Source organism: Natator depressus, chromosome 1 (assembly GCF_965152275.1).
Source record: "Natator depressus isolate rNatDep1 chromosome 1, rNatDep2.hap1, whole genome shotgun sequence".
Classification (NCBI taxonomy): Eukaryota; Metazoa; Chordata; order Testudines; family Cheloniidae; genus Natator; species Natator depressus.
The window spans coordinates 243,502,892-243,574,980 of record NC_134234.1 but is presented as its reverse complement, the minus strand read 5'-3'; the positions used below and the strand labels follow the sequence as shown (position 1 = coordinate 243,574,980).

The window sequence follows — 72,089 nt, the reverse complement described above, 5'->3', positions numbered from 1 at the left end:
CGATAGCAAAACACCACAGTGGATAACAGTTCAGGCACAGACTCATAGATCAGATCTTACCTCAGTTCTGCCAGGCATTGAGTCAGTTGAATTAAGGGAGCAAGAAGAGAATGTACTCCAACGGACACATCCTTTTCCTTCTGAAGGCAAAATATATATATAGAGAGAGAGGATTTTAAAATTTCTCCTTCCTCCACCACCAAGAACTCTTTCTGGATCCCCAGAGAAGAATTTTTCTCCAATTTCCCTTTTCAGCCAAGGGTATTGCTGTCTCTGGTTCTGTCTGAACTAAGTACAAGTTGGGATCAGAGAAAGGAATTTGATTTGTGGATTGTATCAGCAGAAGGAGTATTATGGACAGAGATATCTGCATGCCTCCAATTCATACAAAGATATATATGCATTCAGATCTAAATATGGGGTTTTGGCCTGATTGGCAAATACTACCTTGGTTGCAATGGCCTCAGTGGCTTTCTCTAGTTCTTTATCAAGAATTCCCAGCATATGGGAATAGGGCTTCTTCACGTGGGTACAGAGACAAGGTACAACAACTGAATTCAAAGGTGTGACGCTGTGTTGAATATGTGGGACACTTTATGATATTGTTAATGCCAGTACTATAAAATTGCAAGAAATTTGACCAGATATGCCATGTGAGGTATCTGCAAAAATGTTATAATTTGCCAAGTATGATTATCTTGTTTATATGTTCGTATCACTTTTGTATTATGAGTTATAGATATGTAGGGTATATCTGTATTTCCAAACTTGTGCTGTGTTTCTGGGTGACACCCCCCCCAACCCCACACCCACCACCACCACCACAGATTGGCATCAGCATTGCCTAGCCTGTTTGATGGCCCATTGAAAGGAACCGGGGAAGACACCCTCATGAGTCAGCAAGGCATGTGGTATGCCTGTGGACAGAGGACTCAAAGGTTTCCATGCCATGTGCTGTAAAGCTTGTGTTTGGAACAAAGGAAGTACAAGCCTAATAGCAAAAGACTATAAAAGGCAGCTGGATCATCTCCGTTTTGTCTTCATTTCTGCTTCTTACCTCTGGAGTAACTTTTCTACAAAAGGCTAAGGCTCTGATAAAATGTGTGAGCCCTGCTAACTCCTATAGCAGGAAAGGAATTTTTGGCAGAAGAGGAGGAATTAATGGGATTGCAGGAGTAAGATCCAGACTGTGGAGGAATGACATCCCCAGATGAAAATGTGAGAGAAAGTCAGCTTCATCACCTTCAGAGATGCGGTGGCATTTCATGAGTTAATGGATCATATGGCAAAGAGATTGGCTATTCCCTCAGTTTCAATTGAGAAATATCTCATCCAATTTTTCATATTCTTGGAGCAGCTTCTAGACAAAGGGTTATACTTCCATTATTGGAAGGATTGTGTCAACCAGCAAAGATAGTCTGGAAAATCTTCCATCATCTTAACCTGAATTGAAAAAGGCTGATAAATTGTAGTAATTTCCTGAGGATGGTCTGGCCGTGTTCCTTATCCACCTGTCTCCAAATTCATTAGTAGTAGAAGCAGCTTTACAGAGGTCAAAAGGTGCTCCACTGCACTCTGCTCCATCTGACAATGAAGGGAAAAGACTAGATGCCCTTGGGAGGAAAATGTTTTCTTCTACTACTTTAGCCACATGTATTTCAAATTATGAGGTGGTCATAGCAAGATACCAATACCATCTATAGGGAAAGATTTTATTCCTAAATACACTACCACAGAAGCTAAAGAGATTAGTGGGTCTGCTCATGGAAGGGTGGAATGTTGCCAAACATTAACTCAGAGCAGCATTTGACTCCTCAAATGGTTCAGCTAGGGTAAATAGCTTGAGCCATCACTTCTAAGGAGGCATGCATGGCTCAGTCGGTGCACCTTATGAGATAAAGATAAGGATCAGAAGACCTTCCTTTTGAAGGGGAAGGTTTATTTAATGTAGAGATGGATGAAACATTAGAAAAGATGAAAACTGTTAGATTTACAGCTATTTATCTAGGCTTCTTTAGTATGAATAAGAGATTAGTTACAGCTCCAATGTTTAGCTATCAAAAACAGTATCTAATTCCTTCTATGTTGATCCCTTACCAGTGCCAGAAGAGAAATGTGATCCTCAACCTCAGTATCATGCTTCCCAGTATCAAGAACAGAGGAAGAAGTCTTATAATAATTCTTATAATTCTTTCCCTGTAATAATAAGAGGAAGAATTCTACAGTTCAATCACCTGGGAACGCAGCAAAGTCTCAGGTTTGACATCCCTTTTGCATTGTCCACAGCACCTCCAGGATATTTACAAAATTCTAAAAAGGCAGGAGATGTTTGTGTTCCCATACCTGGATGATCACTTAATAAATGCATAAGTCAGCGAAGACATCCTCCTACATGTAAATCAAATGTTTCCTTTTTGCCAGTCAAGGATTACAAATAAATTGTGAGAAGTCACTTGAATCCTCTTTCTTGGGGCAAAACTAGATTGAACTGTGGCAAAAACTTTTCTTCTTCTAGAGGAAAGATTTATAAAGATAAAAATATCTATAAATCTTTCTCAATCCCCACAACAACCAATACTTGTATTTCTGTGGCTGCTAGATCTTTTGGCAGCAACCTTGTCGGTGACACCACTTCAGTGGAATATCTTTGCATCCCAAACAGAAAACTTCCCCCGTAGTGCTCCAGAGTAGCTATGGGCCATGGATCCCAGGGTGCACTTTCCTGTTGTCATGAACAAACTGTCTCAGATATGCCTTTCCTCCCATTCTGCTGCTACCGAGAAAGATCCATCACGATGGGGCCAGAGTCATTCTCCTAGCACCCAACTGACCCAGGCAGTTTTAGTTCCCAGAGCTCCTGAAAGTTTGGCCTCCCTCTAATCAGGATCTGCCCCTTCCTGGACCTCCTAACTCAGGCAGAGGGCAGAATCAGACACCCCAATCCACACTTGCTTCATTTTACAGCCTAGGATTTGGATGGCATCAGAAATAGCATGCTGTTCTTATCCTAAATAGGAAAGATTCAACTAGGACCTGCTACCTGGCTAAATGGAGACATTTCTCTACCTGGGTGCAACATAATCAATCTTCAGACCAGACACTGCAGGTATTCTGGTCATTTTAGATTATGTCCTGTCTCTAAAAAAAACTCAGGCCTTTCTATTAACTGACTGTGGGTCCACCTCAAAGTGTTTAGTGCCTTCCTCTCTTTCATAGATGGGTGAGTGAAAATAGAACATCCAACTATAGTAAGATTCACGAGGGGCCTAATCCGGACTGTTCCACCAGTGGTAAAACCCTACGCCTCAATGGAATCTCAATCTCATTCTGGCAACACTTTTCTCACCAGATGACCATTTGAACCCTTAGCAATGTGCTCCATATCCCACCCATCCATGAAAGTTGCATTTTTAGTTGCTATTACGTCAGCTGACAGAGTCAGTGAGTTGGGAACCTTCATGGTAGGAACTGCTCTGATATCAGAATATCGGTATAATTCTCTTTAGAACGTATGATTGAAAGTTGCTTCCCTACTTTCTCAGGCTGTCTCTGAGTATGCTCATATAAGTAACTAAAAGGATTCACCGGTGCTTCAACAACTATGTTGGCTGTACCCATACACAGTGACAACTTCTGGATATCTGGTTATATAGCCACTGATGACTAAGATGTAAGGATTCCCTGGGCGAAGCTGATATTCAGTGCTACTCTCTCCAAAGGCCTATGTATAGTGGACACTTGAATCAGTGTGTCTTTCTGATTTAGGTCAGGTACAATAAATTGACACTCTTGGCAACATTGGCAGAATGCTGCCATCACCATAGTGATAAAGAATTGCTGAAAAATTTAGGCCAACATCTTATTCCTCCCTGGATGGCCAGCTAGAGGAATTTGGAGGGTTACCTTCAAGATACCCGAAAGACTTAGGAACGGCCAAACGTTTCACCCTTTTACCAGTGTTTGTATGCTTACTACCATATACAAGATTAAGGATTTTATTCCCTAAATTGGTGGAAGGACTCACCAAGCATGTGAGTGGGAGTTCCCTTCCTACAACCTTCTCCCTTTAGTATTATCACCACAGATGCCTCCCTGATAGGTTGAAGCACACATTTCCAGAACGTCATAGCTCAGGTCAAACGGACCTGTCAGGAGCCAATCCTCCATTCAGCACATTGGAGCTCAGAGCAGTTAGGAACTGTTGACAAGTGTAGCAATCAAACATCAAGAGCCACCCACTCAGTATAATGCTGGACAACAGAGCAGCAATGTATTACCATAAATTGGCAAGGACACTACTCACAGAGGTTAATTGCCTTGTACAGCAACTTGAGTTTTTTCGAAATGTGTATCCCTAGGGGGAGTGCAGCCTCAGAGTTTTTCTCTGGACATTTGTGATTGAGAAGGAACTGGAGTGGCAGTGGGTTTGCCCCTCCCTATATTCTCTTGTTCTGGGGCACTGATGGTGTCTAGGGCGCACATACAGACGTGCGGATACTGCTCACGAAAATCTCTGATCAAGAGCACACGGGCATATGTATATACTTATGTGGAGGTGGTTCATAGGGACACAAATCTTGAAGAACTCAAGTTTCTGAACAAATAACCTCTCCTTACAGAGCTGTAAGGTAGTGGGAGAATCTGGCCCATAAGTTTGTACGCTATACATTGATCTCCTTTTACATCAGAACTTCAAACAAATGTTTTCATGTGCCATCATTTTGATTTTTAGCCACATCCAGCTCTTTATTCCAAGTGTCCACAGGAAGGCCAGTGCCCCATAACAAGTTAGTTCTTTTGTGTTCTTCTTTCATGGGATGCATTTTTTTCATTCCTGTAGAACTATTTGGAAGAAAAGGAAAAGAACTCTGATCACTGGTTTTCTATGCATATTTGTAAAATTGATACTGGGGGGGGTTCATGCTGTTCCTATAGTTTTGCAACACTGCATCGTTCTGATGAAACATCATGGGCGGATGCAAAATTCCAATACACTGTTTAGGGCAGACAATGTGGGTTTCTGTGGATGAAGTTCCTGTGGAAGTTTGCCTTTTCCCGATCTTGTTCTGGTAGAAGATGAGATCGTTGAGAACTGCCTGACATCTGTATCAGATTTGAAACCTTAATAATTAACATTCAAATAAAAATAAGCTAAAATCCCCCCGAATGTGTGCATTGCATCAGGCTCCTGCTTATTTGGTGCATAGTTCCTTGAACACATTTTTGATATTGGCAGCTACGGTAAGTGGGCTCCTGACAGCTAATCAATAACAGAAGATGTCCTTGAGTTTCAACACTGTACTCTTATCTACAAGAGCTGCCATCACGTCCTATAGAAGGTAAATTTGCTCTTCATTTATACTGCCCATATCATGCTTGGCAATGGCATTGGGATGTACAATAAAATCTGGCAAAACAATGGGGACAGTGCCAAAGTGAAGGAGACTCCACAAAAGACCAAAATAAGTATTTAAAAAAACAAAACAAAACAAAAAAACTGGCAGGATTGAGGAAAAGCCTTCTGTGATTTCTACTATTGCTGAAGCACTCACAATTGTGTTTGCATGGAGTTTACTGTTTATTAATAAAGAATCACAGAGTCCCGTAACTCATTACTGGAGCGTGTGTGTGTGCTTTTTTTCTTCCACTGTTGAAGCTCAACCTGGGACCTCAGTGGTCCAGCTGTACCAGCCAAGTTTAAAAAAAAAAAGGGGGGGGGGGAGGCTCTTGTGATTAGACTAAATCTCTTTTAGTTGGGATTTGGTCCTGCTTTGAGCAGGGGGATGGACTAGATGACCTCCTGAGGTCCCTAGCAACCTTGATATCTATGATCTCACTTCTGAGACCAACAGGGACTAGGAATGCGGCAAAAGCAGGGGGTGTCATTGGTTGGGACATTGTTCTTCACAAATCTCCATAGCTATCTCTCTGTCTGCTGAAAGAGTGACACAGTTTCGAAGGGGTTTCTCAAATGGCATGAACGATGGTGGTCACAACACAGATCTTTGCAGGTGCTGGGTACCAGTGGCAGGAAGCAGGGGAAAACTGGGGAATTCTGTGCTGCTTCACCAAAGTGGAGAACAACCAGGCAAAATGAAATAGTAATACTAATACAAAGCCTGTGTCACAAACAAGATAATGAGATGAAATGTTAGCAGAATAAAATAGAGGTGCAAAGCCACTGTTCCTTAGTTATATGCATAGCAACAGACAATAGCCCAGACTATCATGTAGCCAAGCCCATGGAAATAGTCTTGACTATATGAAAAAGGAAAGCACTGGATAATATTCCTCTCTACTGCAGTGCACTTACTAATGAACTGTAAGTTTGCACAGTCCAATGGGTTCTGCTCCAGAGAACTTTGACTAACTCATTCTAATGTGACAACAGTTGAAGGTGTGTGTGTGCTGTTTCTCTCGCCCGCTCTCAAATTACAGCTGCATAAACAAGTCTACACTTGAGGACATTAACTAGAATCTAGTTGCAAATTACCATTGAACTGGACACTTTTTTTCATTGTTTTACTCCTTTACATTTTTCATTGAGATCTAAAACAAACATTAAAACTCTTGTAAACAGCAATTTACAGGAAATTTCATTTGGGAAGTGAAGGGTGCAGCTCTGAAGTTTTTCCGCTCACTGTTTATTTTATTAAGTGTGACATTTAATACTGAACTGTAAAGCTACTGAGTGTCCCATGCAATGCTATAATATTGAAATAGTATTTGGGAATGCCATCGGATTGAAATAAACGTGGCAGAACATGTACGCTGTTGATTCCTTCAATTTATAGCAGACACAAGAAGAACACCCTCCCCAAGCTTGGGGATCTTTGACATTTTGTTTTAAATGTATATACCATATAACAATGAAAAGCCAGATTCTCAATTACCCTAGTACATGGAGTCTCAAAGTTTCCAGGTCCCCTCCCTCCCTCTCTGCAGGGAGCAACCAGCCTTCCTTTCTTTATGGCTAAACAGTGTCCTGATACTTTTTTCTATTGCAACACTGTCACAATATGGAAAACGTTGAACACCACTACTCCAACCCAATACCCCAGCCCCAATAGAGATATACGAAAACTTCAGCCTCTCCACAAAATACATCATTAGCAACCCCTCCCCCTACACTACTTCACAAGTCACTCTCCTCCTTGCAAGCCAGGGAGAAAATATGAACCTGACCACGTACCTTGAAGGTTAACAAACTCAGCTTAACCTTTTTCAATTCTCCCACCCATGCCCTAGCATTGGTGCAGCTCCACCAGTGTTAACATGTGCGCTCCCACCATTGCTGACTGGCCACCTGCATTTATTTTCAATCACCATGTCTAGGTTTGCTCTCAGCAGGGCTAGGTGTCACATGGTAAAATCCACAGCAGCTTGTCCACTCTAGCACTCCTGCCATTTCTAACACCAGTGCCGCCTAGTGCAACTCTGGGAGAATTTGAAAAAATCCCCAGTAGACAAAGCCTCAGATTGTCCTGCTTTCTGTGGTAAACAGGAAGAATTGTCCAGTGGTAAGAGGCTCCAGCTTGGGACTCGTGGGATCTGTGTTCACTTTCCTGCTCTGCCACAGACTTCCGCTGTGACCTTGGGCAAGTCACTTAGTTTTTCTCTGTGCTTCAGTTCCCCGTCTGTAAAATGGGGATCATAGCACTATCCTGCATTACGGAGGTGTGGTGAGGCAAAATACATTAAAGATTCTGAGGGATTTTGTTTATGTTTACTATTTAGAAGCAAATTTTACCATTTAGATTTTGTAGCTGCAGCCCTGAGACATATTAATGAGGACAAATTTTATATAGCTCTCTTGGATAAATTGTATCTGGCTCATTGCCTGGTTTTGCTACATCTTTCTGGCGTTCCTCACAATTCTTCCTGCTCTTCAAGGCTGTTAATATGTATATTGAACACCTTCCTACTATTGGTCCCTGGGAACCCCAGTAATAACCTCTGTCAGTGGTGAGAAATGGCCATTTATGCCATCCTATCTCTTATTTAGTTTTTAAACCATGACATGACTTTACCTGTCATCCTGCTTACCAAGTTTTTTTAATAGCCTCTTGTGAGGGATTTTATCAAAAGCCGTTTGAAAGGCAAAATAAATTCTCTCTGCTAGTTGCTGTATTTAACATCTGTAAGATAGCAGAGGAAAAAAGATTTAACCCCCCCCCCAAACTAGATAAAATGTTTTTAAAACACAAACTCCCTCAGCAATCAATACTTTATTTTGCAATCCCGTCCTTCAAAGTACTAGGGGAACAAGTGTCTCATAAGATTTGGTGCCTGGGCAATTAAAATCCCAAGTAAGACTTCTATGAGTTTCCCAAAAGTCCTGAGGGAGCCCTTTTCAGTGGTAAATGTGCACTCAAGGAATTAACAATGAATGAATCAATTCTTTCCTGCAATAACACACAAAACAATTACAAGCTTCAATTAGGGCATCTTCAGTGCATTTGACTTGTATATCCATCTAAACCAAGTTTGGATAGAACATTGATACTATGGATGGAGCAAATTGTAGATCTCCAGAATGTTTTCAAGGTGCCTGGCTGTTGCAATTCAAATCTATAAAATAATCCAGCAGTTCCAGACCCCATATTTAAGGATGCTAATATCTGTCTTTCCTTTCAATAATGTATTGTTATTCTTTGTATATGTCATAAGTATTTTTTTCTGATGTCAAATACACTCCATGATAAATATATATACATATATTTTTTTTAAATCCATCTGTGCCTAGAGTTCACTGATATGGTTCTTGTTTGATCACCTATTTCTGGCCAATCAGCTGAGGGATACTGTATTCACAAATACTAATGCTTAGTTCTTATACACCACATTGCATTTGGAGATCTCAGTGCTTTACAGAGGAAGGTCACTATAATTATTCCCATTTTACAGATGGGAATGGAGTTTCTGACAGGCAAGGTAACTTGCCCAAGATCAGTGGCAGAATTAGGAAAGAATCCAGGTCTCCAGACTCTCAGTCTAGTTTGTTATCTGCTGGATGGTTCTGCCTTTCCAAATAATTGTTTATTGTATTATGGTAGTGCCTTGAGGCCCCAATCAAGGATCAGAGCCTTATTTTGCTGGGCACTGTCCAAACATATATAATAAAAGTGTCTGTAACTTAACATACTAACCTTTTCCACATACCACAACTACTTTGTATGCCCCTCTGTTGACTCTGTCTAATGATTCTAATTAATGTTAAAGAAACTCTGGTGGTGTGTCCCTGTTTTATTATACTGTACTCATATATGTTCCCTTACTTTGCCACTGGACATCTCAATGCATTTACTTGAACCATGTATACTAAATACAGCAGAAATACTGATCAAGCATACGGTGTTTAAAATATATAGGGTTTACATTGTAATGCGTACATGTATATCTTAACAGCCATAAACTGCAGTTTGTCATGCAGAAAAATACATAGGGAATGTACTACTGCACATTCAATACGAACATAGTCTTTCTGCTTCAGATCCTCCCTTTTTGTTGATCTGGAGAACACACTAGCCTTTGCATAAAATTGCACAAAATGAGAGGCTATTTCTTGTTTCCTCTACATCATGGTAAACAATCTAAACGGAAAGCAAAGGCTTATGCCAGGGACAGAGTTTGTAAGCCAATCGCTAATTCATGATATATAGACTGGTAATGTAATGCTAACAGGATGCTGCACAGGAGATGACAGTTTGTAAATAAAATCAGATTTTAATGACAGCTACCATGCGATGAGGAGGGACCATGCTGACTGCTAGCCAAGTATATGCTTACCCAATTTCCCTAGCTTCCTTCCCTTCACTGCCTTTTCTTTTTAGACCCTTTTCCTCTGGGGTAAAAGGGCATTTAATTCACGACTGCCAGAAAAGACCAGAAAGTATACAATTCTTTCTACTTCTATCCTGTTTCTCATCCATACACAAATACATTTCCATTCTCTGCCATCTCCTCCATATAGTAGTTCAAAGTTCCATTCTCCAGTTCTGCCTTCACCTACACACTTCAATCACACCGATGTTACTAGGACTGCACTGGATGTGAGGTCAGTACTTGGCCCATAGTATCTAGGCAGCAGATAGTCAGAGCTGTACTTAGAAACCATCATTAGGCTCGTCCCCACCCCGTACATCCACAAATCTCCTAATGTTCTATTGGAGCAGGATGGAAGTAGAGAAAGAAGCTGCCTACTTTTTCCCAGAGTTCCTGTGAAGCTGCAGAAGATAGTCATCTCTTGAGAAGAATCTTCAAGTGCCTTGGTCCTGCATTTTTTGTTCCCATATGAGGTTTATCATTAGACTGATGTCCATCTCAGTAAAAACATTACAACAATATGAGGAGATTTGTGGAGTTACCTGGAAATAAAATAAGCCCAAGAAGACTCTGTTTACATTTTGCCAGTAAAGATGGACCTAGAACTGGAACAGGTACAGAGAAGGGCTACTAGGATGATCTGAGGAATGGAAAACCTGTCTTATGAAAGGAGACTCAAGGAGCTTGGCTTGTTTAGCCTAACCAAAAGAAGGCTGAGGGGAGATATGATTGCTATCTATAAATATATCAGAGGGATAAATACCAGAGAGGGAGAGGAATTATTTAAGCTCAGTACCAATGTGGACACAAGAGCATATAGATATAAACTGGTCATTAGGAAGTTTAGACTTGAAATTAGATGAAGATTTCTAACCATCAGAGGAGTGAAGTTTTGGAATAGCCTTCCAAGGGAAGCAGTGGGGGCAAAAGACCTGTCTGGCTTTAAGATTAAACTCGATAAGTTTATGGAGGAGATGGTATGATGGGATAACATGATTTTGGTAATTAATTGATCTTTAAATATTCATGGTAAATAGGCCCAATGGCCTGTGATGGGATGTTAGATGGGGTGGGATCTGAGTTACTACAGAAAATTCTTTCCTGGGTATCTGGCTGGTGAATCTTGCCCATATGCTCAGGGTTTAGCTGATCGCCATATTTGGGGTCGGGAAGGAATTTTCCTCCAGGGCAGATTGGAAGAGGCCCTGGAGGTTTTTCGCCTTCCTCTGTAGCATGGGGCACGGGTCACTTGCTGGAGGATTCTCTGCTCCTTGAAGTCTTTAAACCACGATTTGAGGACTTCAGTAGCTCAGACATAGGTGAGAGGTTTTTCGCAGGAGTGGGTGGGTGAGATTCTGTGGTCTGCGTTGTGCAGGAGGTTGGACTAGATGATCATAATGGTCCCTTCTGACCTTAGTATCTATGAATCTATGAACTCTCAGTACTCCAGCAATTTCCAATCAAGTCCACCAGCATCTACACACGGAAGGACCTCTCTACGGTTGGACCACCCTGATCCCAAGTGAAGGAGTTGGCAGAATGATCAGCGGCCATACTGCAGAGGAACTGGAGAGGGAGCTTAGCATGGTAGGCCCTGGCCTGTTCCAGATCCCCTGTGATCTGTGGGGTGGAGAGGCTAAAACTTTTGCTGCTTCCACAGGGAACTTTGCATCCCCATAATAATTAGAGATGGAAATAGCAGACAATGAGGTATCCCTGTGATAGGTATAGCAGAAGTACCTAAGTTAGGGCAATTCCTGCTTCTCCCTCTGTGTTCCATTAAGATCTGAACAACAACTAAGTACAGATGCTTGAAAAACATTGTCATGATTTTTTAAAATTTTTCTCAATTTTTGCTGATTTTATAAAAAATTGATTTTGACCCATAAAAAAATGGAAAAAGCAAAACAAATGACAAATATTCTGAAAGCTGCAATTTTTTTCAGCTTTTGAAACCAAAATTTTAGTTTTCAGTATTTCCCCCCCAACCCCCACCTTCTCTCTCCAATTTTTTCTTCCCCCTTTGGGCTTTTTCTATGGCAAAACTGTTGGGTGGGGAAGAGGAAAAAAATTGAAGAATCAATCAGGTTTTCAGTTTTTTATTGAAAAATGAAGTTTTGTGGCTTTTGAAATTTTCAGGTGAAAGTTTTCGTTTTCAAAAAACAGCCATTTTAAAAAAAAGTTTTGAATGAAAAAATGTTGACCACCTCTAGTAATGAGATATCCCAGTAAACATCTAGCCTGACACAGCCAAGCTTTGGTGATCTTTAGGGTATGCTTCAGGAGTTGCCCATTTTCACAGTTTTTTCCAGGGGGTGTGTGGGGCTGTTGGAACAGAGTTTGTCCGTGGGTGGGGAAAGGTGTTTTTTTAGATCTATATTTAGTATGGTTAATTTAACATGTTATGTTAAAAGTTTTTGCTTGTGACTTGTAGTGTTTGTGCCTAAACACTCTGATGAGGGCAACTGTAAATCAATAAGTAAACTGGTGAGCTTTGAGTGCCAATTGACATGCTGCAGGGAAGTCCAAGAGAGAAGAAAAGAAAAGAACTGGAAAAGGTGTGGAGAAGAACTGGTATGGGAGACATAGGAAAACGTGTGGGGGGGGGGGGCAGAGCCTCAGCTTGTGCAAATTGTGAAGCCATGACAATTTACACTACATAAGGATCTGCTCCAGGGAGAGGAAAGGAGAAGACAGAGAAGAAGTGATAGATGAAGAAGAAGAAGAAGAAGAAGAAGAAGACGACAACCATGAGGAGAGATGAAAGAGGGAAGGAGGAGTTCAGAAGGTAGAAGAATGAAGAGACCATCGTATATTAAGAGGAGTAGACATAGGTAAGAAGAGGAGAGGTGATAGAAGAAGTGGGGTTGGGGGTGGGAGAGATGGTGAGAACCAGAAAATAGACATAGCATTGATTTTGTTGCAGAGTATAATAGTTATGTTTGGGAGTAGATAAATACTAGTCTAACACTTTGATCATAGTGGTCTGGCCAGCCTTAGTGTTAATTTTTTGTTCTGGATCTAATTTAACTAGGTTTGGAAGGATTAGATTTTTATTGGTAATTGTGGACAAACATCAATTTCACCATACACACAGAAACCGGCAAAAATATTTCCATCGATAATCATCAACATTTACAAATAGGCAAAGTAAGAAGAATGCTGCTTGAGAACTTGGAGTTTGATTTAAGGATATTTACTTTGTATTTTGACATGCAATGTTGATAATTTGTGTTTTAATGACTATAAAGCTTTAACTTTTTGAATCTCAGCGTCTGTCATTAAATGATTGTCTGACCTCCCCCATCATTTCCTGCAACTGTGAAAATGTCAACAGATAAAAATCTAAAAAATGCTTTAAAATAAACATGAGTATTATCTGTTGTAATTATATATATATATATATAAAGTTGAATTTGGCCAAGCCTAAATTTAAATGTCTTTAGAATATTCGTATAATATAAATATTTGCTTTATTTATATATGCAATATATTTATGTATTCTTATGTAGGAATATTTTAAATGTAAAAAATTAAATATGTTTATCAAGGGCTGGGAGTGCAGCAGAAGCTGCATGGTTAGTCCCTTGGCGAGAGAGGGGAGTGGCTGATGGTGCTCAACAGTGACTCTACTGGCCAATCGGAGAATAGTGTGATAGGCTCCAAATGGTAATTGGGAAAAGGGATTCGTAAAAATAAAAATTAACAGCCCAAGTATCTCTTAAATAAATAAGGCCAGATTGTGATACCTTACACCATGAATAGATCCCTTCCTTTACCAATATATAGCTTGGATTCATACACAGAAAGGAAATTATTCCTAGTATCTTTCTGACCATTCCAGACTTCCTCCAAAGGGGTGATGTACCATCCCCTGTCTGACGTTCTGACTCTCTTCTCTCTTGCCCCTAGTGATGTTCATATAATCTGAAGAGTGACACAGTGAGACTGAGGGGCTTTATTATTTCTTTTCAGAAACCCTAGCACACAAACATAGAAAGAAGAAATAAAGAGGCAGGGGAGGGAGGAGCAGTTTTCAGAGACCGGTTTGGAGAATGTAGTTCAGTTGGGGCAGATGTGCAACAAATGAGCAATAATGTGTAATCTTTGGGTATGTCTACACTACGGAATAAGGTTGAATTTATAGAAGTCGGTTTTTTAGAAATCGGTTTTATATATTCGAGTGTGTGTGTCCCCACAGAAGTGCATTAAGTGCATTAACTCGGCGGAGTGCTTCCACAGTACCGAGGCTAGAGTCGACTTCCAGAGCGTTGCACTGTGGGTAGCTATCCCACAGTTCCCGCAGTCTCCGCTGCCCATTGGAATTCTGGGTTGAGATCCCAATGCCTGATGGGGCTGAAACATTGTCACGGGTGGTTCTGGGTACATATCGTCAGTCCCCCCTTCCCTCCCTCCCTCCCTCCGTGAAAGCAAGGGCAGACAATCGTTTCGCGCCTTTTTTCCTGAGTTACCTGTGCGGACGCCATACCACCGCAAGCATGGAGCCCGCTCAGGTAACCGTCACCGTATGTCTCCTGGGTGCTGGCAGACGCGGTACGGCATTGCTACACAGTAGCAGCAACCCATTGCCTTCTGGCAGCAGACGGTGCAGTATGACTGGTAGCCGTCCTTGTCATGTCCGAGGTGCTCCTGGTCGCCTGTGTGAGGTCGATCAGGAGCGCCTGGGCAGACATGGGCGCAGGGACTAAATTTTTAGTGACTTGACCAGGTCATTCTCTTTAGTCCAGCAGTCAGTCCTATTGAACCGTCTTATGGTGAGCAGGCAGGCAATATGGATTGCTAGCAGTCCTATTGCACCGTCTTCTGCCGAGCAGCCATGAGATGTGGATGGCATGCAGTCCTTCTGCACCGTCTGCTGCCAGCCAAAGATGTAAAAGATAGATGGAGTGGATCAAAACAAGAAATAGACCAGATTTGTTTTGTACTCATTTGCCTTCTCCCCTGTCTAGGGGACTCATTCCTCTAGGTCACACTGCAGTCACTCACAGAGAAGGTGCAGCGAGGTAGATCTAGCCATGTATCAATCAGAGGCCAGGCTAACCTCCTTGTTCCAATAAGAACAATAACTTAGGTGCATCATTTCTTATTGGAACCCTCCGTGAAGTCAACCCTGTAAGCCGTGTCCTCAGTCGCCCCTCCCTGCGTCAGAGCAACGGCAAACAATCGTGCATCTGAGTTGAGAGTGCTGTCCAGAGCAGTCACAATGGAGCACTCTGATTGGGCTAAAACATTGTCGCGGGTGGTTCTGGGTACATATTGTCCGGCCCCCGTTCCCTCCCTCCCTCCGTGAAGGCAAGGGCAGACAATCGTTTCGCGCCTTTTTTCCTGAGTTACCTGTGCGGACGCCATACCACCGCAAGCATGGAGCCCGCTCAGGTAACCGTCACTGTATGTCTCCTGGGTGCTGGCAGACGCGGTACGGCATTGCTACACAGTAGCAGCAACCCATTGCCTTCTGGCAGCAGACGGTGCAGTATGACTGATAGCCGTCCTCGTCATGTCCGAGGTGCTCCTGGCCACGTCGGCTGGGAGCGCCTGGGCAGACATGGGCGCAGGGACTAAATTTTTGGTGACTTGACCAGGTCATTCTCTTTAGTCCTGCAGTCAGTCGTATTGAACCGTCTAATGGTGAGCAGGCAGGCAATACGGATTGCTAGCAGTCGTATTGTACCATCTTCTGCCGGGCAGGCAAGAGATGACGATGGCTAGCAATTGTATTGTACCATCTTCTGCCGGGCAGGCAAGAGATGAGGATGGCTAGCAATCGTACTGTGCCATCTTCTGCCAGGCAGGCAAGAGATGAGGATGGCTAGCAGTCGTACTGTACCATCTTCTGCCGAGCAGCCATGAGATGTGGATGGCTTGCAGTCCTTCTGCACCGTCTGCTGCCAGCCAAAGATGTAAAAGATAGATGGAGTGGATCAAAACAAGAAATAGACCAGATTTGTTTTGTACTCATTTGCCTTCTCCCCTGTCTAGGGGACTCATTCCTCTAGGTCACACTGCAGTCACTCACAGAGAAGGTGCAGCGAGGTAAATCTAGCCATGTATCAATCAGAGGCCAGGCTAACCTCCTTGTTCCAATAAGAACAATAACTTAGGTGCACCATTTCTTATTGGAACCCTCCGTGAAGTCCTGCCTGAACTACTCCTTGATGTAAAGCCACTCCCTTTGTGGATTTTAGCCCCCTGAAGCCAACCCTGTAAGCCATGTCGTCAGTTGCCCCTCCCTCCGTCAGAGCAACGGCAGACAATCATTCTGCGCCTTTTTTCTGTGCGGACGCCATACCAAGGCAAGCATGGAGTCCGCTCAGCTCACTTTGGCAATTAGGAGCACATTAAACACCACACGCATTATCCAGCAGTATATCCAGCACCAGAACCTGGCAAAGCGCTACCGGGCGAGGAGGCGACGTCAGCGCGGTCACGTGAGTGATCAGGACATGGACACAGATTTCTCTGAAAGCATGCGCCCTGCCAATGCATGCATCATGGTGCTAATGGGGCATGTTCATGCTGTGGAACGCCGATTCTGGGCTCGGGAAACAAGCACAGACTGGTGGGACCGCATAGTGTTGCAGGTCTGGGACGATTCCCAGTGGCTGCGAAACATTCGCACGCGTAAGGGCGCTTTCATGGAACTTTGTGACTTGCTTTCCCCTGCCCTGAAGCGCATGAATACCAAGATGAGAGCAGCCCTCACAGTTGAGAAGCGAGTGGCGATAGCCCTGTGGAAGCTTGCAATACCAGACAGCTACCGGTCAGTTGGGAATCAATTTGGAGTGGGCAAATCTACTGTGGGGGCTGCTGTGATGCAAGTAGCCCACGCAATCAAAGATCTGCTGATATCAAGGGTAGTGACCCTGGGAAATGTGCAGGTCATAGTGGATGGCTTTGCTGCAATGGGATTCCCTAACTGTGGTGGGGCCATAGACGGAACCCATATCCCTATCTTGGCACCGGAGCACCAAGCCGGCGAGTACATAAACCGCGCGGGGTACTTTTCAATAGTGCTGCAAGCTCTGGTGGATCACAAGGGATGTTTCACCAACATCAACGTGGGATGGCCGGGAAAGGTACATGACGCTCGCATCTTCAGGAACTCTGGTCTGTTTCAAAAGCTTCAAGAAGGGACTTTATTCCCAGACCAGAAAATAACTGTTGGTGATGTTGAAATGCCTATATGTATCCTTGGGGACCCAGCCTACCGCTTAATGCCATGGCTCATGAAGCCGTACACAGGCAGCCTGGACAGCAGTCAGGAGCTGTTCAACTACAGGCTGAGCAAGTGCAGAATGGTGGTAGAATGTGCATTTGGACGTTTAAAGGCGCGCTGGTGCAGTTTACTGACTCACTTAGACCTCAGCAAAACCAATATTCCCACTGTTTTTACTGCTTGCTGTGTGCTCCACAATATCTGTGAGAGTAAGGGGGAGACGTTTATGGCGGGGTGGGAGGTTGAGGCAAATCGCCTGGCTGCTGGTTACGCGCAGCCAGACACCAGGGCAGTTAGAAGAGCACAGGAGGGTGCGGTACGCATCAGAGAGGCTTTGAAAACCAGTTTCATGACTGGCCAGGCTACGGTGTGAAAGTTCTGTTTGTTTCTCCTTGATGAAACCCCCCGCCCCTTGGTTCACTCTACTTCCCTGTAAGCTAACCACCCTCCCCTCCTCCCTTTGATCACCACTTGCAGAGGCAATAAAGTCATTGTTGCTTCACATTCATGCATTCTTTATTCATTCATCACACAAATAGGGGGATGACTACCAAGGTAGCCCAGGAGGGGTGGTGGAGGAGGGAAGGAAAATGCCACACAGCACTTTAAAAGTTTACAACTTTAAAATTTATTGAATGCCAGCCTTCTTTTTTTTGGGCAATCCTCTGTGGTGGAGTGGCTGGTTGGCCGGTGGCCCCCCCACCGCGTTCTTGGGCGTCTGGGTGTGGAGGCTATGGAACTTGGGGAGGAGGGCGGTTGGTTACACAGGGGCTGTAGTGGCAGTCTGTGCTCCAGCTGCCTTTGCTGCAGCTCAACCATACACTGGAGCATACTGGTTTGGTCCTCCAGCAGCCTCAGCATTGAATCCTGCCTCCTCTCATCACGCTGCCGCCACATTCGAGCTTCAGCCCTCTCTTCAACCCGCCACTTACTCTCTTCAGCCCGCCACCTCTCCTCCTGGTCATTTTGTGCTTTCCTGCAGTCTGACATTATTTGCCTCCACGCATTCGTCTGTGCTCTGTCAGTGTGGGAGGACAGCATGAGCTCGGAGAACATTTCATCTCGAGTACGTTTTTTTTTCTTTCTAATCTTCACTAGCCTCTGGGAAGGAGAAGATCCTGTGATCATTGAAACACATGCAGCTGGTGGAGAAAAGAAAAGGGACAGCGGTATTTAAAAAGACACATTTTATAAAACACTGGCTACACTCTTTCAGGGTAAACCTTGCTGTTAACATTACATACATAGCACATGTGCTTTCGTTACAAGGTCGCATTTTGCCTCCCCCCACCGCGTGGCTACCCCCTCAACCCTCGCCCCTCCCTGTGGCTAACAGCGGGGAACATTTCTGTTCAGCCGCAGGCAAACAGCCCAGCAGGAATGGGCTCCTCTGAGTGTCCCCTGAAGAAAAGCACCCTATTTCAACCAGGTGACCATGTATTATATCTCACTCTCCTGAGGATAACACAGAGAGATAAAGAACGGATGTTGCTTGAACGCTAGCAAACATACACTGCAATGCTTTGTTGTACAATGATTCCTGAGTACGTGTTACTGGCCTGGAGTGGTAAAGTGTCCTACCATGAAGGACGCAATAAGTCTGCCCTCCCCAGAAACCTTTTGCAAAGGCTTTGGGAGTATATCCAGGAGAGCCGCGAATGCCAGGGCAAAGTAATCCTTTCACATGCTTGCTTTTAAACCATGTATAGTATTTTAAAAGGTACACTCACCGGAGGTCCCTTCTCCGCCTGCTGGGTCCAGGAGGCAGCCTTGGGTGGGTTCAGGGGGTACTGGCTCCAGGTCCAGGGTGAGAAACAGTTCCTGGCTGTCGGGAAAACCGGTTTCTCCGCTTGCTTGCTGTGAGCTATCTACAACCTCGTCATCATCATCATCTTCTTCGTCCCCAAAACCTGCTTCCGTATTGCCTCCATCTCCATTGAAGGAGTCAAACAACACGGCTGGGGTAGTGGTGGCTGAACCCCCTAAAATGGCATGCAGCTCATCATAGAAGCGGCATGTTTGGGGCTCTGACCCGGAGCGGCCGTTCGCCTCTCTGGTTTTCTGGTAGGCTTGCCTCAGCTCCTTCAGTTTCACGCGGCACTGCTTTGGGTCCCTGTTATGGCCTCTGTCCTTCATGCCCTGGGAGATTTTGACAAAGGTTTTGGCATTTCGAAAACTGGAACGGAGTTCTGATAGCACGGATTCCTCTCCCCATACAGCAATCAGATCCCATACCTCCCGTTCGGTCCATGCTGGAGCTCTTTTGCGATTCTGAGACTCCATCATGGTCACCTCTGCTGATGAGCTCTGCATGGTCACCTGCAGCTTGCCACGCTGGCCAAACAGGAAATGAGATTCAAAAGTTCGCGGTTCTTTTCCTGTCTACCTGGCCAGTGCATCTGAGTTGAGAGTGCTGTCCAGAGCGGTCAAAATGGAGCACTCTGGGATAGCTCCCGGAGGCCAATACCGTCGAATTGTGTCCACAGTACCCCAAATTCGACCTGGCAAGGCCGATTTAAGCGCTAATCCACTTGTCAGGGGTGGAGTAAGGAAATCGATTTTAAGAGCCCTTTAAGTCGAAATAAAGGGCTTCATCGTGTGGACGGGTGCAGGTTTACATCGATTTAATGCTGCTAAATTCGACCTAAAGTCCTAGTGTAGACCAGGGCTTTGTGACAGACACATCTCCAGCATGACTGCAGGAACTTTCACTGGCACACGTGAAGTTTCACCAGCCTACGCCATTTTAATGTTAATGAGCCATGCACTTCCGTGAGCAGAGAAAATGTACAGTACGCTGACACAGGCCAGAGACCAGTACTGCCAAGTATTTTAAGACAAATTAGGGCCGGAAATGAAACCTGCTAAACTTAGGATGGCTCACAAAGGATTGCCTTCCTCCTGCTACATAGGGGGCTTGTGTTACTTCAGCTGAGGTGGCACCACCCTCTCCTGGAATAAGCGGGAGGGAGGAGTCAGCAGTTGTCAGTGATAAAAATAATTATTGTAACTCTTCGGAATGACATAGTGTGCTCTTAAATATTCAGTGTAATTGGACACCCCACAGGTGTGAATGGATTTATTTCTAAATTATTCCAAAGCAAGGGTTGTGCCATGTAGCATTTGAATGGTAATTCCCCCTAGATTTGTGATAAGGTCGCAGAGTTAATTTAGGACTTTGTTATGCAGTATTAATTATCTCCATACAGGTAATGTGTAGGCAAACAAATGGACAACTTTTCTGCTATATTATGAGGATTGCATTAATTTATAGGGATACATTCTATTACTAAAACAATGCAGAGAAATACAGTTCAAGTATAGGAATGTCTGGAGCCACAATAAGGATCCCACTCAGTAAAGCACTTAATAGGCTTAACATCAATGGCAACTACTTTCTTTCCTGAATCGTGTCCTTAACATAGTCCTGTGTTGGAACTACATTTTCCAATATTGTATCAGCCTGAGTCAGACTGTAAGCATTGAATGTGCTTTTGTTAGTGTGTTTATTAAACACCGTATACACTCACTGTGCTAACAAAATCAGCAACATCTAACAAACAAGTACTCTTTTTATTATAGCTCTTTTTGTACCAAAAGCCTTGGGTTACAAAAGTCAAGACAATCAGCAGACCCCTGGAGGCAGGGATGGTGGTAAGAAGAGCACAGGAGTTTAGGAGCAATTCCAAGTAGATGTTTTATAAAAGCACTAATACATTTCAAATACATGCAGTTACGCAAGATACAGCGTGTAAACTCCTCGCTTTGCTGAAGACATTTTGGCCTTTCACAGAGCACTCAAAGCAAGTGGGTATCCACCATAACTGCATGCTTTTTCTCTTGCTTCTACCTCATTTGCATTCTCTGCCTGTCAGGAGCTGTATGTGGCTCTGCCAACATTCTTTCTTCACCGAAGCAAGCAAACCAAACATACTAATGACCAGCTCAGGGGATAATTGGCTTCTACTGTTTGCTGGCCTTCACTCCATGCAAAAACTAGGCTGTGCTCCTTACATGTTGCTTTTTTGTCATGTGGCAAATGTATGTTTTCACTTTAGGTCCCTCTGGCCACCTCACATGTCAGGCTGCAAATCTAAAGAAATAAGATACCATCTCTGCAGCTTGCAGCGGTACTAATCGAAGCCAAACCAGCTGCTGTAGGTTCCCCAAATTACTTCTATTGCTATGAACATTTGGAAAACAGGGGACCGGAGTGGAAGGAGTGTTTCATCGTTTACAGAACTGTTCCATATGCCCTCAAAGTTAATATAATAGGAGCAATTAATTATTCAATGTATAAATGTTTTGAGGATGAAAAGTTCCACACAAGTTCCAAGTGTAATGAAATGTAATCTGTACATGAAACCCTTTCCCACTTCTTTATGATGTATAAAAAAGTCCTCAGAGGTTTGTATGTTTTCAGGTATTTTTCCCCTACTTGTTTTTCTCAGTTTAGAAATATCAAGTCTTGCAGACTCTGCTTTTGCAGAGAACACTATCGTTGATGGGAGAATTAAAAGGATTATGATATCACAACAGACTGAAACTGAGCAGTTGAAAGGAGAAGGGATTTTTAATCAGACAATATAAAATCCTTTGTTTTTAACCATATATTTAACTCATAGCCTAACAAATTCTTGGGAGAAAAGATCTCTGTTGAAAATTCAAATAGCCCATTCAAGGAGTGAAAATATTCAGTAGCCCTTTAAAGGGTCCTCCAACAAAAACAGAGAAGACAAGACTTGATCATTCTAGCAAAATGTACTCTGAGCTGGAGGAGAATAATCTCAACCTGCATAATGCCAGGTGTTTCTGACCCAGGACTAGTCTTCAGCATGTCAGTTTTTCGTTCAAAGTTTTACTGTTGCCACAGCCTTGAGCAACATGTCTAGTAATGAGCACATTTCAAATGACTTGGAGGTTTGGTTGGTTTGGGTAAGCACCCAAACGTTTGAATGCTCTTTTAGTCTTTACCTCAACAACGGTGAGCCTCCTGACTCTGCAAGAAAGGGTTGGCTGGAAACTGCACAGGAGCAGGTTCTTTTACGTTGTGTGGAGTATTTCCCATTTGTACTTCCCTTTGCTAATCAGGCCACAAATACCATTAGGGTTCTGTATTTAACAGGTATTTCAACACTTCTGTTTCCGGACTTGACTGAAACTGGGAAGTGCAGAGACACATTACAATGGGAAAACTGCTGTTTGAAAGCGAGCCAGACTGACTCTTTTTTTAAAACCTGTGGTGAAAGGTTCTATCTGAACGCAACCAAATTCTTTGAAAGTTAATGATTATTGGGTACAATTTTTAAAAGCCCATAAGTGAGTTAGGATCCTAAGCCCCATTTTCAACGTTGACTTAGGCATGTTGGTAGCCGATCTTGTTGAAAGTCAATGGGACTTAGGCACCTAAGCTACTTGGGTACAATTTTCATAAGCACCTATTATCATGGTTAATCATTTTTATTGTAGTAGAGCCTAGAGTCCCCAGCCAGGAATTATGCAAGATGCTGTACATGCAACTACAAGACTTAAGCTCTTTGGGACAGGGACGAAGTATGGGATGAGGGACAACAGATGGATACAACAATCACAGGGGAGTAACACGGTGAGACCATTTTAGTTAATAATTACACACAAAACTATATTAAAGTTGTAAAGTCACGTAAAGCTCCAAAGGTATGAAATGCCAAAATTAAGGTTGCCTGCACAGTATGACAGTATTTAATTATATGATCACACACTAGTTTTCCACAGGACACCTGCCTTATTCAGTGCACAGCATGGCTGGTGCTCACTTAGTCAGCAGCTGTCAATATTTTATTTTATCTTCGTTCTTCAATGTGTGGCCCCAGGCTTTATTTACTGCATACTATTCAAATCCTGCTCGGAAGACAGAATTATTAATTTCCTCATGGGCTTTTCTACAGCACTCACTACTGCAGTGTCTGAGACATTAATTAGGGTTTATGAAGCTATCTTCACAAAATCCCTGTGATGTGAAGAGGTGGTATTATCCCCATTTTACAGATGGGGAGCTGAGATTCAGAGAGATTATGGTAACAAATATCTACAAATTTTTGGGTTTCCAATTTGAGATGCCTAGGACTCGATTTTTCAGCATGCTTAGCATTATATAGCACTTTATAGGTTCAAAGCACAGGTCCCATTGACTTCAGTTGCAGCTGTGAGTGCTTAGCAGTTCTGCAAATCAGACCTCAGTGTCTCAGGTTAAGCACCCAGAAAATGAGGAACACACAATTAATGACCACCTGTGAGATATTTGGCTTTAGGGATTTGTCCAGCATCGCACAGGAACTCTGTGGCAGAGACAGGGAGAGAATCCAGATCTCCAGGGCAGCATTCCACCTCCTTAACCATGAGTTCACCCTTTCTCTTCCTGCAGTCCCCTGCCTCATTTGCTACCCAACTTCTGCAACAGGTGAGGTGTTGGATCACATTAAAGAAGTTCTGTATTAAAATCACAAATGAGTTTGATTCCCCATAGTTTAAATTCCAGGGTATTACTAATTAAGAGGTCTCTTGGTTTTTGGTGCTGTTTCTCTCCCGCTATGTGTGAAACTTGCAAGCTGCTAATTGCGTTAGTACATTCTAAGACAGAGTCTGTTCTCAGAGCAATTCTTTGTAACAACATCTACTCACGCAGAGAGAGACTCAAAGCAATACTCTGTAACAACAGAAAGAGCACCCAGAGACTCCCCGCCCTTTTGTTGTATTCATCTTGCTTTGTTAACAATTGTGATTAAAACAGTGATAGAGGATGTATGTGGATGGATGCTTGGTGTGGATAATAACTGAATGATCAGGGAGGTGCCAGCCTAAGAATCCAGTGTCCATCAGCTGAAGAAGGCATCAACTGGAAATAACCAGAGGACCCCCGGTGGGCAGACTGGAATCCACCCAACAGCCTCAAGAATGTGAGAACCAAAGAACAAGATAACATCTGGCAACACGGAGCCATCAGGAATGTGCCGTCTGCTGATTGATTCAGCAACAGCATGATGAAGCAATTCCCATAGACTGGCATAGGAAGAAATTCCTATAAAAATGGACTCTAGAAAGTGAGAACTTTGGGGTCTGATTCTGAAAACCATCTTCCAGGAGCATCAGATGTGCTTCTGACGAGGCCCTGCTCCCTCCTCATGTCCAGGCCACCTGGCCAGTGGCTTGGCATGAGCAACTCTAAGGCTGGTAACTATGATAACAACCTTGCAGAACCTGTGTATGTGTGTGTATGAATGAATGTGTGAATAAATATGAGATTAAATGGAATGTTATAGCTATAACTAGCTGCTTACTATGATTCTTTCTGTATTCACAATAAATGTGGCATTTTGCCTTTTCCCCTTTAGTAAGATCCTGCTGGTTTTTATTTTATTGGTATAACAGAGGCGTTGGATCCTAAAAATAACAGACTCCTTCTCTGCACAATCCTACTCCACCCCCAGAACAGGTCTATCCTGTGCACAGTCTATTTGCCTAGCCACTCCCAGTTTCTTCTCCTCCCCATACTGTTCCCTCACCCCAGTTTCCTCACTGGCCCTCCCAGTCTCCTTGCCCAACTAATCCTAGCATCTCTTTCCCACCCAGTCCTAGTCTGCTGGCTTCTTACCCCCACCGCAACCCCCATCCCCAGTATCAGTTTCCCTCACCCCCTGACTCACAGTCAGTTTCTTTCCCCACTCCAGTCCCAGTCTTGCCAGGCTCCTAGTCCCAATCTACTACTTTCACTCTCCCCCAGTCTGGCTCCTCTGGATTTGAATCAGGCAGCTTCCTCCTCCACTTTGCCTGGTTGCCGCCTTGCGGGGCGGCGGTGTCACTGAAAGCCCAGGAGAGACAGGCTCTCTGCTCTTAGTACCAGGCCCTGACCCCACCCATGTTACATCACTTTGTGGGGCTGGCACATACACAGTCTGGTCACGCTAGAGCTGTGAGGGGATTGAATGTGCCCAGTTGCTCAGTGGGGATGGTGCTTGTGCAGTCTCATCAGCATTAGAAGCTGTAAGAGGCTCCAGAGTGCTCAGTGCATATGGAATCTTCAGCGACGTTAGCTGCTGAACGCTAAAAAATCTCTATTGAGCATGTGCAAATTGAGATTTTTCAAAGGCTTGTAAACTTGGCTAAATTTGAGCAGATTTTCACAGGAACAGCAAAAGGCGTGTCCCTGACAGAAAAGCTACCCCACTGCCATATTTCAAGTCCCTGAGCCAAACCATCAGGATGATAGAGTTGCTCAAAGAAAAGGTTGAGAGAATTTGTTTAACATTCCAAAACAATGTATTTCCCCTTAATCTCATTCTCAGAAATGGCTGAAAAGTTTTGGCTGAAACTTTCAAAAACAAACAAACAGAAAAACCATTGAGCCTGAGGTAGACATCCAGCATGGAAAATTTCAGCCCAAATGGTTGAATTTGTCAATGATATGAGCAACTGAAAACAGGGTCTTATAATTGGAAGCATTCGGCATTAGCCCCACTTTTAATAAGCAATGATCACAGCGCACATGTTACCTAATCAATGTCAAGAGTTTTGTAGGCCATTTTGCCATTGACTTCAGTGGGGCTAGGATTTCACCCATGAGTTTTTTGGTCGGAGGTCCTAATTCATTCTTATTTTGTAAGCACATTTGTCCATCTTTAATCAGGATTCAGAGTCTGGTCTCACCCATGCTTGTCTGCCACTTTCTTAAACTCCTGCTGCAGGTTCCCTGTGGCTGAAGTTATCTTACAGCAACTTGGGAAATGCTAATTATGGAAGATATTATTGGTGAACCTGATCCAGCTGTCATTGCAGATAATGAAAAACAGGAAAAAATCCTGAGACTATTTGGTGTACTTTATTGTGCGATACACCATCCAATGCATCCAGGGACAACCTAGGATAATTATGCTGTGGTATGCTAGGCTATGCAATTGTAAACCACAAAGGAGAGTGCAATCAGTTGGAGAACTCAAATAGCTAAACATTCTTAAGACTTTATTTTTTATTTTATGTAATTTAGAGCAGTTATACATTCGATAATCATTTAATAGTTCTTCTCTCAATTCTTTGCAGACTGTGATGCTGGCAGACCAGATGCCAGCTCTTGCCAAGGTTTTAGGCCTCAATTGAGCACTGGCAAATTCATTGCTGGAAACCAGTCTGTTTCACCTGTGTGTTAGTATGGTTAAGATGGGTATTAGCTTTATAACAATGTGTTTAGTGTTTACTCTTTATGAAATGCACGTAAGTTGCTGCCTGCATTAAACTCACTTCTGAGGTAATATTTAAGTTTTTGCTTTGTAACTGTAAAAAAATGGTTGCTCTGAAACTGTGAATGCAGTCAGGAGGGCTTAGCGCCTGTTCATCAAGAAGGCCTGTCAAAACTAAATGGGCCATTGTGGAATGTCACAATATAAAGACTTTGTTAATTGCCGCCTCACACCCATGAAAAGGTTAGGTACAAAAGGGCTCATCCCATCAGCGTGAATAGTGGAAGAAGGAAATAAAAATAGCTGACAGGAAAATTTCACCTCTTTTGGTTTTTGGACTCTCAAAGGTATGTCTACACAGCAAAGAAAAACCCATGGCTGGCCCAGGCCAGCTGACTTGGGCTTGCAGGGCTTGGGCTGTTGGGTTGTTTCATTGCTGTGTAGATTTCCAGACTTGGGCTGGAGCCTGGGCTCTAGGACTCTGCTGGGCGGAAGGGTCCCAGAGCTTGGGCTGCAGCACAAGCCCAGAAGTCTACACAGCTATGAAACAGCCCCACAGCCTGAGCCCCATGAGCTCAAGTTGGCTGGCAGAGGCCAGCCATGGGTTTTTCTTACCGTCACAAGTCTGGAGCTACAAAACAGAAGCAGAGATCCCCAGCGTCAACTAAAAGATGTTCAGAGCTGTCAGATTACAACAACTGTCACCTTTTGAAACCACAGATTGTAACTCATTTGTGAACATAGGTTTGCCTACTTTAACCTTGTAATAACTTTCCCATTTCTTTCCTTAGTTAATAAATACTTAGATAGTTTACTATAGGATTGGCTACAAGTGTTGTCTTTCATGTGAGATCTAAGGTACAAGTCGACTTGGGGTAAGTGACTGGTCCTCTGGGATGGGAGTGACCTGAATATTTTGATCTTTGGTGTATAGCAACCATCTGTCACTAAGTCCAGCTTGCTTGGGTGGCAAGATAGACTGCAATGCCCAAGGGGTTTGTTTGTGACTCCATGGTAAGACTGCTATAATGCTTTAGGAGTTCACACTTTTTTACAGGGTTGGTGAAAACTAATTATAGAACATACAACCAGTTTGGGGTCTCCGCCCTGATTCTTGGCAGTCTGCCCTGAGGTTGGCACTCATGGTGGTGGCAGAGTGACACTGACTCTCATTTATATGAGGGAGGTGCTATTTTTAGAGTGTTTGTTGTATTTGTTGAAACTATAGAAGGAACCTTCTTGGTTTGTCCTGCTGAGTGTGTATTAAGAGGAAAGAGTTATAGAAATAAGAGGGAGCTTGGGAACAATAGAATGGATAGATGGATATTAAGATACAATACCATAAATGACAGGTTTCAGAGTAACAGCCGTGTTAGTCTGTATTCGCAAAAAGAAAAGGAGTACTTGTGGCACCTTAGAGACTAACCAATTTATTTGAGCATAAGCTTTCATGAGCTACAGCTCACTTCATCGGATGCATACTGTGGAAAATACAAAAGATGTTTTTATACACACAGACCATGAAAAAATGGGTGTTTATCACTACAAAAGGTTTTCTCTCCCCCTACCCCACTCTCCTGTTGGTAATAGCAGCAACCACACACCATACAACAGAACCACTAACCCAGGAACCTATCCTTGCAACAAAGCCCATTGCCAACTGTGTCCACATATCTATTCAGGGGACACCATCACAGGGCCTAATAACATCAGTCACACTATCAGAGGCTCGTTCACCTGCACATCTGCCAACGTGATATATGCCATCAGGTGCCAGCAATGCCCCTTTGCCATGTATATTGGTCAAACTGGACAGTCTCTATGTAAAAGAATAAATGGACACAAATCAGACGTCAAGAATTATAACATTCATAAACCAGTCGGAGAACACTTCAATCTCCCTGGTCACGCGATTACAGACATGAAAGTTGCGATATTACAACAGAAAAACTTCAGAAACAGACTCCAAAGAGAGATTGCTGAATTGGAATTAATTTGCAAATTGGATACAATTAATTTAGGCTTGAATAGAGACTGGGAATGGTTGATTCATTATAAAAAGTAACCTATTTCCCCTTGTTTATTCCTTCCCCCCACCCCCACTGTTCCTCGGACGTTCTTGTTAAACCCTGGATTTGTGCTGGAAATGGCCCACCTTGATTATCATACACATAGAAAGGAGAGTGATCACTTTAGATAAGCTATTACCAGCAGGAGAGTGGGGTGGGGGGAGAGAAAACCTTTTGTAGTGATAAACACCCATTTTTTCATGGTCTGTGTGTATAAAAACATCTTCTGTATTTTCCACAGTACGCATCCGATGAAGTGAGCTGTAGCTCACGAAAGCTTATGCTCAAATAAATTGGTTAGTCTCTAAGGTGCCACAAGTACTCCTTTTCTTTTTGCGAATACCATAAATGGTACTGTCACACTGTGTTTCTGACCTTATGCCACACATAGCTTCACAGTGGATTGAGTTAAATCAAAGTAATCACTAATTTTAATCATGATTTAAATAAGCATGCAGGAAATCTTTATTTAAATCATTGATTTTAATCATGTTTTGCATTTCTACTTTTTAGTTATTTTCCTAAAGAAAGGTTGATTTTCTTTGGTTGGTAATCGTTAAAACATGTTGCATTGCAATTAAATATAGCCTTTACATTATATTTGGTTCTTCTTTTTCCTAACCAGGAAAATACACTATTTCTATGCATATTTAATTAAGCAATTTTATAGTTTTAACTTATTCATTCAGATTTTTATTGTTTACATTTTTATTATATTAGAAAATAGTGAATGATATTTTTTTATGTACTAGATGATTAATTTTCTACTCATGATTTATGTGAAACTGCATTTAGATGGAAATTAGAATTCAATTAAAAATGCACCAAAACAACATTTTTTTTATTTATTAGTTGAATAAAACTACCTTAAATGTGCTAGATACATAAAAAATAAAAAATAAGCAATCAAAACATATTTTGCAAATAAAATTAACTGTTTTGTTAGTATTGTTGCAGTTAGTATACTGAACTCATTGGTTCTGGTCACCATGTCCTTCCAGAATTTAGAGCTAGTAGATCTCATCCTCTCACACCTAGTTTATATTCGTAGATTGGAAGAGGATAATAAGCTTTCCTACTTTTTGAATTCCTAACTGGTTTCTTAACATGGAATGAATTAGTCATCGAACTGAACTAGTTGAATAAACTGAAATGAAGAAAATATTCTCTCTGAACCTGCAGAAGAGGCTACTGCTGTCAAAAGCTGATTTAGCACATTAACAGACTCTGATTTCAGATGCTTGGCCATTGACTTCCTCCAGTTCAGTGGTTTGACTTTCTTTACAACTTGTCAGGAAACATGCACTGTCTAATTATTTTTGTTATTAATTTAAACAATTTTAATAGAGTCTAATAAGTACAGGCCTTAACATAATTAATTTTAAATACATGTTTATTTTAATTTAAAACTATTTAATTTAATTTAAATAAATAAAAAGTAAATATCCATTTAAAAAAAAATCATGGCTTCCTCAGCACAACCATTCTCCTTTTAAAAGTAAGGATTCTGGACTTACATTGCCACATTGAGAAAAGACTACAGTGCAGTAGTCTGGTGTGCCCACAGAGAGCTGACCCATGTATAACACCATTGCAATCCTCAGAGCAGCAGTTTGGCATGTCCCTGGGGACAAGTGACCAATGGATTGTACAGGTTTTTTATCTCTCGTTTATTTTGTGAAATTGTGGGGTATTTTGCAATGTCCTATATGGGGGCCTCCCTTGGACAATGTTTGAAGTTGCGGGGTGCTTCCTGCTTTCCGTGCAATTCCATATCAATAGAGTCCTTGTAGCAGGACACCATTTATTTCTCCAGAGGAGACAACATGAGAAAGGAGACAATTTTCTCTTCTCAACTGTCAGGGTTCCATCTCTACCCTAACCCTTTATTGATCAATGCTCCTACAGCTTACCTCTCTTCTTATGGATCTATGGACTTACAATATACTCTACATCCCATGCAAATCAGTGACAGTATGTGAAAGCAACATGATCCCAGAGTGCACACATTTCATCTCACATTCAAGGGGTCCCAGTTGAAGACCTAATTTACTATTTATTTGCATATTAGTGAGTGCTAATAATTTCATCTTGACCTGTAGGACAGCAAAATGTGTCTCATAAAAGACCTGAGCTGCAGACCAATAAAAAGCTTGTCTCTTGTTATAAATGATTTCTAGAGCTCCACTTCCTAGCATGAGAATGAACCTCCTAACCCCATACTAATTCAGCAATCTCATCCTGTCCTGTGACACAGGTAATAAATTGCCTTTTCTCTTTTCCACTATGGATGTAACACATCTTCCTAGAACAGGAAAAAGTTTTTAATCCAACCTTTAGGTTTACTTTTCCTGACAGTGTCCACTATGTAGAGTACATTTATGGACAATGGCAAAAGTATTTTTTCAGGAGAGTTTGGTTGGAAGGAATGCTTGAGAAACAGAAGGCTTACAAATGTTTGTGTGTGGTTTTTTTCATTCATGTTCAGGATATCCTCGCTGATGGCCCATGATATTTACTACTTATTCTTGAGCTATAAAATCAAGGAGTTGCCTAAGAGGTTTTCCTCACAAGCATTCATTAAAATTGCCTCAGGTCTGTGAAAGAAGTTTCCCACTGTTTTTCCCTTTTGGTTATTCCACTTTCTCTCTATCGTATCTCCTCATCATTTATTGCTTTTTTATTATTTATTTGTTATAGTTGTAGCATCTTCAGGCCCCAAGCAGGGTCCTATTGTGTTAGAAACTGTACAGACAGATAACAAAAAGACAGGCCTTGCCCCAAAGAGCTTATAATTTAAGACAAGGGAGAAATAGTTCCCTACAACAAATAGATTGGTTACATTGTTAGCTCATGCTTCCTGTTTTCAAGCTCCAGTTTTTCACAGGGAGAATAAATAGTTCAAACCCCTTAATCAAGTGATAGGGAGGGATTTTTGCTTGTGTTTTGTCCACTGAATCAGAATAATATTCCTCACTGTGTATCAAAGAGGTTTACATTTGTCTGTGTAGTATCATAGATCAAATCAATGTATTGGAAATAAGAAGATAGATTACATATGGAAGGAATATTTTTTATTGCCCCGGAAAATGGAGTCCACTTAGTCTATTACAAGCAATGGAAAAAGGGACTTTTCCCTGGACTGCTTAGTCTTCTCCCATGTTCCTTTTCTCAAGAGATTTCCTCTGCCAAAATAATTTGTTTAACATCAAATCAAGTATAGTTCAAGTACCTTGAAAATCCATAGCTTCTCTTAACTGGCTGCCAGCACCCCAAAATATTATCTGAGGGAGTTAGAAAACATCAACTTACATCTTGCACCTCCATGCCTGCAATCTCCAAAACCAACTACTCATTTCAAGTGAATTTTATTGCCAGTGAAAAATAGCATCTTAACAGCCTTGGAGACTCATTTAGCCACAGGACAGGAAGCTACAGTAGAAGCTTACCTCACACTGTTCGACCAATGCTCCTCAGCCTCAATCTCTAGTGATGAGAGAGAGTAGTTTAGACTCCAGTAGATCAGGGCCCATATACCTGTCAGCAGGCCGTCTGCAGCATTGTTCTGGAGGAAGAGAGCATTCTTCCCTGGGTACCTGATCTTGTACACAGGGAGTCACATTCACCTGCCAGTATCCCTAAAGAACACTTTGTTCCCTTTCAGGTTTCCAGCTAAAACCTTCACTCCAATATGTGAAAACTTTATTCAATTAAGAATAAATTCAATTAAGAATAAGAATGTGCCAGTTAGAGGAAAAAGGGAAAACAGAAGTAATGAGTAGTTAAAAAGCATAGCAGAACAGGTTTTACAGGACGTCTTTGATAAGACCAAGAAAATGGACTCTAACTTAAGGTGCTATATTATGCAAGATTTAATGAACTATGCAGACTTGTAGAGAGAAGTTTGGCCTCTGAAATCATGTCAGAACTATACTACAATTGAAAGAGGGGCATCTCTTTAGAGAAACAAATGCCCTGAGCTTTAGAAAATTCAGCCTATAAAGTGAGGTTTTCTTTGTGGTTGCATCTTATTCCTTTGATCTGAATGTGACAAAAGACACAGTAGCTTTTTGTTGCAGTCATCAATCCATTTTGAAGTGTAGAGAATGCATGTGATAATTACCAGCTTTTTCTTCTTGCAACCTTCATTGACCTATAACTGGGAAATGAACTAATGCTAATCTACTTTGATATCTCTGTGCCTTCCAAATGGGGTTCCCCATTGTCTCTCTGATTAAATATAATCCTAAAGACTCTCCAATCTTTAAAGAAAATTACAAAATCCTGTGCATAGTATTCAATTAGCTCTCCCTTTGTTCTTCTAAAATGTTCATTCAACACCTTTCTGGCAGTAGACCATAATGAGACTGTTACAGTGTTGCTGTAGCCTTGTTCACAGAATATTAGAGAGACAAAACTGGGAAACACTCTGTCACGCTCTGAGTACCTTTCTCAGACCTGAAGAAGAGCTCTGTGTAGCTCAAAAGCTTGTCTCCTGCACCCAACAGAAGTTAGTCCAATAAAAGATATTATCTCACCCACCTTGTCTCTATAAGTAGTCTCTCAGTTGTAATTTCACCCTATAGGAGAGATCATCCCTGTGTGTAACAGCAAATCCAAGATCATACATTGATAACCAATGCCAAATTAACATCTGTCTCTTTGCCTGTATTGGGGGACTATAAACACACAGCAAGTTGTTCATGTTTGTCACAAATGTAAAGTCTAGCCTATGGAAGAAAACAATACACTTTCTATTTGTGGCGCTTTAGGTCATATGATGCCTAGAAGTGGCAAATCCCCAAAGTAAAATACAATAAGCACCACAGTCTCCAAGAACATTAGCATTAGTTGAAAACTAGCATCCCCTCTTCCAGCTGGAGTTTAGACTGCCTTGAGGCAGCATGGCCCTGGTGTTGACATCCTCATTTTCTGGCACTTATACTTCGCTAATGAAGTTATCCTGGAATATATATAGATATATACAGCTCAAGGCCTTTTTGAGGAAAAAATATTCAACAAATGTGTCATTCCAGGAAATATCTTAGGGCCATGACATTACACTGATGTAGAAGACTTAGGAAGATTAAATGTTGTAATTAAATCCTGTCTCTAGTTCAGAATCAGCTGACTGACACTAGGCATCTCAAGTCATCTATATTTTCAACTTGCAAACAGAAAAGAAAATATAGAGAGACGTCTTTGAAAGCTCAGATCCTGTTTATATATTTACATAGACAGCCAAAGCAGGTATATCTCATCTGATGAGATAAGCATTAGTAGAGACACTGAAGGTACTGTGTTTGGTGCGCCAGCCATTTCCCTGCCAAAAACAAGCAAACAAACAGAACAAACAAACAAAACAAAACTGGTTCAAAACCTGGTTGGGTAACAACTTAAGTGAGTTTTGTGTTATCTGATCTTAAACCTTAGTGGTAGGGTTTCTCCCTGTACTGTCCTCTCTTGTTACTTAATCAAAGCTTCATAAGTTATAGCACGGACCTAAGGGACAACTTGAATTGGATGACACTGCATCTTTCTCAAAAACACATAGGGTTGGAAGGCTGGGCAAAAAATGGATACAAAGGCTTGAGAAGGAATTTAGGAATAAAGGATAAATATAACAACATATCCCTGTCATGTTAAGATGCTTTTTTTTTTTTTTACTAAAAATATAGGTGAGATCCCATAAATATTAAAGTACATATTGATTTGTACCAATATGAGGAGCTCAGATATAATGCTGCTCTTTTTATGAGACAGGTAAAATATCATGAGCATTCATACTTAACAATATTAACTCTGTGTGTGTGTATAATTTATGTATTTATTTCACTTTCTGTGTACAGTATGAGTGCAAGTTTAGCTGTTTTTGCCTTCCCTGTTGGAGGCAGCTCTGGATTTACGAGTAACATTTAACCCTATAATGATAGGAATAGAATTTCACTTTTAATCAGAAAAGACTTAGAAAGATAGAAATTGTCAGAGCATTGGTCCATCTAGTCCAATGTATTCTGGACCATTCCAGAGCTTCAGCTACTATAGAACATAGGCAACCCACTTGCTTAATTTTGTCAGGTGTAATATGCTCATTACACCTGTAATCTTTATGCAGCACTGGGTCACTATTAGCTTCTACATGTTGGCTTACATTTGTAAAGTCTACATAGTCTGGATCCTAGTTACCTAAAAGCATTCTTTCTCCCCAAGCACCATCCCAACAATTTAGGACCCTGGGGGGCTTGCTTGGCCAGCCCCTAGATTTGAACCCCAAGCACTACTAAAGAAGGATGGTTCTCAACCCTTTTTTGGTTCACTAGAACCTGAGTGTCTTCATCTGGAGGCCTCAGTGTAAGACACATCTTTTATAGTATTCCACCCTAGATAGGTGAATGTGTGGTGAGGGGAATCCCTGATCCATTTGCCTCTGTTTAAGGCTCCTGGTCATTCCTTCCCTCCCTCATTGCCAAGTATTGGTGATTATGCATCAGCTTCTAGGAATCCTGGAGCTCCCAGCACCAACTCCATCCTACTGTGGCAGCTGCAGGGCTGCTTCATCCTGCCCAACCCGTACCACTGCTGGAGGGAGCCAGAGTATTTTAACTTCTTATTAATTACTTATGTTGTGGTGGTGCCTAAAGACCCGAACTGAGATTGGGGCCCCATTATGCCAGACACTGTACAAACACAAAGTGAGAAACAGTCCCTGCTCTAATGAGCTTACAGTCTAAATAGGCAAGTCAGAACACATGAGGAAGGAAGTGGCATTATTATCACCATTTTACAGATATGGAACTGAGGCACAGAAAGAGTAAGTGACTTGCCCAAGGTCCCAGGAGTCTGCAGGAGAGCCTGAAACTGAATCCAGATTACCTGAGTACCAGTTTGGTGCCTTAGTCACAAGACAGTCCTTCCTACTTCACTTTTTTGCCCTAAGGTGTTTGGTGTTTTGGAGTTAAGCAGTTGCATCATTTTACCGAGGGATAGCTGGGCATGGTATATAGATTGTAGAACATTGTGAGGTCCTTCTGAATAAAACACTGCTTTCAATCTGAAATGTGTAAAGGCTTTTATTTTACCATTTTTTCCCTTTCAATTTCTTTGTGTGTCTCATTCATTTATTCTCTCTTTAAAAAGTCTGCTCTCTTTATTTATGTTCTCCAGGCTCAGTCTCTTCCCCCCCATCCCCCAACATAACATAATTTCTTTTTGAATGAAGAGAAGAGAGGAAATGTAACAGAGAAGTAATAAGAAGAAACTAGGCCCCGAAGAGCTGTAATCAACCTTCCTAGGGAAGGCACTTCAGTATCTGAACACCTAGCACTCCTTCCTGGCTTTCCACTGCCTGCTTTTCAGGTTTGTTTTGTATGCTCTGTCACTCTCTCTCTCTCTCCAATCTAGTCATCAGCTGATATCTGTCACTAGGTGACCCTTGGTTACCTAACAGAAGTGCTTACAGAGTCTTGGTGCCAGTCCTTTTTGCTTTCAGAAGGAACTGATTCCCTGTGATATACTACACCCTGAGCTGTAATTTTGGTCCTGCTGGAATAACTTGACACTGCCATTAGTTTGAAACAGAAGCTGTTTGTCTGCAGCTCCCCATGTGCCCCACTGTTTAAAACTCCACCTGCTCGGCCCATCTTGGAGGACTCTGACCACTTCTTCAACCTTTTTGCCCTGCATCTCAGAGACCCTGTAAATTGCACGGGAGAGGAGGAATCCTAAACAGAGCAAGAGATTGTCTGGGATTGGACAGCAGTATTAAGTAATTCATCAACAGCAGTCTCCCTGCTGGAGAAAAGTCATCACCGACAGGAGAGGGGCATGATCTTTCCCTCCTGACTCCAGAACAGCAAGCTCAGCCCAGCACTGAATACTAACCGCTTCATGGAAGTCTTAGTGGCTTCAGTCCTCACCCCAAAATACGAGGAGAGATCTACTTTTGTAGGAAGTGATTGAGTGATTTCTGCTTGAATCCTTATTTGAGACACATATGAGAGCTCAAGTCCAGGTTTCTGCTTTTTTTCACACAAGAGCAATAGACAGTTTAGTGACATGTATTGTACCAGCACAGGGCCTGGAGAATTTCACCCTGGGTGTTAGGGTTACCTATCCATCGCTCCAGTGCACCGATCTCTACATTAACTTTTTGTCCAATACCAACCTAAATTCAAAGTCCTCATCTTTAACTTCAAAGTCTTTAATGGACTAGGTTTGCGCTTACTCAGGGACCACCTGTCCTCTCCCTTGGTGCCCAAGCCCATCCTGCTAGCTGTAAGCCATAGGAACAATCAAACTATCTGCAGCCCAAGTGAGACTAGAAGGCTCCTGCTTCCATTCAGCTCCTGGTTCACCATATGGAACTTGCTCCCACAGGAGCTAAGATCGATCCCAAACCTTAGCACTGTCTGAACGAAAAGCAAGGCCTACCTCCTTGCCATACCTTTCCTCACAGAAATAAGATTAATACTCATTTATAATATGAATTTTTTTAAAAAAGTTACTTTCCCTGTGATGGGGAAGAGGCAAGACAACCAAAGAGGGAGAAAAGATTTAAACCTCTTGGATTCACAGTTCCACTCGATGTTCACATAGCCAAGTGATATGTGGCATAAATATCTAAACGCACAGAGATGGAGTCTCAAACTCTCTGCTTCAGAGGGAGGGAAGGGACTAAGTAAAAATGGAACAGCTCTACTGTTGCAGCCTAACTGGGCTTGTCTCCTCATGGCACCAGTGATGATCTGCAGCGATGGACCCCCAAAAGCTGTGGAGCTCTGGTCCGGCTCCCTGCCTAATCAGTGGCAGGGTTGGGATGTTGTCCGTAGTGAATAAATGGACAGTACTCACTACAGATGATACTTCCACGGCCATGGGCACATTAAAGTGCAATGCTGCTGATGCTGTCCAACAGAAATTGGTAGTGGCATGAGATGAGCACTTATACACAGAAGTAGCTGAATACATTTGGTTAAACGGCAGTAAGGACAGGACAAAATCTCTAGTGCATTGTTCATGGGGAGCAATTGTGACATTCAGCCACTGGCTTGCTTTGAGAATGGTGCAGAGTCCCCTCACACAAGTGGGAGCTGAAGGAGGGATTGCTTCTGCCCTAACTGGCCAGGTGTACGGGGAATGCACAGGTTGAATCATCCCTTAGAATGGTGATTCCTGCTTTCTCTTTGCACCTGGACCTCTTCATGAAGGGAAGGGGCAGGGGGTAGTTGGATGACGTGTGCCCCTAGAGAGCAGGGACTACAGTGGGAGAGACTCTTGAGTAAGGTTCACAAAGGCTGAGGAGAGAGGCTTCTTGTGCCATCTGCTTCTTCTTCCATCCCCCCATATTACCCCATACCCATACAAGGAATGCTCACTGGCTCTTCATGTTCTTAGTAGCATACACACAGCCACAGACTGAATCGGGGGAGGGGAGGGGCTTTTCAGTTATCCTGATGATCCCATTGTCTTTAGGATTTTGGGGTTAGGGTATGCCGACACTGCAGTAAAACGCCTGCAGCTGGGCCGTGTCAGCTCGCGGGACTCAGGCTACTACTGCAGTTTGCATGTTATCATCAGTAGCAAGCACGGACATGAAGATGGGAATCCAGACCTTTAGGTTAGTTGTTCCATTTCAGGCAAGTTAAAAGCAGAGACAGGACAAGAAATGGGTCTGGGACATAAAGAGAAAATGAGCAGGAACAGCCAGCCTGGGACACAGTGAGAAAAGAATAGGAGGAAGCAGAACAAAACGGGAGAGAGCAGGTGTGGGGAGGATAAATGGAGCTGGAGGTGATGGAGCAGAAACAGAGCAAGGGCAGGTGGTAGATTTAGGGATTTTAAAACATTTTTATGCCAGGATGCTTTAACAAACAAAAAAATCTAGACAGTCAATTATGTCACACCATGATCACACCATTAAAAAGCTAGACCTTCTGGGTTGAAAACCCATGGTGGTGTCATCCCAGCCTTGTGTTTGTGATGTATACCATGATCACACCATTAAAAAGCTAGACTTTCTGGGCTGAAAACCCATGGTGGTGTCATCCCAGCCTTGTGTTTGTGATGTATACCAATATATTCCCATCTTTCCGGAGTAATAGTGATGGCACAAACACACCCATATAGAATGGGAACATGCATACAGAAATCAGACTTTATTTCAGCCCTCTGAAGTAATGTATGTTTCATGTGAAAAATGTCCTTCTTTAAAGTCTGGTTTCCCCTTGGTGAGTTTCAGTGTTGCCCTGTATCTCTCTGCGTTACTGTGACAAAAGCGGGAGTAGATGGGAGGCTCTTTTGCTGCCACTCTTGAGAGCCATTTGCAGAGATTAGGACTGTTTTGGAAAGACATTATTGAAGGTTTAGGGTCTGCTTTCTAAAGTCATTCAAGATTAATGACGACTGGCTAGCTCGCTCTGATAGCTCCTTCAAAGACGATAGCAGCCAAAGGAAAATCAGCCACAAAGGGGAACTCAATTTTGTTTCTTATCACATCGCCTTTGTTTATAGGGAGATTTTCAGAGCCGACTTCTTAATGTGCCTTTCAATAATGAGAAGTGGCTGAGTCCTAGATGAATAAACTCAGACTGAGTCCATGTATGGTGCATGACTGCACTGGCAAGTAGGGTGACCAAGTGTGAAAAACCAGGACAGGGGGTGGGAGGTAAATATATAAGAAAAAGCCTCAAATACCAGGACTGTCCCTATAAAATCGGGACATCTGGTCACCCTACTGGCAAGATAGCCTATATCAGTCCAAGTGATTGGTGAGGTCAGCAGGCAATCATATATAGGAAAGGAGCTGTTTTGCCTGTAGGACTCCTTGCTAAGTTATATGATCTACATGAAGGACAGGTTCCAAGTCACAGGATCAAGCTAAAGCAGCTTGACAATGTCGATCTGTTCCAAATAGGATACAATGGCATTTTGAGGCTGCCCCAGTAGCCTGGTATTTAGATCTCTTTACTGCCATATAGGAGACCTAGGTTTAATTTGCAACACCAGTCCCTTGCTCCACAGCTTGGAGTCAGCTGGCTTAGCCTCTGAGGCAAATTATCTGGCTGTTTAAGAAGCAGTGTCATAATGAATTTTGTAAGGTTTAATCACAGCATCAAAGTTCTCATTCGGTTTTATAAGAAAAAACATGGACAAAAAAACCCCAAACCCACACAGCTTAGTGGGCCAAATTCAGCCCTGGTGAAAGCAGTTGCAGCTCCATTAACATCAATAGAGTTGCAGCTGCTGACACCAAGTCTGAGTTTGACTCATTGTTTTAATTTAGGAATGGAATTCTCGTTATGCCTTTATTCCAGGCACTCCTGTTTAGTTAATCATTTTCATGTACCATCTCAGAACAAATTTCTGCCTTCTGTAAGACATGGAGAACCCCTGGGTATGCAGTAGTAACTGCAGTAATTTAGGTGAAATTTAGGGCAAAATTTGGACCTCAGAGACTACTGAAATAAAAAAAGACAATCATCTCTTTCTCTCATGGACCCAAATTTTCTTCTAGTGTCACACACTTTTGAACTTCCTATGAAGGCAGGCATGTGGGCCATCACTTTCTGGGTAATTTTATTGTGCTCTAAACTACTCCCAGCATTAGGTGATTATGCTACATATTTATAAATAATCCCACTTTTCTTCCCAGACTTCCGTGTTTGCCCCATGACATAGCACATGAAGTGTCGGAAGGAAAGCTACAATGGCTTTTACATCAATGGACATAATGGTGCCTAGTGCAGTCTCCTTCACATTATAATCTCTCTTGCTTCAGTGGACAACAGCTCAGTGCTGCCGCTGATCACTGAATTCTTCCCTCCCATCCTAGTGCTGCTTCAGTACAATCCATTTTCAGATCAATAGCTTCTAGTCTCTTTTGAGCTAATGATTCAGACGCATATTTCATAATTGTCAGCTTCTGGCATGAGTTACGCTGATACACAAGATCTCTCCCTTCTCCTCCAGTGGTTTTTCTTCATTGGTAGTACAAATCATTCAATTTCTTCAAACACGGGTATGTTTTACGCTCACACTGGAAGGAGTTCCTTTTTTACAAATTCTGATTTGCACTCTTTTACAAACAGATCCAAATCTTATGTTTGAAGTTTAAGAAAAGCTCAGAAAAATTCTGATTGAAGTCAGAGATGAAAAAGATCTCTTAGTTCATTCAATCTGTCCATCTCAGCCAGTCTCGGATTGTTACCTATTGTGTATTTTCTAGCATTTTGCCAAGTCACTTTATGACCTTGTCTAAATAAGGATTTAAAAATCGGATGTTAGAGTGAGTTACCTAGCACAATCTAACTACTACCTTCTAAAACTGTAGTCAGGACAAAACTGTACTTTAGCATGTGTTAAACTGGTCAAATTAAAGCCAAAAGGTGTTTAAAATTCTAGGCTTTAACTTGACCAGTTTAGCACACGTGAATGTATTTGTATTACAGTGGTGCTTAGAGGCTCCAACTGAGATCAGGCCCCCATTTTTGCTAGGCATTGTACAAACACAGATAAGCGACACTTCTTGCCTCAAAGAGTTTACGAAAGAGATTTTCAGACACAAATGAGAGATGCCCAAATCCTATAGACTTTCAATGGAGCCTAGGGTCCTAACTGCCCATTGCACCTTTGAGAATCTACAACCTAAAAGATGGGAGGAAAAATGGAGGACAAAGTGATAAAATGATTTGCCCAGATTCACACAGCAGGTCAGAGCTGGGAAAAAAATCCAGGTCTCCCAATTTCTAATCCACGGCCCACTCACCAGACTGCTGATATTTAAATTGCTCCTCTTTGTCTACTTCCTTCTAATACTGCTTTAATATGCTCTTGCAAAAATGTATTCCCCTACTGCTCCTGGGTGAGGATTTTTGTTTAGCATAGGTGAGTAAAATATATTCTAATTCTCATCACTGTAGTAAAGGGTAGATGACTAGATTATGTGCCTGGACTGGTACATTTTCATGACCATCTTGTAAGGCTGATTTGATGTATAGTAAATTCAAGCACTGACGTTAACACACGATTGTGGCCCCATTTAGACGAGGACAATGAGGTTCATTTAGTAAACGGGCAATGATTGCTTTTGCCAATATATCTTACACTGGTTTGCGAATAAAACTGTCAAGAATTAGGGTTTGCAGCAGAGCCGGGGATCAGGTAGTTCCACCTCCCTAGTGAGCAATAGAGAACTTGCAGCTGAATCACACTCCGCTTACAGCAGAATCAGATGATTGGCCAGACCGCCCCATTGGCTAAAGGAACCAACAGACATTCTCTTAAGCCCAGTAGCAGCATTAGGCCCGGCTGCTCATCATTTATGCCTGCAGCTGTGATCGCTCCTGTGACTGCCTTGTCCCCAGCTTCACTCCCTATCCTGCTCTAGTCTGCTCCAGCCTGGCTCCCCTGCTTCTTTCCTGACTCTTGGTTCCTGACTCCAGCTTTGGCATTTGGCTCTGACTCTTGGGCTCTGACTGACTACAGTTCTGACCGCTAGGCCTGGATGCCCACACCTCCATCTGTGACTGAAATGAGCGATACTGGCAAGAACATTTTTTGCATTTATACGAGGGTTTTTGCTGACAGAGAAATGTTGCAAAAGAAATCACATCCCTGACCAACACAGCTATTCAAACAACACTTTGTGGGGTAGGCCTGGCCAAAGTGACTTAAAAGCATGTTTATTAACATGTGTTAGCTAACATGCTTGCTAAGCATACTTCTTTTCCTTGAGAAAGCAAGCAATCAAGAGTCATGAAGTTGAAAAATGTTAAAATTTCTCCTGCAATGTTAACTTGCCTGTCTTGAGTACCCTGTATATTTTAGTCATAGAATTGTAAAAGATTAGGTTGGAAGAGACCTCAGGAGGTCATCTAGTCCAACCTCCTGCTCAAAGCAGGACCAAACCCAACTAAATCATCCCAGCCAGGGCTTTGTCAAGCTGGGCCTTAAAAACCTCTAAGAATGGAGATTCCACCACCTCCCTAGGTAACGCATTCCAGTGCTTCACCACCCTCCTAGTGAGAAAGTTTTTCCTAATATCAAACCTTGACCTCCCCCACTATAACTTGAGACCATTGCTCCTTGTTCTGTCATCTGCCACCACTGAGAACAGCCGAGCTCCATCCTCTTTGGAACCCCCTTCAGATAGTTGAAGGCTGCTATCAAATCCCCCCTCACTCTTCTCTTCTGCAGACTAAATAAGCCCAGTTCCCTCAGCCTCTTCTCATTAGTCATGTGCCCCAGCCCCCTAAGAATTTTCCTTGCCCTCCGCTGGACTCTCTCCAATTTGTCCACAATCTTTCTGTAGTGGAGGGCCCAAAACTGGACACAATACTCCAGATGTGGCCTCACCAGAGCCGAAGAGAGGGGAATAATCACTTCGCTTGAACTGCTGGCGATGCCCCTGGTGATGCTCCTACTTTTCTGCAGGTCCTTTTCTGCAGAACTGTTGCTTAGCCAGTCGGTCCCCAGCCTGTAGCAGTGCATGGGATTCTTCCGTCCTCAGTGCAGGAGTCTGCACTTGTCCTTGTTGAACCTCATCAGATTTCTTTTGTCCCAATCCTCCAATTTGTCTTGGTCCCTCTGGACCCTATCCCTACCCTCCAGTGTATCTACCTGGTATGATGGGATAACATGGTTTTGGTAATTAAATATTCATGGTAAATAGGCCCAATGGCCTGCGATGGGTTATTAGATGGGGTAAGATCCGAGTTACCCGGGAAAGAATTTTCTGTAGTATCTGGCTGATGAATCTTGCCCATATGCTCAGGGTTTAGCTGATCGCCATATTTGGGGTCGGGAAGGAATTTTCCTCCAGGGCAGATTGGAAGGCCCTGGAGGTTTTTCGCCTTCCTCTGTAGCATGGGGCACGGGTCACGTGCTGGAGGATTCTCTGCTCCTTGAAGTCTTTAAACTACGATTTGAGGACTTTGATAGCACAGATATAGGTGTGAGGTTTTTTTGTAGGAGTGGTGGGTGAAATTCTGTGGCCTGCGTTGTGCAGGAGGTCAGACTAGATGATCATAATGGTCCCTTCTGATCTAAATATCTATGAATCTACCTCTCCCCTCAGCTTAGTATCATCTGCGAACTTGCTGAGGGTGCAATCCATCCCATCGTCCAGATCATTAATGAAGATGTTGAACAAAACTGGCCCCAGGACCGACCCCTGAGGCACTCTGCTTGATACAGCTACCAACTAGACATCGAGATGTTGATCACTACCTGTTGAGCCTGATGATCTAGCCAGCTTTCTATCCACCTTATAGTCCATTCATCCAATCCAAACTTCTTTAGCTTGTGGCAAGAATACTGTGGGAGACCATATCAAAAGCTTTGCTAAAGTCAAGGCATATCACATCCACCGCTTTCCCCATATCCATAGAGCCAGTTATCTCATCATAGAAGGCAATCAGGTTGGTCAGGCATGACTTGCCCTTGGTGAATCCGTGTTGACTGTTCCTGATCACCTTCCCCTCCTCCAAGTGCTTCAAAATGGATTCCTTGAGAACCTGCTCCATGATTTTTCTGTGGACAGAGGTGTGGCTGACTAGTCTGTTGTTCCCCAGATTCTCCTTCTTCCCTTTTTTAAATATGGGCACTATATTTGCCTTTTTCCAATCATCCGGGATGTCCTCTGATTGCCACGAGTTTTCAAAGATAATGGCCGATGGCTCTGCAATCACATCAGCCAATTCCATCAACATGCTCAGAGGCATTGCACCTGGCCCCATGGATCTGTGCATGTCCAGTTTTTCGAAATAGTCCTTAACCTTTCTTTCACCACTGAGGGCTGCTCACCTCCTCCCAATACTGTGCTGCCCAGTGCAGCAGTCTAGGAGCTGCCCTTGTCTTTGAAGACCGAGGCAAAAAAAGCATTGAGAACTTCAGCTTTTTCCACATCATCTGTCACTAGGTTGCCTTGCCCATTCAGTAACGGTCCCACACTTTCCCTGACCTTCTTCCTTTTGCTAACGCACCTGTAGAAACCCTTCTCGTTACCCTTCACATCCCTTGCTAGCTGCAACTCCAATTGTGCTTTGGCCTTCCTGTTTACACACCTCCATACTTGAGCAATATTTTTATATTTGTCCCTAGTCATCTGTCCAAGTTTCCACTTCTTGTAAGCTTCCTTTTTGTGTTTAAGCTCACCGAAGATTTCACTGTTAAGCCAAGCTGGCCACCTGCACTATTTGCTATTCTTTCTGCACATCGGGATGGTTTGTTCCTGCGCCCTCAATAAGGCTTCTTTAAAATACAGCCAGCTCTCCTGGACCCCTTGCCCCCTCATATTAGCCTCCCAGGAGATCCTGCCCATCAGTTCCCTAAGGGAGTCAAAGTCTGCTTTTCTGCAGTCTACATTAATGACAAACAGTAATGCATTAAGGCATTCTTGTTAGTAAGGAAAACACAAAAGAATATGGCATGCACAAAATGGCTGAGTTACCACTGTTGAAGAAATCTTAATTTGTGGAAATTCCTGAGTTTAAACATTTGATTTATCAAGATGAAGTATTTCTAAATGTGAATGGAATTTCCTTGTCTGTGTGATTTAAGAAAAAAGAAAAAGAAGGGAATATAGATTTGAAGAATCACCTTTCTGAACTTTTCTGTACCCATCGGTGGCATGTGGGGGGGGGGGAAGCATCTTTTTGACTGATTTGCCACTCTTTCCTGCTTTTGATATGATTGCTTCTTATGCCTGAGTTGACCTGGGACAGAGATTATATCCCATGACAACCTCACATAGATTGACAACTCTTAAATTTCTTATGCTTACTTTATGTAGAATATATCAATCTAATAGACATAGGTCTAACAAGATCCAGTGACTGTAAACTGAAGGTCGACAAATTCAGACTCAAAATAAGTGCAAATTTTTAACAGTGAGTGTAATTAACTATTGGAATAACTGACCAAGGGTTGTGGTGGATTCTCCATCGTAGAAAATGTTTAAATCAAATTTTTTTTTCCAAGATGTACTTTAGTGCAACCACAGCAAGTGGACTTGAAGCAGGAATCAATTCAGGGAAGTTCTATGGTCTGTGTTATGTAGGAGATCAGACTAGATGATCACAATGAACCCATCTGGTCTTAAAAGCTACAAGTCTAGGAATTCTATTCCTCATAATGATAGATATGTCTGATATATGCTTTACTTGCTAGTTTTCTTTCTTATCACTTACTCTTGTATCTTGCTGTACCTTTGCTATTATAATAGGAAAACAATAAAACAAAAAGTCTGGGTTTTTTATAGAAAAGAAATCCACATCTTGAAAGTCACAATCAAGCCGCTTTCCTCCTCTGCCCTGTATTAATCATCAGTGAGGACAGAATGCATATTTCTCACCTTCTCCCTGGGGATGCAGCATATATAGAGCTCAGCTATCCTGAGTCCCACAGCTATCTATCCCACAGAGATAAATGGTGTAGGTTTATTTTTCTGTCTAGCAGGCTCAGCAGGAAGGATAACAAAGCAAACAGAATGAGAATGCGCCCTTGAGAAACCAATAGCCTTAAGGCAGCTGGCTGGACAGTTTTGCCATAACTTAAAGGAACTCTATACTTTTTCATAGCTAGGGAGCATTTTCAACTTGGTCTAGGGCTGTGGACTCCAAGCAATAACAACGGGAGTTGGATAGCTTAGGTGACTGATAGTGGGATATAGAGAATTTAACCTCTGTGTCACTGATTTGAATTTGGTACAAGTCATAAGTGAAATTGGTCACTGTCTGATGGCTGGTCATTAGCTTATTAAATGAGTTGATGGTTTCACTTCAGTTCCTAATCCTGGGCAGATATACACATCACAAATGGCACTCGTTAGCACCAGTGCTGGCAATCTCTGCCAAGCCACCAAAGACTTGGTGAGCCGTGGAGATTGAACTTCTCTTTCCTCCTGAAAGGTGAGCTAATTCCCTGAGGGTTAGGAACAGTTACAGGGGGTTGTTTATACAGAAGGCCCAACTGGCAGTGCCCAGGTTACATTGTAGTTTTATGGGAAACTAGAGGATTTTCCTTTCCAGAGTTGTCAGTCAGCACATTTCCCAAGCACAAAATTTACTCAAAGAAACATACATGATTGAAGATTATATAGTAATAAATTAACGTAATCAAGAAGTGGACTCGCCCATGTCACTGCCCACTACCCAGCAGCAAGGCTGGTATGCCCAGGGCAGGGGGTATTCAGCTGCGTAGCAGCAACTTACTGGTAGTACTCTGTTCTTAGTTAGAAATGATCCTCGAGAAAATCACATTCTACTGGGGCCTGAAATTGAGCTTTAATTCAATTCATTTAAATTAATCTCTATTTAAGGACCCGTATAAGTTGCCTGTGTCTCAAAAGTACTAAACACCCTGGTCTTGATCCACAAAGGGATTTAGGCATTTCAGTGCTCAGGCTATCTCTGCTTAGTGATCCAGGAATGGGAACCCCTTTTCTGGAATCAACTCGCTTAGATGCCTAACTAGTTTCTTGTGGGGATGAGTTAGGTACCTGCCTTGCTCCATACAAATTGGGACAAGGTAGTGCTGGTGCTCACATCTTAGCCCAGTGCTTTGAGCAGTCTCCTGGGATGTGGGAGACCCATGTTCAATTTCCCCCTTTGCCTGATGGGAGAAAGGATTTGAACAGGGGTCTCCCTCCTCTCCAGAATGTTCTGCAACCACTGAGCTGTGGGATATTCTGATGTGGGGCACCAGTCTCTCCTGTTCCACTGTGGATAAATCATGAAAGATGTATTTATGCTGGTGTCCCCCATCTCCTGGGTGTGTGCTCGAACCACTGGGCTACAGAGTCATTTTCAGTCTCTCTTTGGCTCAGTACTGATCCACTGTGGGTAGATACTTAAATAGTCATTGGGACAGAAAAAGAGAGATAAGGATGCCAAGGCCTATCTTCCCCCTGGCTTGTAGATTGGTCTGGTGCTTAGGTGGGAGATAGACATCCAGACTGCTAGAGGGAAGTAAGGAAACTTAGGTGCTGAGGGAGCTTTTACTCTGAAAATTCAGGCACCAGATGAGTTTAGGCACCTATATGTTTCAGGGGCAGTTTTGTGGATCACAGTGGTGGAGCCTAAACTGGGATTTAGGAGCCAGCTGCAGCAGGAGCATAGCTGACCTTGGCAAGTGCTGTCTAATTGATTGCACTTCCTGACTAGAGGCAGGGTGGAGCTGAGCTAGTATGGCTGATTGGTAAATGGATTCCATACAGCAGCTTGATCTTGCTTTCATCCAGCCTGCGTCTGCTCCAGCCCGTGCCCAGTCTGCTCTTGCCCCTGCTTCAGTTCCTGCTTCCTCCCAGTGTGCTTTTGTGCCCACTCCATTTCCTGCCTTTCCCCATCCCTGACACCCCAGGTTCTGACCCTAGGCTCCACTTCCTGACCGTGCCTCCGGTTCACGCATTGACTCTGGCATTTGGCTTCCGATTCTTGACTCTGACCCCTGGCTCTGCTCTTGACTTCACTGCCAGGTGTCCCATGGCCTGGATTGTTGGCTGTGGCTCAGCTTGGTTCAGCTCTAACCTCCAGGCCTGACCACCCACATGACTCCGACTGCTAGGCCCGACTGTCCATGTCCCAGTCATGATCCTGACACTTAGGTGCCTAAACTGGAGACTTAGATGCCTATGTCTGGGGTATAGTGCCTAAGTACCCTTGTGGATGGGGGCCCCAGTTCCTACTGAAGTCTATAGGAACAATCAGTACTTTTGAAAATCAGGCCATTTATTTAGAAGCCTAAATACAGATACAGGAGCCTAACTTTTGGCAGCCATTTTGAAAATCTTGATCATCATATCTTTCATCTAGGAGCATCCCAAAACACTTTACATGCCCTACAAACAATACATACAGGAATCCCTTAATTCACCACTGAAATGTATCCAGATCTACCCTCAAGCTGTGGCTTAACAGTTTACAACTGCACAACACAAAAGTGTAATAAAAAAAAGTGAAGATGAATATTGAAGTTAACTGAAATGGAGAAGAGAATTTAGGTGGAGAGAAAAATATTGGAATTTGGCCTGATCACTGGAAATAAATCACCTCTACAAAGTATATTACAAAGTATGTCAAGATATGAGATCTCATATGATCACAAGTGGTCAAGATCTTTACCTCATCTGAAAGATGCACTTTCAGTAGCACTGCCCAGCACCACCAAGCAACATGCTCAGACTTTGGTTCTGCACTGCCCAGAGCAAAGAACATTACCTTCCGAATCCCTAACAGGACTCCCTAAAGGAGTTTTCTTCAGAGGTCTCTGAGGACTAATTCTTAGTTTATGAACTCTAATAGCATTACAGTGCATGATGGTATGGTTTCAGCCAAGCATTAGGACTGGGATACGATCACTAGAAGGTCTTGTGTCCTAGTTAGAATTTAAACTCTGATCAGTAAGATGTGAACCTAACATCTCCCCTGGAGCCCTTTTTCACAAGCGGGCTAATCAGTGTGTATACCACACTCTACTTCCACCATTTCATATGCTTTTTCATTGACTATCATGTGTGCAAACGTATGTGTATGGTTTCCGGCAGACTGGGTCTCTGGTAATATCATTTCTAAGTTCCTTTGTTGAGGCTCTTGCACGAAATGTGTTTTTCTGAAGATTAACTATTTTGATGCAGGGAAAGAGGAAGTCTCCAAGCCATTGTTTACCAGCTATCTACACTAGTGGCTAGGGAGAGTGAGATGTTTCTGCTTGACACTCCCTTATAAAGAGGCAGAACCAACCAATTTATTTCACATTGACAGCTGAAAGCCTCCAGTTTCTCTCCATTTCATGCCTCCCCTGAATTTTGCCATTTGCTTGTAATTGCACAGGTCATTGCAAATTCGCTCCAACTGGTTCCTGTCAGCCACACTTAATTACTTTATAGCCCATCACAAATCCCAGCAGAGACAATTCTTGATTTTCCACCCCCTCCTTCTGCCTCTCCTTGACCCTTGAGGTGGGTAATTTTTCTGACTCAAAGGCTTAAAGTTTAAAATGGAGTTAAAAACCCCACACACATTAAAGAGTGCACAGCTCTGAGATGTGCTGTGGTGTTTGTTCTTAATTTCATCTTTCAGCATAAAGGAGAATTTCAGCATTTGATGCAATGAAGGAGCAAATTCATGAGCTGGAGTAGTGATTTGTAACTCAATACCCGCATTTTGGCAAAGCAGTTCCATCATGCAGAATGCCTAGGTAGACTAGGTGTGTCTGTACAAACACGGTCTGCTCCTGAAGTCTTTCCCCCCACTTCATCTCATATTCGGGGAGAACTCATTCAGACCCTGCTTACCCTGGCAAAAGGGCTTTTTTGCCAGTATAAACAGCATCTATACTGGAGCTTTTGTCATGATAGCTATGTTGGTCAGGTGTGTGATGTTTTTCCACACTCTTAACGGACATAGATCTTCTGGCAAAAATGTTAAGTGCAGACCACCCCCACCCTATGAAGGAGCCCCTGGAAATCAGTGGAAGGTTGGATGTGAACTTTTCTTTTCTTGCCCTAAAAACAGAGAGTACCCCACCATAAAGTTCTAAATAAAAGAAGTGTTAATCAGGCTGGTAGGCAGCTCTGATCCCTTTGGCTAATTAACAGACAGCCTGGATCTGGTCTGAAGAATAGTCTCATCCAGTGTTTTTTCTCTGCCAGAAGAATGATGGCTGCTACATGTGGCCTCCAAGTTTTTGGGTATAAGAAATAGGACTAAATGAAAGGCTTTTCAGTGCTCAGGTAGGGACACTTGGAGGAGAGGAGAAGGTGCAACAATTTTGAAAAGTAAAGGGTTATGTTAGTCATTGTCTCCATTTTTGAGTCCCTCTCTTCTCTTCTTCTTCTTCTTAGCATATGTGCAATGTACCTCAGGTGGCATCTGACCAGGATTCACCACTGAATTTGGTCTGCTGGTTGGATCATTAGCTTCCCCAGCCTGAGCTGGGTACTGATGGGGATTATGACATGAATGCTGATCCATGCCCCACTTCTCTTCATGATTCCCCTTCTTCCCCTCCTTCCATTCCTCCTCCCATCTTTTCTGTATCCTTTGAAGCTGCCATTATTATTATTAATAATAATAATAATTTGCATTATACCTAGAGACCCGATCAAGACTGGAGCTCCATTTTGCTTGGTGTGCTATACAGACACATAGTAAGAGACAGTTCCCTGCCCTAAACAACTTGTACTCTAAATAGACAAGATTGACAAAGGGTAGGGAAAAGGAAGGACTATTACTCCATTTTACAGATGGGGAACCGAGCAACAAAGCAATTATGTGACTTGCCCATGGTCACAGAGACACCTGTGGCAGAGTTGGAAACTCATGTTTGCAGAGTCTCAGGGCTGGTCTACACTGAAAACTTACATTGGAATAGCTATGTCTCTCAGGGGTATGCCAATCTAATCCCTGGTATTGACAGTACTGGGTTGACAGAAGAATTCTACACCTCTTGGGGAGATGGATTAACTACAGCTATAGGAGAACCCCTCCGGTCTATTTAGTGAGTGTCGACACAGAACAGCTACAACTCTGCTGCTTTAGCTTTTTAAGTGTAGACATAACCTCACTCTGGTTCTTTAACAAGACTGTCCATCCTTCTACCCCATTACTGCTCTCTGTTGTCCATTCGCCTATTTAATCTCATCCATTCCCCTCTCCCTTCTCCCACCCATTTCTCTTCCCCCGTGCTCCTTTCCCTCCTCACCTACAGCCCAGGCTGTGGTCAGCTGAAGACTGACCCTTCCCTCAGCCTCAAGCCAATGGTGGCCCAAGGACAGAGCTCTGGTAGGATAAAGCACATGCATTGTCTCCATTAGGGGAGACACTGTTTACCTATGTGTCTCAGCTGTGCAGAGGGGTGGGAGTGGGCAGATCCCATTTCTGCTCTGCAAGTGTTTGGTGTCCAGTAGCGATGGTAGGAGAGGGTCTGCTCCAAGCAACTGGCTGAGAATGGGTGGACTGGAAAGGAGTGACTGACAGTCATTAAATGGGAGGGGCTGCTGGTAGCTGGAAAGGGATAAAACTAGTGTGAAATACAGAGCAGTGATTTTGGAATTCATTGGCCCCATGGACTGGTGCCCCAGGCTAAAAGGAATACCTTTGCAGGTCATATGCAGTCTGGTTCACCACTTCTGTATTGCATATCCCTGGCCTACCTCACAGGAATGTTGTGAGAATTTGTGTGTATAATTACACTTTGAGATAGTTGCCAGAAGTTCTTTAGAACCTATACCTCTGTGATTATACGTTTTATAGCCAGGGAACAGCATAACTATTTGGGAAAAAAGGTTATTTTAAACTGTTGAAAATATAAATAAATTCAGTGGTTAGTAGGGTTTTATTTTTCCTACCCTTCTAAACTCCACTGATTTGGTATTCCTAATGCATATTGGATCAGTGCTCTAAAAGCATCTTAAACAGGGGAAATGCTTTGTCTGCATCATTTCTAGAACTGAGAACGCTGAGACTGTATTAGCAGCTGATAAAGAATGTCTCACTTAAGGTTCATTTGTGTTGTTTGTATTGTCCTGGCAAATTGCTTTGCACTCACTTCAGAATTTGTATTAGAAGACAAACCAAATACAAGGCTGCCAGTAATGGAGAATTGTCTTTTGTTGTTATATAAAACATTGCCTGTTACATAACTATGACAAAGCTCTGTCCTTGCCTCCGTGGGTCCCACGTTTCCTGGCGGATTTCGCTAGCCTCAGAGGCTCACTGTGACCCTGCACATAACCCTTCTTTCTCTAGAGACAAGGGTCACAGTCTACTGAGCCATTTTCATCATAAGCCAGCGAGGGAGGTGAGGAGAAGTTATCCTTCCTTGCACTGTCTCCATTATCTCCCAGTCTCAGTGATTAATCAGGGGGCAAAGGAGGTGTGTGTGTGGGGGGGGGGGTAGCCCAGGCCCACCCTCTACTCCAGGCTCCAGCCCAGGGACCCTAATAGTATAAACTATGGTAGCTGATCTTTTAGAAACATGACATGTACAATTCCCTGGGCTACTTCCCCCACAGCAGCCCTCACTTCCTCAAGCTCCACTTCACCCTTACCTCAGGGCCTCCTTCCTTGTGCCTGATACAGTGTGTACTACTCAGCCTCTCCAACAGCTCAACTTCCTCCCACAGCTCCTGACATGCACACCCATCTGACTAACCGGGAGGCTTTTAACTAGTTTCAGCCAGCCCCTGTCCCAGGTGTCCCAATCAACCTAGCCTTATCCCTGTCTTCTGGAAAGTTCTTAATTGGCCCCAGCTGTCTTAATTGACCTGGAGCAGCTGCCATTTCACTTATCCTGGTACCAGGGATTTGTTTAGCCTGGAGCTAATATATCTATCTATCTCCCACTAATTTTCTATAGCCATCTGGCCTTGCCCCGTCACATAACCTATAACTGGATGGGCTCACACTGAAAGAATTTCTTGGGGTAATTGTTTCAAAAGAAAAGTTTTACTGAAAGAAGCTGGATCAGATTAAAAAAATTTGAGGGTTTTTTTAAAGTAAAAATATAAGTGCCCTGAAAGAATTACCACACAAATGTGCTGTGTTAACCAAGGTTATACTAAATCGTAACATGTACAAAGGCCTGTTCATCTGGAAGAACTGCATCCCAGGCTGATTTACAGTGTGTTGATTTTAGGTATGCATCAGAGCCTGGATCCACAAAGGACTTAAGTGTTGCAATGGTGAGGGTATGTCTACACTACGAAATTAGGTCAATTTTATAGAAGTTGATTTTTAGAATTCAATTTTATGCAGTCGGCTGCGTATGTGCACACTAAACGCATTAAGTCGACAGAGTGCATCCTCACTACCGAGGCTAGCATCGACTTGTGGAGTGTTGCACTGTGGGTAGCTATCCCACAGTTTGTGCAGTCTCTGCTGCCCATTGGAATTCTGGGTTAAGCTCCCAATGCCTGATGGGGCAAAAACATCATCGCAGGTGGTTTCAGGTACATGTTGCCAGTTGCCGCTCCCTCCATGAAAGCAACGGCAGACAATTGTTTCGCACTTTTTTTCCTGGGTTATGCATGCAGATGCCATACCACGGCAAGCATGGAGCCTGCTCAGCTCACTGTCACCACTGCTATTTTGGGCAAGTCTACTGTGGGGGCTGCTGTGATTCAAGTAGCCAATGAAATCATTGACGTTCTGTTATCAAGGGTAGTGACTCTGGGAAATGTGCGGGCCTTTTTAGATTTTAGGTGCATCATATTCCTGTCCTTTGTCACTGGTGAAGAAGTCTTGCAGCTGTACATTCCAGTCCGGTCGGTGCTGTAACATCCCATAGCACTTCTGTTGTTGACACATGTAACAGCTCCAGGGCTCTTGCTCTTTTGCCTCAGCCACAGTACCTTGCCCTACCAGGACCTCCAAGCATTCGACACAGAAGCACCTGCAGCAGCTGCTGTTGCTACACAGCAGCAGCTCCTGGGTGCCTTCGCAGCAGACAGTGAAGTAGGACTGCTAGTCATCCTTGTACATGGTGTATGGCTCCACCGCTTCTGCTGCAACTCTGCTCTCCTGCTCCCCAGCGACGAGCTCGGGGGATCTGTTCTGGTCCTCCTGGGCGCCTTCGCAGCAGACGGTGCAGTAGGACTGCTAGCCGTCCTCGTCCATGGTGTACGGCTCCACCGCTTCCACTGCAACTCTGCTCTCCTGCAACTCTGCAGCAGATGGTGCAGTAGGACTAGTAGCCATCCTCGTCAGACATGTAGCTTGGCCAGGGGTTCTGGGAACTTTTCCCTGCCCAGCTCCTAGCAACCTCCAGGGCATGATGTACAGCTCCACCGCTTCCACTGCAACTCTGGTCTCCTGCGAGCTGGAGGCTTCTGCCTCAGGCTGCTCTCCCAGCCGGCAGCACCATGCGGTCACACCTACCCCAGCCTACCCCTTGCTCCCCATGGCTCATGAAGCCTGGACAGTAGTAAGGAGCAGTTCAACTATAGGCTGAGCAAGTGCAGAATGGTGGTAGAATGTGCCTTTGGACATTTAAAAGCTCGCTGGCGCTGTTGGTCAGACCTCAGCGCAACCAATGTTCCCATTGTTATTGCTGCTTGCTGTGTGCTCCATAATATCGGTGAGAGTAAGGGGGAGACATTTATGGCGGGGTGGGAGGTTGAGGCAAATTGCCTGGTGTCTGATTTTGAGCAGCCAGACACCAGGGCAATTAGAAGAGTACAGCAAGGCACACTGAGCATCAGAGAGGCTTTGAAAACCAGTTTCATGACTGGCCAGGCTTCAGTGTGACAGTTGTGTATGTTTCTCCTTGATGCAAACCCGCCCCTTTTGTTGATTTTAATTCCCTGTAAGCCAACCACCCTCCCCGCTTCGAAATAAAGTAACTATTGTTTTGAAACCATGCATTCTTTCTTTATTAATTAAGAAAAAATGAGATAACAGACAAGGTAGCCCAGGTGGGGTGGGGGAGGAGGGAAGGACAAGGCCACATTGTTATTGTAGCCACACTAAAAATCAAACTGTTTGAATGACAGACTTCTATTGCTTGGGCCATCCTCTGGAGTGGAGTGGGAGCCTCCCCCCACCCCGTGTTCTTGGGTGCCTGGGTGATGCGGCTACGGAACATGGGGAGGAGGGTAGATGGTTATACAGTGGATGCAGCGGGGGTCTGTGCTCTTGTTGGCTTTCCTGCAGCTCCAACAGACACTTCATTATGTCCTTTTGCTCCCTTATTAGCCTCAGCATCGTGTCCTGCCTCTGCTATTTGCGCTCACTTAATTCTTTCCTGGCCTCTGCCACTGAATGCCTCCATGCATTAAGCTGTGCCCTATCAGTATGGGAGGACTGCATGAGCTCAGAAAACACATGAGTGTGGGTTTTTTTTGCCTTCTAATCTGCGATAAGCTCAGGGATGGAGATGATGGGGGGAGCTTAGAAACATTCTACGATTCTGAGGGGACTGCAAGGTCACCTGTGCTGCTGAGTTCACCATGCTGACCAAACAGGAAATGAAATTCCAAAGTTCCCGGGGCTTTTCCTGTGTACCTGGCTAGTGCATCGGAGTTCAAAGTGCTGTCCAGAGCGGTCACAGTGGAGCACTCTGGGATAGCTGCCGGAGGTCAATACAGTCAATTTGCACTACCCCAAATTCAACCCAGCAAGGTTGATTTTAGTGCTACTCCCCTCATTGGGGAGGAGTAAAGAAGTCAATTTTAAGAGCCCTTTACATCGATGGAACGGGATTGGTTGTGTGGGCGCAGTCATTTTTAAATCGACCTAACGCGGCTAAATTCAACCTAACCCTGTAGTGTAGACTACGGCAAAGTTAGGTGCTTCAGCTCCCTATACAATGGACAGGGAGAGGGAGGTGCCTTAAAATGTGATCCACAAAGGTCAGCACACTAGGAAGGAAGCAACTTATGCCAGCCAATGGAAGCTGATGATGGCTGTGAGGTAAGCTGTGCCCCTTTCTCAGAGATGCCCAACTCCAGCCTGAAGGGAGGGGCCTATCTCTGCTTAGCGATCCATGAATGGGAACTTGCCGCCTGGAGTCAGGCAGCGTAGGTGCCTAAGGCATTTCTATTGGGAATGTGTTAGGTGCCTGCCTAGCTCTACAGAAAATGGCCTGATGAGGAGGTGGCCGTGGTGCTGGTGCTCACCTTATACCTTTTAGCCAGTGATTAGAGCACTCATCTGGGATGCGGGAGACCTAAATTTAATTCCCCTGTTTCTACAGAGGGGAGAAAGGGCTTGACAGGCACCTCCCACCTCTCAGAAGAGTGTTCTAACCACTGAGCTAAGGGACGTTCTGATGTGGGGCTCCTTCAGTCTCACCTGCTGAAGCTATTGCATTGTGGATAAATATGAAAGAGTGATTGGAGAAGGGGGACTGCACCTGGAGTCTCCCACCTCCCCAGTGGCTGCCCTAACCAATGGACTACAGAGTCATTCTCAATCCCTCTCTCTCTCTCTCTGACCCGATAGCTATTAAGTACTTATCCACAGTTACCTTGCTATTGCGGTATGAAATATTGGACACCTATGCTCCTGAGCTCATTAGGGAGGTGCTTGCAGCAGCAGTGTTTCCTTGGTCCTGCCTTATAAGCTAGAACCACACGCTGCACCCCTAATGAGAGGGAAGGAAGGGGGGGTTCAGGCCAACAGCTCCTCAAAGACATAAAAAATAGGGTGGGGGATATTATGGTGGGGTCTGGTGAGGAGGAAGATGGAAGAGAAGGAAGGAAATATCAGTAGGTTTTCTTTGTGGTGGTTTGGACTCATGTGGTTTTCAGCATTTTAATTAAGAATTTACTTTCTCAACAGTTTTATACCATTAACTTCAGTGGAATTACTCCTGATTTGGGTCCTGCTTCATGAACGTACCTAAGCATGTAATTCAGTCCACCCCTATACTGGACAGCACGTAAGCACCTGTTTGGCTTTATGCACATACTTAAGTTCCATTAATTTCAGTGGGAAATAATAAGCACATGGTTAAAGTTAAGCATGTGATTAAGTTCTGTCCTGAATAGTGATGCTCTCCTGAACTGGAGCCTTAGGCCTGCCTGAGCAGAACTGGACTCAATTGACTCATCTTCCAAATGCTTATTTATTAGCCTTATTGTGTGATATTCACACATATACAAATATCAAAACGCCTGTATTAAGTCGTGGCACCACCTACTGACCTGGTAAAAATGGCAGTGAGAAGACATTTTAGAGTTTGAGTGCGGCAGTTTGTTCATTTATTACTAGGGTTACCAGGCATCCCGTTTTCGACTGGAATGCCCAGTCAAAAAGGGATCCTGGAGGCTCTGGTCAGCACCACTGACTAGGCCATTAAAAGTCTGGTCAGCAGCACAGTGGGGCTAAGGCAGGCTCCCTGCCTTCCCTGGCTGTGGATGGCTCCTGGAATGGCCAGCATGTCCCTGCAGCTCCTAGGCACAGGGGTGGTCAGGAAGGTTCTGCGCACTGCCCCCACCCCAGGCACTGGCGCTGCAGCTCCCATTGGCCGGGAAACACGGCCCCCTGGCCCCTCCACCTAGGGGCCACAAGGACATACCAGCCGCTTCTGAGAGCTGCCTGAGGTAAGCGCTGCCTGGAGCCCACACCCCGAACCCCCTCCCATACCCCAACCCCCTGCCCCAGCCCTGAGCCCCCTCCTGGAGCCGCACCCCCTCCTGTACTCTGAACTCCTTGGCCCCAGCCTGAAGCCCCCTCCTGCACCCCAAGCCTCTCATTCCTAGCCCCATCCCAGAGCCCTCACCCCCAGCCAGACCCCTCACCCACCCCACCCCACCCCAAACCCTCTGCCCCAGCCTGTAGCCCCCTTCCGCACCTTGAACCCACATTTTTGGTCCCACCCCAGAGCCCACACCCCCAGCTGGAGCCCTCTCCCCTGCCCCACCCAACCCCCTGCCCCATCCTGAAGCCCCCTCCAATACTCTGAACCCCTTGGCCCCACCTCCCAGCCTGGATCCCCCTCCTGGACCCCAAACCCCTCATCCCCACCCCATAGCCTGCACCCCCATCCAGAGCCCTCACCCTCCTGCACCCCAACCCCCTGCCCCAGCCCAGTAAAAATGAGCAAAAGTGGGTGGATGGAGTGAGCAAGGGGCAGGGCCTCAGAGAAGGGGCAGGACAGGGGTGGGACCTCATCAAAGGGCAGGGCAGTGGGTGGGGCAAGGAAGTTCAGTTTTCTCCAGTCAGAAAATTGGCAACCCTATTTATTACAGAGCAATCTAAATAAGAAACAGTAGCACAAAAGAGATAAAAACTGTGTGCTGTGCAATTTACTGTGCAATCCCTTGAGCATCATGTAAAAGATCTCAAGTAATTTACCTTATGTTCCCACTCTTCCAGTATGACATATTTACCTTAGAAATGTTGTTTGGAGTTTTACTTTATATTGCTGCAGATGAGAAATGCAATGTATGCTTCACACTTTACAGACTTAATATTGCTAAATTGATTCTTCTCTTTATAAACTTTTGAATTTCTGTGATGACTTGTTTTATTTGTATTGACCTTATTTAACAAGTATGTGGCACTTTACTAAATAAAAATGTCTAGGGCTTCTTGTTTTGGAAGAACACAGGAAAATTGGGCTTTTGTACATATGTAATAAAAGAAGCTTTCATTAAACTGTTTAAAAGAATATAGTTGTGACAATACGTACACTTATGTTCACCACTTTTACAAGACTATGATAAATTTCATACAAAGTATGCCTTGTGAGGTTTCATTTGAAAACTCATAATTTGCTGATAATTATTGTCCTGGCAAAATATGTGTGACAACATTGAAATTTCATAACTTTACTGTATAAGACATGTTCCAAGTTTAGAAAAGCAGGCACAAACCAGTTCCTGAGAGACAAAAGGCAAACTGACACCTCAGTCGGGTGTCAACAAAATAAAATGGACTCTCACCTGGTTAAGTGGCCATTCTTTAGCAGGAAATTTACATGTTGGCAAAGAAACAGCTGGAAGTTCCTTTCTCCCAGACTTGCTGTCTCCTGAGCCTTAGCTGGAAATGATTCTCGAAGAGGAGGAAAAGACATACAAATGACGAACACAGGCCCCAAATCATCTCTCTTGCCTTGACATCTATAATACCTGAAGGACGAGGAAAGGCTAAGCACTTATACAGTACTGCTGGGAATAACTTATGTGCTAGAGGCTGTGTGAGCAGGCCAGGAATGGTTCCTTTCACAGCAGAACAGTGTAAAAGGCACCCAGGTTGGAGAATTGAGGGGACATAGATGTTCAGCTGTCCAGATTGTACCCTGGATAATGTTACAACAGTAGTCATGAAAGATGCTAGAGTAATCATAGTTCTATGACATCCTTGATTATAAGTTATCCCCGGAACTGGAAGAGTTTGGGCAGGTTTTCCCCATAACCTGCCTCCTGCCAATAGGCCTCCAATCCAACCTGGAGGATAACTTCAAGAGTTGAGAGAGAAGTTCTATCTCCATGATCATTGAATGATACCTCCTTTCTCAGACTGCCAGTAAGGGTGCCAGTGGTGGGTTTTTGAAGTGGACACTTATCTCACTCTGAGCTAGGCAGAGGCCACTGATTCTGTCACACACTTACTGTGGGTCACTGAATACAAAGAACCTTCAGATAATGACTTTCAGTCACTGCAGAACTAAATTAGAGTTGAACCAGTGAAGAGTTCCTCTCCCAATCCACTGATGAGAAGAAGGGGGCTCCCAATCCACTGATGAGAAGAAGGGGGCTCCCAATCCACTGATGAGAAGAAGAAGGGGGCTGTCTGTCATTTCTCAGACATAGAAGGCTGAGTATTATTAGCACAGAAATGGCATCAAGAAATATATGAAAAGGCTGTTTGCTTTACCCTCTCCCTGCAATTATGACTTAACTGCTTCAATAAACAACAAACTCATCATTACCATTGAAAAGACTAAAATAGTCTGGCTAGCAGACAACCAAACAAACAAAAGCACATGCAACCAACTTCTCCACCCACACCCAAATTCCACCACCTGGCTCCTGCTGGCTGAGAAATATATATCACATTCCAGAAGACATGACAGTACCTCCCTCTCTGCACCTGAAGAGCCCTTGAGGCACTGTAGGAAGTGCAAGTAAAGACAAAGATCTCAGAGTAGCAGACGTGTTAGTCTGTATCCACTGGACAGTCTCTACATAAAAGAATAAATGGACACAAATCAGACGTCAAGAATTAGAACATTCAAAAACTAGTCGGAGAACACTTCAATCTCTCTGGTCACTCGATTACAGACCTAAAAGTGGCAATTCTTCAACAAAAAAACTTCAGAAACAGACTCCAACGAGAGACTGCTGAATTGGAATTAATTTGCAAACTGGATACAATTAACTTAGGCTTGAATAGAGACTGGGAGTGGATGGGTCATTACAAAAAGAAAAACTATTTTCCCTTGTTTATTTCCCCTCCTACTGTTCTTGTAAAGTGCTGGAAATGGCCCACCTTGATTATCACTACAAAAGGTTCCCCCCCTCAGCCCTGCTCTCCTGCTGGTACTAGCTCACCTTTTCTGATCACTCTTGTTACAGTCTGTATGGCAACACCCATTGTTTCATGTTCTCTATGTATATAAAATCTCCCCACTATATTTTCCACTGCATGCATCCGATGAAGTGAGCTGTAGCTCACCAAAGCTTATGCTCTAATAAATTTGTTAGTCTCTAAGGTGCCACAAGTACTCCTTTTCTTTTTAAAGACAAAGAGAAATCATTTGAAGAGTTAGCAGCAAGGCTTTCATGCTATAGCCTGCCCAGGGGCCACAAAATCCCAGGCACTTTATAACCAGCTTTCCAGAAAGGACTTCAAGGCACAGGAGGGGATACAGACAAGCAGCTCCTCAGACTTGTATAAATGGTCTTAACTGGCCCATAGCCAATTGAGCCACACAGGCAAAAGCTGTAGAGGATTTGCCTAAGATCACTCTGATATGTCTCACATTCTGTCTTCTCCTGGGGTTCTTTTAGACAGCAAATTAATGCAAAAAGATGAAAATTTTCTCCTGACCTCATTTGAATATTGAGGCCATCCCTTGTATCCTGAGGGAATGTAAAAGTATGTGGGATGAAGATGCTGCTTGGCACAATTTGTCTTCATGAAAACACTCTACTTGTCAAAAGTCAAACGCTTGCAAGAAACTGTTTGGCCCAGATATGCTTCCATTACTTGACTGGCCATATTAAGTCCATGACAAGAAGCTTAAATTGACCTACATTATTTCCCATAAATATTACTGGCTTTTTTTTTTTACAAATATTCGCATTTTTTTTTATGCTTTAGTCACAGAACCTGTACAGTATTATTAAAACTTTCAGACACAAGGGTGATGGGTGCAGCATAAGAACCTGACTAGATTAGAATAGATTTTACAGGTCAGTTTGAAAGTAGACTCTATTTCTTGGTTACTTTCTTCTTATGTTTTACTGGTAATCTGGCACATTTTCTGCATTTAGAACATGCTTGGGAAATGATGAGCATCCTCAGGGATGCAATGGAAAGTTTGGTTTCTCTGTTCACATGCATCATGGCCAGAATTGTTTACTCTGTTCTGATTGCACACTCTTTTATTGCAGATGATGTTGTGTGAATGAGAAAGAGCAGGGCTTAACCTTTATGTAGTAGGATGAGTTTGTCAAACTGGCAGTTGGAGAGATAGAAAAAACAAAAACAAAACAAAAAACCCACCCACATATTTTAGATCTAAAGAGAATTCATTTGATATGGAATGATTTAGAGACAATAAACAGAGAACTGCACAATGGCATTTTGCAGTCACTTTTCAGAGTTAATTATGCCAAAATAACTTCAGAAATAGATGTAAGAACTAGATACATTAAGATTTTAAGTATACTGTTTGGAGTGATTAAATGCAATAACCACACAATTATGGTTAAGACATTTTTGTATTTGTGCATTTTCAAAGATGCACTAATTATTTTTTAAATATTTCCCCCCTCATAATCTCAATATAGGGCAGAGTTAAATTTGTTTAAATCTTAATTATGTATTCCCATACCTTCATAGATTTCAAAGCCAGAAAGGACCACTGTGACCTCCTGTAGAACACAGGCCATAGAGCTTTCCCAAAATAATTCCTAGATTATATCTTTTAGAAAAAACATCCAATCTTGATTTAAAAATGGTCAGTGATGGAGAATCTACTACATTCCGCTGTGAATTGTCCCACTGGTTAATTACTCTCACTGTTAAAAATTTACACTTTATTTCCAGTCTCAGTTTGTCTAGCTTCAGCTTCCAGCCATTGAATTGTATTATAACTTTCTCTGCTAGATTGAAGAGCCCATTATTAAATATTCCTTCCCCATGTATGTGATCAATTCACCTCTTTCCCTTCTCTTCGTAAAGCTAAATAGAGTGAGCTCCTTGAGTCTATCCTTCTAAGGCATATCTTTTAATCACCCTCATGTCTGTTCTCTGAATCTTCTCCTATTTATCAACATCCTTCTTGAATTGTGGGCACCAGAACTGGACGTGGTATTCCAGCAGTACTTACACCAGTACCAAATATAGAGCTAAAATAACCTCCCTACTACTCAAGATTCTCCTATTTTTGCATCTGAGGATTGCATTAGCCCTTTCGGCCACAGCATGATGCTGCTAGCTCATGTGCAGCTGAGTATCCACCTCCCCCACTCACAAATCCTTTGCAGAGTCTCTGCTTCCCAGGATAGAGTTGACCATCTTCATGAATGCCGATGAAGTGAGCTGTAGCTCACAAAACTTATGCTCAAATAAATTGGTTAGTCTCTAAGGTGCCACAAGTACTCCTTTTCTTTTGGCCACAGACAGACACTGACTTCCAGGTCTCCACAAATCTCTCCTTCTCTGGGCAGGCTAGTGACAGACACACACTAACCCTCGCGTCCCCAGAGCATCCCCTCTGTAGTATTCAGCCCCTGTCACTTGAGACTCCCAGAAATTACCAATTAAACTGTCCCTGAAGGGACAGAGTACACACAGCTTGACGGTTACAACTCAGGCTAAGACCCTTTATAACACAGCACTGTAATCTATAGTGAAAACAAATGTTTATCAATGAAGATTAAGATTTTAAAAGATAGTGATCAAGGTTAATAAAAACAACAGGTTACAGATAGAATATAAAATGCAATCCTAGCTCTGCACTCATTAATGGCTACCTTTCCTATTCAATAGTTTCTCCTGAACATTCAGCCTTCAACAGAGCTGCGGGTTTTCAGTGAACTTGGATCCTGGTTATTGCATGAGTATCTTCACACCTGCAAAGGGGTTTCCTCAGTAAATGCATGACACAGGAGTCCTTTATCCTTCCTCTTATACCCCCAAATTCATTGTCTTTGCACCCCAGAGACAAGACAACTCCCTTCGTTTTTTTGTCTCTGGTGTCTTCCTGTGCTGACTTCACATTCTTGGGTTGACTTGTAAATATAGCTCCCTTGTGTTTGTGTAACCCACACACCTCCTGGGTGTGGTGTTCTGTCCCATCTAGTGGCACTGAGAGCACTTAGAGAGAGTTAAACGAGTCTGCTCTACTGCCTTAGCTCACAGCCAGTTGGGTTTTAGCTCATGCACTGAGCTCCAGAGGTCCCCAGTTCAATCCTGATAACTGGGGTCTGTCGGCATTACATTTGGTTTTACAATACTTAATTTACATCAGAGACATAGGCAGAGAAGGGATTCCACATTCCTTTGTCTGTCAAAACCTACTTGTCAACCCTTCCTGGGACGCAGATTCTAAAACTTATTTTCAGTACATGCATATAACTTCTTAAATATCATCCATCTATACAGCACGCAATGATTATGATCAGTATGATGTAAGTTTTTATCCACATCTTACACAAACTTTTTCAGATCAATACTATGAAAGTAGCGTATTAGATGTAGTGACTTGGTCAGACCTGATAGGCATTGCTCTTGCAGAACTGTGAACCCTTCACCAGGTGGCCCTGAGGGGTTCTTAGGGTCACACAGCCCTGTGGATTTTTTTCTGTCCTTGCAGAGAAACAGGAGAGGTAATTTTGTTTACAGAAGTGCCAGAGACTCTATTAAGACTATTAAGGACTTTGCTTTTTGCTATTGATTTTACATGGAAGGTGCTCAGATACTCCTGCAACAGGCAGCTGGATAGAAGCACACACCCCACTCATCCAATTGATGCAAAAAGAGAAAGTAAGAAGTTTTAATCCAAACAGTTAATAAGCAAGCAGTTTTCTTTTTCACTTGTGCCCCAGCTGTGTTTCCCTCTGTAAAGGTTGCTCACACTTGTATACAATTCTTGGGAGGCAGCAGCTACTAGTGACATTGCACACATGTTCTGATACCAGCATCCTGCTGGTACAAGATCTTGAAGCAAAATAATCCAACAGCAACATACAGCTGAGTTGAGAGATGGTAAGGGAGGGCAATTGATTAAATAATGCAGTGGATTGGGTATACTAACCTCACACTGGGCCTGACAGGAAGGGAGTTAATGGTTTGGCTTGCAGACAGATGCTTAAACTGGCCAACCCTGCAATGCCTGCTAGAAGTGTGGCACCTGGAGGGAGGTCAGGACATCCCAGCTGTAGCAGATAATCAGTAGGTAACAAGAAATAAAGGGGCAGAGGGATTGCCCCTTACAGAGGGAGAGTATGTCTATCTCATTCAGGCTGAGTTAATGAGCTCTCTAGTTTACAAGGGTCTGTTGAGAGATTGAGACAGTTGGGCTCCTCTTGGAAAGGGGAGGATCATTGTACAGACTCTTTGCTCATTTGGAAAAAGTGGTAAGATTCACTGAGGTAAGAGAGTGCTTGGAGACAAACTACCAGTGGGTTTTTCTCCTCTGGCTCTCTCAGCACTAGGAGAACTTTCTAAAATGCCTGCCATTGCTATGTCAGGCTCCTAACAGTGGTGGGAAGGTCTTTAGGCAATGTTGCTAGTGTAGACAGAGCCACTGAATCAAGTTTACAAAATGGGGATGACTCAATAAATGGAAGAACACTCCAGGCTTCCCTGTGGAAAAGGACAGGCCAAAGTGGGACTCCCTGGGATGGTAGGGGTTTGTCCTGGTGGAACTAACTCCTGTCCTTACTTCACTTGAGGGAATTACTTTGTTGATCTTGAATTTTAATTCAAGAACATTTTGCCTGCTGTTGTGCCCCCCGCCCTCAGATGTTTCGCTATGGGCACGTGGCAATTGGCTGATACAACACCAACACACATAGCAAAGGGTCTAATAATGTCTTTACTTCCCACATCACTGGGGACTGGCCAGGATGCACCTCAGGAATGTAATACAGCAGCATGCCTGTCACCCGAAACAGCAACCGCGTGTTGGTTATGTGGACCTGCACTGAACACATTTAAGCTGCTCCTGCAGTCTATTGTGTTATCACCATAAAAACAGTAATACTCACCCTTAGGCTAGAGTGCTGCTGGTGTGTGTGGGTGAGAGGGGCAGACACTCACTAAGTACAATATTCCGTACCGCTACAGTTGCAGTGTTTCCAAGGGTATGTTGCATTGTTGAGACTTGCTGTCATAATCTATATGGGTGCAACCTTATGAAAACCGGGCAATGCAATGCCTTATATTGCACTATGGATGGCTCTTGGTAATAGCTTTTGATGCTATATATCTCCTTTCTCTCCCTCACACCTCCCAAACTTTATTAGTAGGGATGGATCTTTCCTCTCCCCCTAGGCTTGGCCTTTTGGCACAGAAAAGGAAGGGTACCTTTCTTCAGTCTCCCTCCTCCCCTGATCTGGGTATTTAAATGAATGGGGAGAAATACTGGCAGCCTCTCAAAAATAAATGAGGAAAGTTCCAGCCATACCCAGGCATTTCATAAGAACTCCATGCTGATTCCCAAAGGGCCATGGGTAGCTCTCTGGCCACAGGTTGAATATTGCTTCCTGGAAGATTGCTGATCATGGCAGGCCTAGTTGTTCAATCCTTACTCATGTACTACTTAGTGTGATGTAAAGGGTTGGGTAATTGTCTGCCTTATAGCCTGGGTGCCTTGGGGCTGTGCAGCTTTGGTCCAGAGCTCTGACCCCAACAGTCTGCCAGCAGCCCACAATCCTCACCCTGGCTTTGCCCACCCTCGTTACTCATTACAAACTGACTTTAGTACCCTCCTAGCCCTGAATTTGCCTCAAAATCATCCTGCTGCAGGGACAAGTCCCTCTCACTGGGCCCTCACAGACAAAGGGTTGGCTTTGCTGCCTTTACAGAGACAGTTAAAACACCCCCACCTTTCTAGAAGCCCACACTTCACTGAATTTACATGGCACTGTTGATTTATAGTGACAGCAAAATAAGTTTATTAAGAAAAGAGGACGGACTGAGTGGTACCAAGTAAAAGAGAGAAAAGGTAGAGATGGTAACAAGCTAATAAAAGTGAAAACCTGCATCTAAAAGACTAAAACTGAATCTAGCAGGATATAGTCTTTGTTCAAGAGGGTTTCTCTCACCTACAATCTCCTGTCCAGCTTTTTACTGGCCAGGACTCATCAAAGAGACCAAATGGCTTGGTTTCTTTTGGCACCTAAGGTGAAGGATAAAGATGGAATCTCTGTTCCTTATGTCCCCCAAGGGATGTCTTTTTTTCACAGGTCAGAAAAGCCTCCTGGGGATTCAGTATCTTGTGTTTCTCTGCGGTGCAGAAGCCATGTTAATTCTGTCTCGGGAGTTATCCGCATCCTGAACTCAAATCAGTTTAGCTCAATGGCTTTGTTTACTGCTCATATGTACATTAAGGTACACCTATATTCCTTTTGTCTAGGACAGAACTGTTTGTTGCTTTTTCCTGGGGTAGGCTGTCTGGTCTTAAACATGTTCTAGTAACATACAGAGCAAATTCATAACTCCACATGTAATGTGCACATATGCATTTTATAATGATATTAATAACCAGCATGTTGTTAGCTTTCATATGATACCTCACAAGGTCTATTTGTACAAAGAGTATTGCAATCGTGTGTGGGGTGTGAACAGAGGGATGCTTAGAGTCACACTTGTTCACTTGGGTAGTAGTTCTGTTCACCTCAGTAAGTCTACCTATGAATAAGCTGGGTGCCTAATTAGGCAGTCTAGCGTCCTCCAATGCCGCCAGTCCTACCACCAAACACAAAATAAACTTATTTAAGGTTATGGATAAAAGCAAGTTGTTTAGGCAGCCAAGCAGTTATTTCTCCAGATTCCCTTCTATCCCTTTCTTTTATGATCTGCAAAATATCAAGTTCCCCCAGTCAGGACCAACCTTCCTGTGATCCCATCCCCATGACATGCTACCTTGTTGAACAGTCTGTTGGGCTGGTTATAACTCAAAAGGATAGAAAGAGCAGGTGAAGCAGGAAATGATCAGAGGACCATCCAGAACATTAGGTGCTGCTTGTTAAAACTGAACTCAGACTTTTAAGATTTGCCTAACAGTAATTTCAAAGCAATATCAGTCTCTGATGGACCCCATGGAAATCCAACAGAGCTCCATCCAGAAAGAAACAAAACAGTGCCTTGGGGAACATTGCTGTACATATGAAGCAGATCTCCCTGCTATCTTTCAAACTTCGTTATAGCGGTTTATTCCAGAAACCTATCGGCTTTTGTTTACACCACAGCAGGACAATTGCACAGGTTGAAATGTGTGACCAACACACAAATGTTTGTCTTAAGTTATACAAGGTATCCTTTATCTTTGTGTCAGAGGCTGTCAAGGTTCCTCCCCCACTCTGAACTCTAGGGTACAGATGTGGGGACCTGCATGAAAAACCTCCTAAGCTTATCTTTACCAGCTTAGGTCAAAACTTCCCCAAGGTACAAAATATTCCACCCTTTGTCCTTGGATTGGCCGCTACCACCACCAAACAAATACTGGTTACTGGGGAAGAGCTGTTTGGACACGTCTTTCCCCCCAAAATACTTCCCAAAACCTTGCACCCCACTTTCTGGACAAGGTTTGGTAAAAAGCCTCACCAATTTGCCTAGGTGACTACAGACCCAGACCCTTGGATCCTAAGAACAATGAACAATCCTCCCAACACTTGCACCCCCCCTTTCCTGGGAAATGTTGGATAAAAAGCCTCACCAATTTGCATAGGTGACCACAGACCCAAACCCTTGGATCTGAGAACAATGAAAAAGCATTCAGTTTTCTTACAAAAAGACTTTTAATAAAAATAAAAGTAATTAGAAATAAGAAATCCCCCCTGTAAAATCAGGATGGTAGATACCTTACAGGGTAATTAGATTCAAAACATAGAGAACCCCTCTAGGCAAAACCTTAAGTTACAAAAAAGATACACAGACAGAAATAGTTATTCTATTCAGCACAATTCTTTTCTCAGCCATTTAAAGAAATCATAATCTAACACGTACCTAGCTAGATTACTTACTAAAAGTTCTAAGACTCCATTCCTGATCTATCCCCGGCAAAGACAGAATATAGACAGACACACAGACCCTTTGTTTCTCTCCCTCCTCCCAGCTTTTGAAAGTATCTTGTCTCCTCATTGGTCATTTTGGTCAGGTGCCAGGGAGGTTACCTTTAGCTTCTTAACCCTTTACAGGTGAGAGGAGATTTCCTCTGGCCAGGAGGGATTTTAAAGGGGTTTACCCTTCCCTTTATATTTATGACAGAGGCATTAAGGGTAATAAGTGTTATCCATTCTGGCATGGAAATAAACATACAATCTTATAACTTTTGATAGAAATGGCTCCTCTGGACCCTCCAGACAAAAAGCACTACTTCTGGAGGCCAGTTCAGACACGGGGAAATGGCAGGCATGATGGGGAGGGCAGAATTACCTGTGTTAAGATATGAGGCAGCACTAGGGCATGACCTTTTCTTTTAACAGGGCCTCGTTCTCACAAATTTCTGTAAAACCTCTGAAATTCAAGGCTTTAGCTGGTAATTGAGCTCCATTTCTGGTTCTAATGCCTCTGGGTCACTGTGAATCAGCCCTGCCCTTTCTGGAAATAATCCTAGGTTTGTTGTGGGGACCTTAATTGGAAGGTTTACCAAGATACCATGCAATCCCAACCCCTATCAACCTATTCCCTACCATGTGCATGCTCATCTGTGTTGCTAGTTTGCTCTTCAATTAATTTGAGCAAAGTACTGATTTGCTGCAGTTCAAAGTCCTCTTTTTTTTTTTTCCCCTCTTCCTCTTGTCAGTCAGCCTGTCACTCATTTTCAGGCAGAAGGGAAAGCAACGGGCCAGAATCAAATTATTTTTAATGAGCCCTGTCCTGAGAATGGCCAGGATTCATTGGTGGGGGAGGACTACAATCGTGCAGGTGGGATCTCTTCAAGGACCCTGAGGGCAGCTGTGTGGGAAGCCACTCTGATTCCTGGCCTCTAGGCTAGTCTGGATACAGGAAGAAGATTGCCTGAGAGAGCACCCCTTTGATCAAAGACATTGTGGGAAAAGGCAGGGACATGCAGAGGCAGCTCCTGAGTCAATGAACAGGTAGAATGCTCTGCTGGAGTGCATGATCCTGCTAGGACAACAGGAAATGCAGCAGCCTTCAGCAGGACCCAGCCATATTCTGCAGTCTGTGGGTAGTACGGTTACTGGGACACACAACAGATGTTCCATGCTGTAGCACCACAACCTTGCTCTCAGGCCATTCTTTCCCATCCCTCCTCATGCAGGGAAGCAGGAACAGCATTGCATTTGAGCCCTCCAATGCACCTGATAGCTTTTGAGCTGGCACTCAACCCCAGAAGCCAGAATGACTATGAGGACTTGCTTCCCCTTCACACAGCTGTGAGCAGGATTCTACACCTCCCGACCCCCATTGCACTGTATTTGGATGTCACACCTTGTCACTTTAGTTGCATTTCATATTTTTAATCCCTTTGATGTAAGTTTGTAATATTTTTAAATTGTTTTGTTTTTTGTTGTGACCTATTGTCAGAATGCGTGACTTCTCAATGTCTTTTTACTGCACGTGAAGCCTCAGCACGGCCTGGTATGCATGAATCCACCCATCTTCAACAAATTTGAAACATAACAGTAGGGAAACCCTATGGCACTACATTATACACAGGCAAGATAAAATAAAAAATGACACAACATCCATAAAATCACAACAAGCAAAACTGTGCACCTCAGCTACCTTCCCATCGTTAAGAGTCTCTCGCTTTCAAAAATGTTGAGCAAAATCGAGCATGCAGCTATAATGCATGGTAGATCCTGCTCTTCAGCCTTTAACCTTGACATTAGCAACATTATCTGCCTTTCAAATGGCCAAATGCACACTCCCCGGTCATTCTGCAACTGCAGAGAGGATAATAAACAGTTCCTTTCTTTTATCGAAGCGCCTTGCAAATGGATTCATCAGCCAGGGAAGCTAAGAATAAGGCAGGTCTCCCAGGATGACTGAAGTAATCTCCACACCATTAATGTCCATAGTGAGTCTGAGGGTAAATTGTCCCTTATTCATTAAGGCAACCAGGTGAGAGGCCTGAAAGCTTTTAGCGACGTGAATCTTTCTAGACCACCCTGCACTGATATTTGTGAACCTGCCATGGTGATCCACTAGGCCTGGGAGTGCCATGGAGAAATACCCCTTTCTTTTTATAAATTCAGTGGTGTGTTGTGTGTGGGGAATAGTTACACAGGTCCGATCTCAGAGTAGCAGCCCTGTTAGTCTGTATTTGCAAAAAGAAAAGGAGGACTAGTGGCACCTTAGAGACTAACCCGTTTATTTGAGCATAAGCTTTCATGAGCTACAGCTCACTTCATCGGAATGCATCCGATGCAGTGAGCTGTAGCTCACAAAGGCTTATGCTCAGATAAATGGGTTAGTCTCTAAGGTGCCACTGGTCCTCCTTTTCTTTTTACATTTGCCACACTACAATTCAGGAACCCCATGCACGCAATGCTGTCAATGATCTCCTGAGCATTATCAACCTTTATAATCCTGTGCATCAGTACCTTTTGCAGAGCTGCACAGACCTGCATAACCATGGCCCCAACAGTTTCTTTCTACACAAAAATGATTTGCAACTGACAAGTAACAATCGGATCCAGCTTCCCCATGGTGATTTACAGCCCATTTCCCCAAGGGTATGGGAGCTCACATGTTGGTGAGCACAGAGCAGATCTTTTCAAAACAAAACAAAGCTGCCTTTCTCATCCTAAAATTCCCGTGTCACTGCTAGTTGTCCCAGGTCTTCGGAACGAGCCTCTCCCACCAGTCAGGGCTGGGTTTCCAAGCCCAGAAGAGGTGCTACGCTATGTGAAGCTGCTCCAAGAGCCATTGCAGTTGCTTGATATCATCGTCCCCACCCTTGTTCTTGTCCCGCTGCAGGAGGAACTACTGCTGTTGCTCCATCGACTGCTCGGTGATGCGGCAGTTGATATTCCAAAGCTGAAGACATACTGTGCTGAGTTCTCAAATAATCCCCCAACAGCCTATAGATATTCTCAGTCCCCGGCATCACAGTGTGGATGATTGTTGTGTCCATGCTTGCTGACAGCCATTCGAAACTGGGTCTTTCTCTCAAAATTTGATTACTCCACCCACCAAGACAGAAACCATGGGATGGAGGGAGAAGACTCCTGGGACTTTTGGAATTTCTGGAATTCTGAGACTTGCGGGGGGGGGGGGGGCAATGCCCTTTGAGAAAATACCCAAAATGCAGACAGCTCAGCAGTAAAGCAAAGCACCATGGGATACTCACCCAGAATGCCTTCTACTTACTGTGCACTGAGCCCTAGTCATGTGTATGCACTGATGAGTATTGAAACAGGAAACAGCTGTTCATGTGCATGCTGTCACTCCAGCTTACAGACTTCAAATCAATGGCTGCAAACCTGCCATGTAGATATGTCCTAAAACCACTACATGGGAATGTGCTCCCAGACTCAGAAGCCTCTATGAGGGCATTCTTATTTGTAGTCTAAAGGGGACAGATTCACTTTTTTTTTTAATGGAAAAAATCCTTACTTGTGTGAATAACAATACCTTAAAGAATACATCTTAATTTCCACTGTTAATGTTATTGACTTTTGGCACTTAACCCAGCTTATAGACTGAAACTGCACGTGTCAGGTGTACTTTCTGGGGATAATCTGTTTTATTTTCTAGTTCTTGTGCACTACCTTAATGCTGTGTTTTACTACCAGACTGGGACGAGAAGCTTTTTAAAATAAATGGAGTATGAATTCAAATAAAAACATCAGAATCATTTCATCTGTGTTTGCCCCTGTTGACAGTTGCTTGCTGTCAATATTCTAGCAAATGACTTTTACTAGCAGGAACATTT

General features: G+C 43.4%; 1 protein-coding gene across 1 annotated transcript; it reads right to left on the bottom strand.

The window, feature by feature from the left end:
- Positions 1–17,683: 17,683 nt before the first annotated feature.
- Positions 17,684–31,667, bottom strand: LOC141987724 (uncharacterized). Its single transcript, XM_074953426.1, has 3 exons — positions 31,653–31,667; positions 18,793–19,162; positions 17,684–18,204 (listed from the first exon to the last, which is right to left on the bottom strand). The coding sequence occupies exons 1-3, from the start codon at positions 31,665–31,667 to the stop codon at positions 17,684–17,686; spliced, it is 906 nt and encodes a 301-aa protein (XP_074809527.1).
- Between the last annotated feature and the right edge of the window lie 40,422 nt (positions 31,668–72,089).

What these genes read in the sequence shown, in the direction of transcription:
- LOC141987724 (XM_074953426.1), bottom strand. An exon ending in AGGCGGAGAAGGGACCTCCG is followed by an intron (nt 18,205 to 18,792) that starts GTGAGTGTACCT and finishes TTTCTCCACCAG; the next exon opens with CTGCATGTGTTTCAATGATC.